This window comes from Pistacia vera, unplaced genomic scaffold, assembly GCF_008641045.1.
Source record: "Pistacia vera cultivar Batoury unplaced genomic scaffold, PisVer_v2 Contig1514, whole genome shotgun sequence".
NCBI classification, from domain to species: Eukaryota; Viridiplantae; Streptophyta; class Magnoliopsida; order Sapindales; family Anacardiaceae; genus Pistacia; species Pistacia vera.
In genome coordinates this window covers 2732-74439 of record NW_022195591.1, presented here as the reverse complement: position 1 = coordinate 74439, position 71708 = coordinate 2732, and the positions used below count along the sequence as shown (strand labels likewise).

Genomic DNA, 71708 nt, shown 5'->3' with positions numbered 1-71708 from the left:
CTTCAATCAGCTAAGACCGATGCATAAGTTTACGCCTTCGATCGGCCCAGACCGACCCATAAGTTTACGTCTTCGATCGGTCCAAACTGATCCATAAGTTTACACCTTCGATCGGTGTAATACTTTCTCTCTAGCTAGTATACTCGGAAAATAACAGTAAAACTCACTAAATATATATAAGAAAATATACATATAGATGAGGATAAAATAATGGGCCCATAACTAATTTTTTCTTTATATACAAATCTTTACATAATATAATAAAGTCACAAAACAGTAACTCGATAGTGTTGCCAAAACCCTTCCACTTCTTGACATTCCAAGCGACCGCATCTCACCTACTACCTGCAAAAACATTTAAAACAATGGGGTGAGCACTAGTTGCTCAATAAGTAAACCCACTCTGCTACCCTTCTCTCTCCATTGCTTAAATTCTGAATTTCTTTCCTTACATCACACTTCTCTATTCTTTTCTGTTCTTTATCTGTTCTTTCTCTATTCTTTCTCTATTTTTTCTTTGTTCTTTCTCAATTTCTAATTTCTCACTACCCATGATAATAGGCTTGGTATTATGCATAGATACGATGCAAATGCACAAATGCATAGAATGTGCATTTTCTTTTCTATTTTTCTTATTCTGTTTTCTATTTTCTGTTTCTTTTTCTATATTTCTTTCTTTCTTTCTTTTCTAGTCTTTCTTTCTTGCTATTCTTCCTTTCTTTCTTTCTTTTCTATTCTTTCTTTCTTGCCAATCGGACTCAGTTGAGGCATGAATTTGGAACCTTGGCCATGTGAGTGTATTCTCTAATTCTGGGTATAGTCCTCATCCACATGCACTTCTAACGGACTATACCATTCTGAATTCTGAATTCTTAGGCCGCTCATTAAAGGCGGCGTGCATACGGGGCTATGTCACTCATAGGTTCCCCATCGCAACAACCTTCTCTTCTTTTATCTTTTTACACTTCTTTAAATAAAAATTTAGATTTGAATTTCTTTAATATTCTCATTTCTTTCTATTTACTCTTTAATGTTCTTTAATGCTTTTTCATGCTCCTATGAGTATGTATGCATGTAGATGGGTTCCTACGTATAATTCTTTCTAAATTCACATGTTTAGATGCAATAATGCAATATAGAATGCAAACATGTCATTCTCTACCATCTACTAACCCATCTCAAAATAACACATAATCATACTCATACATGTACTTCTCTTTGACATTTCATCGAACAATTTGTGTGCACATCCAAGCTCTAAATTGGCTACACTTTTACTTCTTTTCTAAGCCATCAAAATTTGGAACAAAATCCTCTAAGATTAACACCAAATCTGTCCAAAATGTACACTCCATAATTTCTACTCCTATTCTTCCATAATTCATCCAAACTCTCATCAAACATCAAATACACCAACACTACTTCTCATGGATAAGTTCTAACTATCATTCAACATCAAATCCATCAACAATTCTTCATATAAAAACACATATATGCATAAAGGAAATTCTCTACACAATATTGCTTCAATCATAACTAGAGTAGGATTTACTTACCTTAGATGTGAGCAAACCAACACTTTAGTAATCTTCTTTGATCCAACTCTCTTTCTCTTAAATCCTATGAACACAAATCATCAAAATTCAACACTTTAAAAATTAAAAGTCACTTCTTAGTGCAAGGATCTAACCTAAGGATGCTTGGAATTGAAATTCCACTAAAAATAACCCAAGATCTATGAATTTCCCTTGAAAAAGAATTGAAGAAATTGAGAGAATTTGGGAATGAAGGTGGCGTGAAAGTGGAGGAAAAATGGCTAGGGTTTCATTCTTCAACTCTTGATATAACATATTATTATTTATAGTTTTCCATTTTACCCTTGTACTTTTTATGAAATTCCATCTTTGTCCCTTAGTCAATTACCAAAATGCCCTCATTTTATTGCATTCTTCATGAAATTCTATCTCTTTTCACTCCCCACTTTTTCAACTAATTATGAGCGAAAAAACCATTTTACCCCTAATGGAATTTGAGGGAATTTTCTTCACACTTGTTCAAGATAACTTTAACAAAATTCAACTAAGGGTATAAGGGCATAAGTAAGGCTACATACCTCAATGTGGGCGTTACAATCAGCCTAGACCGATGCATAAGTCTACGCTTTCGATCGGCCTAGACCGATTCATAAGTTTACGCCTTCGATCGAACAAAACCGATTCATAAGTTTACACCTTAGATCGAACCAAACTGATTCATAAGTTTACACCTTCAATCAGCCCAGACCGATTTATTGATTTACACCTTCGATCAGCCTAAACCGAGTCATAAGTTTACGCCTTCGATTGGCCCAAACCGATTCATAAGTTTACGTCTTCGATCGGCCCATACCGATTCATAAGTTTACACCTTTGATCGACCCAGACCGATTCATAAGTTTACGCCTTCGATCGGCCCAGACCGATTCATAAGTTTACGCCTTCAATCGACCCAGATCGATTCATAAGTTTACGCCTTCGATCGGCCCAGACCGATTCATAAGTTTACGACTTCGATCGGCCTAGACCGATTCATAAGTTTACGCCTTCGATTGGCCCAAATCGATTCATAAGTTTACACCTTCGATCGGCCCAAACTAATCCATAAGTCTACGGCTTCGATCGGCCCAGACTGATGCCTAAGTCTACGGCTTCGATCGGCCCAAACCGATTCATAAGTTTACGCCTTCAATCGGACCAAACCGATTCATAAGTTTACATCTTCAATCGGCCCAGACCGATTTATTGATTTACACCTTCAATCAACTTAGACCGATTTATAAATTCACACTTTCAATTGGCCCAAACCGATTTATATATTTACACCTTCAATCGGTCCAAACCGATTTATATATTTACACCTTCAATCGGCCCAAACCAATTTATATATTTACACTTTCAATTGGCCCAGACCGATTTATAGATTTACACATTCAATCGGCCTAGACCGATTGAAGGACTTGCACCTCAAATCGACAAGTCATCAACCCAATCCACACAATGGTCCATCCGACCTAACGAGTTGCTATCACTAATCTGCTCAGTCTGCACTCATTCGATTAAATCTACTCTCTAAGCTAAATACTCTTTAACTTAGAGAGTGGGGGGGCTAACTATTAGGGCAAAAAATCGTCTTGAGCCTAATGAGGCCCAATAACGAAATAAACATGTCACGACCCAAGGCCTCAGCCCAATCCCGATTGGGCCTACGCTTAAAATCACCTTGTAAACTATCCACTCTATGAGTTGGGCTATCCTATAATTTAAGCTAAACTGGGTTTCAGCCCATTAGCTTGCAACAGTCCATAAATAGGAAATCATAATCATAGTCTATTTCCTTTTCTGCTAAGATTCTTAATCCTACTCAAACTATTAAACTTAATCTGATAAAATCAAGAGATCATATTTCTTTCTTGATATGGATTATCTCCCAAAAGATGACTCAGTGTCCTACTAGGATTCCAACCCCTTGGGTTCACTATAAAAACAGAGGCCTACCCTCTCATTAGGGGGAAGGCTCCCATATTCAATCTACACTACTCAAAACCATCTATTTGCTCCTAAAGTCCTAAAGTTCTTGCTCCCAAGAACCCAACGCCTCCGCCATAGTCCTACCTTCCGACAATGCTCCTGGTAATTCTTCATCTCCTTAATTCTTATCCAATAATCTCTTTCAGCCTTGCTGATTTGAACGTCGGAGTGCCTACGACAAACACCACCCCAGTGTTTTCCGGAAGCTTCAAGCTTGTCCTTTCATGTGTACAGGTCTAGCAGATTGTCAATGACCTTAACCTCACGGGATCAGACCCTATTTTCATGACGGTATATTTTTTGCATCTACAGTCACCATACTCAATAACATTATAACAAGCTTATAGTCCAACCATTAAGGCACACAATGGAATGGCTTCATCAAGTACAAAATTATATCAATTGGGGCATGGTGAAATTCAAGAACAAAAATATTGTAAATGTGGGTGGAAGACCAATGTGAAATTATCGTAATCAATAAAGAATCTCGGTGACTCTACTTAAAATGTGTCAATATGGATACCCTTACGGATTTGGTTTTGATATTCTAGTGAAGATGAAATTATTTATTATTGACCATGTACCCAAAGATGAAAGATTACAAGTTACAACATGACAACATCATCTTTCAATCCATGATATGCAAGAAGTAAATGAAATCCTAGTTAAGCTAAAGAGAAGCTTAAAGTAATTGACAAAAACAAAAGATGACAAAGCTAAAGAGAAGCTTGAAGTAATTATTTTGTCGTAGTTTATGATGGATTTTAGGGAGGCTCTGTGGTGGTTTATGATGAGTGATGTTGGTTGAATTTAATCCTTTTGATTTGATTGTTAAATTATTGGGTAAAGAGAAAAATTGACGAAGTTTGATGGGTAGAAAAGAAAATTTGATAAGTTTTGTGATGAGTGAGATATTGAATTGTTTAGGAAAATATTTTAACAAACTTTAATGAAGGAACGTTAACCAAACTGGGTTTCGAAATCAATTAAGTAATTATTTTTTGTGTTAATGGTGTCACGTCAGAAGTGAAACCGAGGGGTAAGAATAATACTTACTAACAATTTTCATTACGTAAATTTTTTTTTATAATTTTGATGTAATAATTTATAATTGATTAGTTTATAATGAATTTTACGTTAATCCCGTATGAGCTTTACTAATTAATTGTAATGTCAGGTTATGAAAGAAAGTTAAATGAGAAAGAGTTATGGTGTAATATTCTATAGATTAAATAACCGGTATTCACTATCAAGAATAAGAATAAGATAATAGCGAATGATAGTGTGGCCACCAGTTCTGGAGACCAACGTAGTCTGAATGTAACAGAATGATCGTCCATTCATCTCCTCTGTCTTCGTCTATCCCCATCAAAATTATGTGCTCTTCTCATAAAAATGAACTCAAAATTGCAAGAGAGAGACCAACATTATGTTCCTGTGGTTGTGGAAGAAGGCATTTCATCGAAGCAGCAACGGCTTCAGCTTTACTCCCACTAAAACCTTCCACCTCTTCTGAATTACCTTCTGATTACATGGTACGTCAATGTCTATTAGTTGTAGTATTTTACTCGAAATTTTATTTTTATAAGGAAAGATATATAATCTGTGAAGTTAATGGATCCTGAAAACTATATTTTTTAATAGTGAAGTTACAATTTGATGTATTTAGTATATGTTGAAGAGGGTTCATCCTCCAAGACCGGATTGGTATGAGGAGTTCTATGCGTCGGTTATGAATTCAAGCATGGACTCATATGAGGCAGAGGTTAGTGTCCATTTCAAGTGAATAATGAATTAGTTTAAAGTTTATTGACTTTCTCCTTAAATTACTTCCCTTTTAATGTCCATGGCGCACTCGAACAGATGAAATTTCTGTTCTTTGGTTAGATTGCAGGTTACAAATCACAGATATTTGGTAATTTGAGGGGAAATGCAGAGAAAGTGTTGGAGATTGGGATTGGCACTGGCCCTAATCTCAAATACTATGCTAGTGATCCTAATATCCAGGTTTTCGGTGTTGATCCGAACAAAAAGATGGAAAAGTATGCTCAGGCAGCGGCAGTGGCTGCTGGTTTACCTCTCACAAACTTCAAATTTGTCCAAGCAGTATGCGTACTAATTAGTAATGTGGCATGAATACATTATTGATTTTTTCTTTATGATGTTAATTTCTGCCCGGATGTTATAGAGTGGAGGAAGAAGTATCTCCACATTTAGGAATGAACCAGATCCAGCATAGAACACTTGAATTTCTTTATATTCCTTTATGCAACCAAACCAACATAAATTAAAATGTGGTATATCTTAACCAGCAAGCTGATTTATTCAAGGAAGAAAAGCATAACTGGCCATGTTCTTTGCCTTACTAGGGCATTTAAGTCTTAACTTCTTCAGTTTACGGTTCCTCCTACCATAACCCATAGGAGAAACTCATACACGAGTGATTAGAACATTTGGTCTTCCATTGAGATTTAAGGAGTTAGATAACAAGAGAAGATGCAATTTTATCACTGCATTGTTTTTCAACATTGAGTTCGATAGCATAAGATTTTTATGTTGAAACATCTTTAGGAATGTTTACTTAATTAATTTTTCTCTTTTTGTATTAGAGCCTGAATATTAACGGGTTTAAATACTATTGTTTGGGCCTGCCCTTGATAACTTAAGTGTTGAGGTTAAACAATTTTTTCAAATAGTATGGAGCAAATGTCTGTGCCGGTATCTGTATATGCATTTGTGTTTGGTATTGGTTAAGTTTATTACTTTTACTTCTAGTAGTTGAAAACTTGATTGATATTTCTTTCTTAGTCTTATGTACACTCATTTAGTTCTTTGCATAATGAGGGTGTTAATGACATCCACCCATCCAGGTTGGGGAGGCAATTCCAATGAGTGACGAGTCTGTAGATGCTGTTGTTGGAACACTTGTATTGTGTTCAGTTGAAGATGTTGCCATGACACTACAAGGTAACTGAGTTTTGAGGTTCTTTGCTTCTTCTGAGATTATCCAGTATAAAGAGTTAATTTCTTTGAGTAAATTATTGATTCAGTGATTCTGACTTTTTGTTAATTAAATGAGAAACAGTCTGTGTTTTCCATGAATGGTATCTTTTGTGATTTGAGTTGATTACTTTAACTCTTGAAGAACAGAATATAATCAGACAAAGTTATTGCACATTGCATTTGAAATCTTACACTTTTGTTTGCTGTACCATTTTTTCTTTAAATTAGAACTAAAACAAAAAATCAAGTCATTACTACAATTGACATAGACAATTTGAATGAAAGGTCTTCATCTAAAATCTAAAATGAAGCCTTTAAATGACAAAAAGTAGGCCAATATTACTTGCAGTTATATGATTTCAAGAATTTTCTTTCAGGGCATTTTAAAATTTGTCAAAGTTTTACCAACTACATCATAAATCCATACGCAACTTGATATATTGTTGATATCAACTAATTTATAACTGATGGAAGGTAATCAAAATTATTTTGGTTGCATGATTTCTTTTTATTTAGATAGCTGGAGTGATAAAGTTCAATTTTTACAATTTTATTTAGAGGTAAAGAGGGTGCTGAAACCCGGAGGGAATTACATATTTGTCGAACATGTGGCTGCAAAAGGTATTAAAAGATGAAATTTGTAGCGTTGGTACAAGAGAAAAAAGGTTTGTGATTTAGTGAATGTGGTTTGTCATTGTTAACACTGTTGCTGTTGTTTTGATGGTGCAGACGGAACACTTGTTAAATTCTGGCAAAGTGTTCTAGATCCTATACAGCAGACAGTTGCCGATGGTTGTCACCTTACCAGAGAAACAGGAAAGGACATATCTGAAGCTGGATTCTCAGGACTGGAACTTGGGAATGTATTTTTGTCTAATGCCTCACTCATAAATCCTCATGTGTATGGTATAGCTTGTAAATAGCAACAATAAACCTCAGGTCTCAGTCCATCAGATTTTGATTTGAAGGCCAAGTTAAATATGTCTTCCCATTATTTACAATCAGTGCAAAGCTTTGACTAGCACATGTAGCTTGATAAGAATTTTTGGAGTTTATTCCTTTCAAAGGGATGAATAATGAATATTTGTGCAGTGGGCTTGTTAATTTGCATCATTCAAGTTTCATTATTTGGTCTCTTGTATGTTTTCAGTAACATTATTTATCGTGATGTCTAGTTCTTAATTTAAGATAGCCAATTAAGTTTTGGACATTTTGGTGTGTAACCGAAGATCGAGATAGAAACCAGTTCACATCACTCAACAACACAACCTGTCATATAGCCATTTGACCATTTCATTTTGTTGAAAAATGAACCTATTTTGGTGCGTGCAAACATGGCTCAAGTTGAAGAAACAAACAAGAAACGAGAAAGTGCAAACATGGCTCAAGTTGAAGACACAAAGAAGAAACGAGGAAGAAGTAAACGCATGCCGTGACACAAACGTGTCTTGATGAAGAAAAGGAAGAAAGAAAACTGCAGCAAAATGATGAAGAAGGCAAGACGACCGATCGCTGCAGCGACAGAAATGGTCGCTGCAGCGAGCGTTGAGAAGCAACACTGAACGTGAAGAAGAACAACAGCTGCGACGATGGAGATGGTGGCCGCGGCGAGCGTCCTGGACCGCAAAGTTCCAGCTTTATTCTTTTTCCTGTTTTCTAGTATTCTAGTTTTAGAATAACTCTTATTCATAAGAGATTTGGTTGAGTCAAATTAGGAAAGTAGAACTTGATTAGGAATATTAGTTCATAAGAGTTTTGCTTGTATCTAACTAGGAAAGTAGAATCTATTTTGAAGTAGAAGTAGTATTTCCTTTGTTGTATAGAAGTAGTTAAACATTAATGAAAAATTATGAGAGTTCATTGTTTCCTTCAGTAGAAGTGTTAGAGTATATTGCTTCCAATTCCAACAATTGGTATCGAGCGGAGTTTTCTTAAGGGATCTGTGGAAGGGTTATTAAGAGGAAGAGCAAATACACTTAAGAGAGAAGAGAATCTGAAAAGAAGATGGCTCCATCATACTCAATGCCACCAATTCCTATATTCACAGGTAATCTCTACCATATTTGGAAGGTGAAGATGCAGGGGTTTCTATAGGCTGCTGATTTGTGGGAAGTCACCAAGACAGGAGGAGACTTTCAAGAACTGCCTGAGGATCCAACAATTGATCAAATGGAGTTACAAAAGGCAGCAGATAGGAAGAGAGCAAGGGCTCTGTTATACCTGCACTCGGCTATGAGTGAAGACATCTTTATGAAGATCATTGCTTGCACTACCGCCAAGGAGATTTGGGATAAGTTGCAGACAGAGTATCAAGGTTCTGAGAAGACAAGGAACATGAAGATCGTCACATTGAAGCGGCAACTCGACAATATAAGGATGTCAGAGACGGAGAGTGTATCGCAATATTCTGATAGGCTAATGAAGATTGTGAATGAAATCAGAATCTTGGGCGAAATCCTTCCAGAGGAGAGGTTAGTCGAAAAAGTTCTAGTAAGTGTGCCAGAAAAGTTAGAGTCCAAGATTTCATCTCTTGAAGATTCTAGGGATATTAAATCAATGTCATTGGCTGACTTGATAAGTGCTCTTGAAGCATAAGAACAAAGAAGGAAGATGAGAGATGAGAATGGGCAAGAAGTTGCTCTAAGAACGAAGGCTCAGATTTCAGGAAAAGGTAAGGCATACGGAAATAGAAGAAGTCAAGCTTTTTGCAACCATTGCAAAAAGAACAATCATGTAGAGGATGATTGTTGGTACAAGAATAAGCCAAACACATGCTGGTTCTGTAATAAACCAAGTAACCTTCAGAGAGATTGTGATCAAAAGAAGAAGAATCAACAACAAGAGCAAACTAATGAACCACAGCAAGAAGTAAATGTTGCGAAAGAAGAAGATGATAAAGAAGAAGAATTGTTGTTCACTGCCATGATAGTGGACACTAAGAAGCACAACGATTCATGGTTTACTGATAGTGGATGCATCAACACATGATAGGAAAGAAAGAGATGTTCACTAAATTGGAGGAAATGAGAGGAATGGTGAGACTAGGTAATGGAGACAAAGTGCCAATCAAAGGAAAAGGTACCATTGCTATTTCAACATTAAAAGGTACTAAATTAATTTCTGATGTTCTTTTAGTGCCTAATTTAAATCATAATTTGTTGAGTATTGGTCAAATGATGCAAAAAGGATTTGTGTTTGAATTTGCGAACAATGTGTGCAAAATAAAAGACTCTAATGGAGTTGAGTTTATAAATGTGGCCATGAGAAATACAAGCTTTATAATGGATTGGAGCGCTATGGATGTTGAAGCCCTTAGAAGTAAAGAGAAGAAAGTATCGATGTTGCCGACTGTAGAGGTCATAGATAAAGCATATGGGAGTTGCCAAGTAGGAAGGCAACATAGATTGAGTTCTCCGAGTTCTACAACATGGAAAAAAGAAAAAGATCCTCAAGAAAATGGAAGGGTAGATAATGTGGGAGCAAGAGGAATGAGGTCTCTTGAGGAGATTGATCAAAGTTTTAGAAGCACCATGTTAAAACCAATTAAGGAGTATCATTCGAGTCAAGAAGCGAAGAAGTCAAAGGAAGTGAAAAAGAAGTATGGTGGCTCCAAACTTCAAGTAATGGAAATGTCAAAGAACTTGTGTGCAATGAGCACCAAAAAGGTTCAAGGAGGAGTGTTGAAAAATGAACCTATTTTGGTGCGTGCAAACATGGCTCAAGTTGAAGAAACAAAGAAGAAACGAGAAAGTGCAAACATGGCTCAAGTTGAAGACACAAAGAAGAAACGAGGAAGAAGTAAACGCATGCTGCGACACAAACGTGTCTTAATGAAGAAAAGAAAGAAAGAAAGAAAGAAAACTGCAGCAAAATGATGAAGAAGGCAAGACGACCGATCGCTGCAACGACAGAAATGGTCGCTGCAGCGAGCACTAAGAAGCAACACTGAATTTGAAAAAGAACGACAACTGCAGCGATAGAGATGGTGGCCACGGCGAGCGTCCTGGACCGCAAAGTTCCAACTTTATTCTTTTTTTTGTTTTCTAGTATTCTAGTTTTAGAATAACTCTTATTCATAAGAGATTTGGTTGAGTCAAATTAGAGAAGTAGAACTTGATTAGGAATATTAGTTCATAATAGTTTTGCTTGCATCTAACTAGGAAAGTAGAATCTGTTTTGAAGTAGAAGTAGCATTTACTTTGTTATATAAAAGTAGTTAAACATTAATGAAAAATTATGAGAGTTCATTGTTTCCTTCAGTAAAAGTGTTGAAGAGTATATTGCTTCCAATTCCAACACATTTTCATCACGACAGGTCACTTTATAGACAACTAACTTCATATAATGTTACATCAAGATAAAAGCCCCATAACGCGTCCACGTGAACGGTGTGATATGACATGTGCATTTTCCATAAGTTTCTTTGGCTGCTTATGATTTTTTTTTTTTTTTTATAACTTTAGTTTCACACTTTCACTTAGGACTTAAACATGTCTAAATGTTTTTAAAAGCGAGATTAATTTGTTTTTTAAATTCATCGAGTCTAATTACAAAATTTAATGGATTTATCCTTATACAGTATTTGAATAATTATTAATTTTATGAAATATTTTAAATTTAAAATCTGAGTAACTAGTTATCAATAGGAAAAACAAATCATCGAACATTTTTCCAACAAATTTTGATAATAATATCGGCATCAAAAGAATTGTCTCAGAGTGTTAAAAAGACAATCATTTGATACCAAAATTATCACCAAAACTTGCCAATTTTTTTTCCAAACACCATATTGTGCAATAAGACTCTTTAGNGCTTTATGGAGAGAGAAGACGGTGATTATTAAGAGCAAGAATTTAGGAGCTAAAGCTTAAGGGTGTTTGTGAATGAATAATGAAAGGGCTAACCTCTGTTTATATAGTGAACCAAGGAGGTTGAAGTCCTAGTAGGACTCTGAATCCTACTTAGTAGAAGAATTTGAATTAGGAAGAAAGTATTGTTACTTGCCTTTATTAGATTAGGACTACCAATTCAAGTAAGATTCGAGATCTTGACTGAAGTGGAAAATAAATAGGATTCTGATTCCTATTTTGGGATGAGTGTGGGCTAACGGACTAGCGCTAGATTTAGTTTAACTTATAGAAAGACCCACCACATGGAGTGGCCCAAAGCATAAATTGGCCCCAATTCGCAAGGTGGCCTTACTCGTAGAGAGGCCCAACTCGTGAAGTAGCCTAGCTCAAGGATAAGATTATTGGTGGTATGATCCAACTCATAGAGGGGGTCGGCCTATAGAATGTTTCTTCTCACAAATTGGGCCATCCCATAGGATGGCCAGTCTAAGAGATGGATTTAACGTAGGCCCAACTGGAATTAGGCTAAAGTACTGGGTTGTAATATGTTTACTTTGTTGTTAGGCCTAATATGGTTTTTTGCCCATACAATTTGTCCCCCACTCTCTAAGTTAAAGGGTATTTAGCTTAGAGAGTAGATTTAGTTACTTGTAGTGTAATGTGAATGGATCGTTGTCCCTTTGGAGAGGATTTGACTTCAAGAAGTACATGTGATTGCCACAGAGGCATAAACAGTTCGACTCGGCCCGTATGGCTAAGTGGAAAAGAAAGGCCGAGTAGAGTCACTTAGATCCTTGATTGACTCAAGCAAGGTGATTAAGGTTCATAATCCTCTTGGATCGAGTGGTACAGGCCGAGCCAGGAGAAGCATGAAGAGACTATAGGGTACTCTATGTGGTGTGAAACAATTATGGGACCATTCAACTCGACTCATGCTGCCTAGTGGAGGCAGTTGACTGAGTGAGAAACGTATAATTGAGTTCATTTGAGGAGATTTAAGAGGCGTGGTACATTTGCATGTCCACAAGACTCTTGACTTTCTCTTGGCACCGGTAGTGCAGGGCCAAATGAGGTTCCATGGGAATACCGCAAGGCGAAAAAGAGACATGAACCGAGTGCGTAATCGCCATGTAGTATAGAGAATGCTCCATGAGGTGGCTTGGGGCTTCCTTCATGTGACTATCACATGGCTGCAAGCGGACTTCGCATGTCTGCTAGACTAACCAAGCAGAGTGAGAGGTACTGTAAATTGATTTGTTGAAATCAAAGAAATTGAGCCGAATGGACTATATTGTGTTGTGTGAGGACAATAAAAGCTAATGAATACTGAGGCCGAGTTGGGTGAGTGTACTAGCTGCATTTTGTAAGCAAAAGACATCAACATCGAGTGGGATCACAAGATTTTGTATGAATTATCCACACAATGGTATTGTTTGAGAGAGCCGAGCCGAGGGAGCTCGGTTTATTTTATGTTTTTAAATTGGGCGAAAAAGAAGGTGTTAAGAGAAGTGTAAGCGTCCACATGACTTACCCATCCCAGTGGAGACCATATGCTTCTTGATTTTGCTCGAATTGCTGAGCAAACAAAAGCGTTCATATTGGGCTGGCTGCATAGACTAGAGGTCCAAAAGGTGAATCTTTCCAATGAAGCCGCGATAAATGGAGACAATTTGGCTCGGCTCTTCCAAAGACTTAGTGTTTAGAAAAAAGCATTCATCTTTGTTGGAAAATTTTCATGACATAATGACATGTGTAGGGTACATATTGGACTTTGAAGGTTCGAAAAATCTAGCGGGAAAAGTAAAAAGGCAAAATCGTTTATTCCCAAGTCTCATAACTGTCAGCCACGTGTCACGTGAGAGGACAGGTCTTTAAGAGGGGACTTCATTTCTGAAGCCATTTCATTTTCCATTTTCCATTTTCGGAGAGAAAGCAAACGGGTCTATGACGATGGAAAATTCAGCCATTTTCGTGAAATCTTAGTGCAAAAATACTATAAATTCTTCATTTTTTTTTTTTTGAATTTTGAACAATTTTAGAGAAGTTTAAGTCAAATTTTAGAGATTTTTAGAGATTTTTGAAAGGAGAAGTTGGAGTTTTAGAAAAAGTGGCTTTTCTAGGCGGTTTTTGGTCATTTGGGTGGCTTTTGGGAGAAGAAGGTATATAAACTTCTAAGGGTTTGTTTCTTGGATTTTTCTACTGGCTGAGCCGAGTGGAGAACTAAGTCGGAACCTAATTGACTGTCCACTGGCTGAGCTGAGTGGAAAATCTTGTTGCAAGGTGTTCATTGGTATCCTCTTGGCCGAGTAGAGTAGGAATTATGTATGCCTGTGTGCTTACTTAGGTAGGCCGTGTCGAGCCGTGAGCTATGTTTCTAATATCTTGGCCTAATGTTCCTTGTCCGAGCCGAGCGAAGGGCTAAATATCTAGATCCTCATATTATATTGTGTTGAGCCATGTGGCAAAGCAGGGTGGTGTGGAAAGTGATCGTGTTGGGAATTTGTTTGCCCAAACTGAGTTGTCATGTCTGGGGGTAATGAGTATGAAGAGTTGGGACTTATGTAGTCTTTCTTGAGGAAGGAAAGATTTCGACTAGGACTAGAGGGGTCACAGTTGTTCCACCTGAGCCGAGTGACGATAGTTTGAGTGATGGGGTATGAAGGCTCTAGTGAGGAATCTAAGCATAAGGCTGATCCTGATAGTAGACGGAGTGTAATGCCATCCAAAAGTGGTGACCATGTGGATGAGCCGAGTCGCTTGAGTGGTGGTATGCTAATTGATAACCCACCATTTTGCTTGGATCAAGGCGAGATGCCAAGGATCAAGTACCTATGTAAGATTCCCTAGTCGATATATATCCGAGCCCTAACGGAGTATGAAAGGGTGGATTGGGCAATGCCAGGTTGGATGAACATTTACGAGCAAACTCTGATTAATGGGATGAGGTTTCACATCCCCAGGTTGGTCCGAGAGGTGTTGGACCATTACCTTATAGTCCCTTCCCGACTTATGCCGAACGGGTGGAGAGTGTTACTAGCGCTTGAGTGTCTCAATACGTGGCTTGGTATAGAGTTTGAAGCAATGGATCTACTCCATTAAAGGAACACGATAAGGAGAGGGGTAGATACCTCTTGATGTTGAGACAGGGTAGAAAGCACTTGGTGATCGGCCTAAGGATGTTTGACAAGAAGTGGAAGAATGTCTACTTTTTGTGCAAGGGGAAATGGTGTTTGGGGAGAGCAGAGTCGGAGAGATCCCATCTTTTTGGCAAGCAACAAGTGAGTAGCCATTGTGTTTGTGGTGTTTACGTGCGTACTAAATCTCATTTTTTCTTTTACGGATCTGTCTTACAACCGAGCATTATCGAGGTTTTTTGCTGAGGAGAAGACCCGAAAGATCCTTGAGTTGTCTACAGAGGAGATGGATTATCCAAATTGTTGCCAGAGTCGAATCTGAGGCATTGTCACTGGTGGAGGCATGTTGTGGAGATCTAGTAAGGTATCCCAATCCCACCCCTGAAGCTTCAACTGTACACTTTGTTAGTTCAGTACAACATCTTCTTAACCTTTGGTGAGTCTTCTCTCTACTCTCTAACTCCTGAGGAATTAATTCTCCTTTGCAAAGGAGAGAATGAAGAGAACTTTTCAAGTGTCGAGTGCAAATGAGATACTAGAGCAGCAGAAAGCCAAACAGCGGGTGGCAAAAAGAGGAAGAGGAAGAGCAATCCAGTTGATCTACCCATTGAGTTGAAGTACTACCATCCGGCTCCACCTCCCCCATCCACTCAAGTGGTCGAGCCGTCCCGGAGGGTGGAGGGATTAGATGACGATGAGGTAGTGAGGTTCTTTGTGAAACCCCGTTTTTAATCCTAATACATATTAAATATTCTGTGTGATTTTATTTTTATGGAAGGGGATTTCTGTTAGTTTTTAAAAGTTTTATTGGGAATNTTTAGTAAATTTTACAAAGGATACAGTTATAATTAAATTAGAAAAAATAAACAAGGTCTATTAAAATAAATTGTGGAGCCAATAACTTCACTCTTATACGCGGGTATTGCATAGACATGGCAAAAAGGTACCCGTATCCATAGGTCAATGGGTACCCGCATCAAACGGGCAGGTAGGGGTACCTTTGAAATTACCCATATAAAAATTACCCGTACCCGACCTGCCCATGAAAAAAGCAGGTGGGCTGGGTAATGCCCGCGGGTACCCGTATTTAAATAAAAAAAACACGTAAATTGAAATTTGAAAAAACAAAACAAAACCCTAAGCCTAAAGTGAAAAAAAAAAAAAATCAACTGAAAGTCACGCCGATGACGCAACACAACAACTCTCAAACTTACGCTGACGAACAATAGCTCTCAATCTCTCTCACTCTGATGGACGTCTCACGCAATCACTCTCACGGTTACACTGTCTCACGCAACAGCTCTGAATCTAACAATCTCTCTCACTCTCATCGTCTCACGCCATCGTAGTCTGAATCTGAACCTGTTGTCGTCTCACGCAGCTCAATCTCTATCACTCTCACGCTGGAGCCGTCCAAAGCGGCTCAATCTCTCAATCTCTGTCACTCTAACGTCGTTGCCGTTGCCATTGCCGTCGCTGTCACCGTCTCACGTCATCGCCGTCTCACTCTCACAGTCACCGTCGTCAAGCCAGTTGACTCACTGTATTACTATAAGTCTACAACCCAGCAACTCTCAATCTCTCTCACCCTCAAAGTCACCATATTGCAACCCAGCAACTCCTCACTCTGGTATATTAAATTTTGCTATTGATTTATTCTTTGTGTGAATGCCGAATGGATATTTATTATTTTGTGGATATTTATTTCTTATTTCTTATGGATATTTATTTCTTATATTTTGCCAACACAATTAGTTTGTCCCTAAGCTTACTAAGTTGCAAAAGAACCCTCTGAATTATACCCAGGTTAGTTTGTCCCAGAGCTTACTGTTTTTTGTTAGTGTTGTTTTTGTGTCTTACTGTTTTTTTGCTGTTTTTGAGTTGAGGAGTGTTGAGTTGGAAAAATCCAACCATTTGATAGGGCTGGTTTGCTTGTGAAATATTTGGGAGTGTTTTGTTTTTTATTCTTTTGGATGAATTGTTATGGTTGGTTGATTAAATATAAATACTCTATTGTGTCCATTAGATTGGCATGAAGGAGTCTACATATATGCTTAATGAGGTAATAGAAAGTGGCCGCAATGTAACTGAACCTCCTTCCAGTGCTAGTACTGTTTCTCCAAAAAAATGTAAAATTTTAGATGTTTGAGGTCAATTTACAACATTTCTAGATGAAAAAGGGAATGAGAGGGTAAAGTGTTTGATTTGTAGTAAGTCTTATGCATATGGCAGTTCCACTCATGAGACTATATATTTGAAGAGTCATATGAAAGGTTTTCTTAAACGTACCATCAGTAATGTAGGTCAATTAATGATGGATTATGATACTAAATTGTGATGTTTGAGGATTTCTTAAGAGATTTATCGTGAGAAGATGGTAATAGGAATTATAAAACATAATTACCCATATTCAATAGTGGAGCATGAAGGAACTAGGGATGTCCATATGTATTTGAATCATGAAATTAAGTCTTATACTAGGAACACTGCTAAGGCGGATTGCTTAAAGAAATATAGGAGGGAGAAGGAAAAGATTAAGCTTGCTTTATAGAGGGTTCCAGGTAGAATATGCTTGACTTCTGATATTTGGAGTTCTTGTAAGACTGACGGGTACATTTCTTTAATGACTCACTATGTTGATGAGAATTGGGAGTTACAAAGTAGAATTCTCAATTTTTGCCATATTCCTCCTCTACACTCAATGATTCTTTTATTAGAAACAGTGTATGGTTTCTTAAAAGATTGGGGAATTGAAAAGAAAGTCTTCTCTCTTACTTTGGATAATGCAAGTAATAATGATAAGATGGAAGACATTTTAAAGAGTCAACTTTGTGTGTAAAATGTTTTATTGTGTGGTGCTTCTTTTTTCATGTACGATGTTGTGCATATATCTTGAATCTCATAGTCCAAAAAGGGTTAAAAGTTAGTAGCACAACTTTATATAAGATCTGAGAAAGTGTGAAATATGTTAAAGGAAGTGAGCCTAAAAGAATCAAGTTTGGAGAATTTGCTGCACAAATTGGTGTGATAAGCTCAAAAGGATTGTGAATAGATGTTCCCACAAGATGGAATTCCACTTATTTAATGCTTGAAAGTGCGTTAATATACAGTCCTATGTTTGTTCATTTGTCATTGATAGATCCCAATTATAAAAACTATCCTTCAAATGAAGAATGGGACAGAAAGGGTGAGGATTTGTAAGTTCTTGCAACCATTTTATGAAACCACTACTTTTTTTTCAAGTTCCAAATACCCCACAGCAAACTTGTACCTTAGAAATGTGTGAAGAGTTCAAGTGCGTTTATACGAAGAAATGGAGAATGAGGATGAAGTTGTTAGTACCATGGCAAGTCAAATGAAAGTAAAGTTTGACAAATATTGAGATTCTTATAGCGTTGTGTTAGCTATTGCAACAATTCTGGATCCATGTTTCAAGTTTGAGTTTGTTGAGTTTTGTTACAAAAAAGTTGATGACCCAACAGTTGCAACAAGAAAGACAAGAAAGACAAGAAAGTTGGAGTCCATCAAGCAGGAGTTGTATAAGGTTTTTGCAGCTTTTTGCTGCTTATGAAGGTCTAAATTGCAATGAAGTTCACGTCGGCCCTTCGGTATAGACTAATAATAGTCCTAATATCCTTAGAGATGATATTTGTGTAAGTCACTACTCCCTATATATTTTTATATTATTGTGATTAATAAGATTTTGTTTATTTTGTAATTTTGCTTATTAAATTTGAATATTTAAATGATGCAGGAATTTGACCACTACAAGAGTGGCTTTAGTGCTACGAAGAAGTCCGAATTGGATACTTATTTGGGAGCGGCAAGGTTTGATCGCATCAAATTTTGCAATATGGATATCATGGACCATTGGAAGAAAAATAGTGATCGTTACCTGATACTTTTCATGATGGCCCGTAATATCATGAGTATATCAATAACAATTGTTGCTTCGGAGTCCAGTTTCAGTGTTGGCAGCAAGGTGCTCAGTAAATATTAAAGCTCACTTCTACCGGAGAATGCATAGTTTTTGATATGCACTCGGACATGAATTTCTAGTTTTGAAATTAAAGGTAACATGTTAACTTGTATTTCACATGTTTTAATATTTTAGTTTGTTAATATATGAAGATAGGTAACTTATCTTTTAAATGTTTTAAATTTTGTTAATCGTGGAAGATGAAAATTGATGATGCTCAGCTTCTTGTGCCATTAGCCCAAGCGGAGATTAGGGAATCAAAGGCGTCTTCTAACACCAACATTGTGTAATAGAATTTGTCAATTCAATTGAACAATTCTGTTGCTATTTTTGTTTACTATGTTTACAATGAAGATTCTTTACCATGTATGTTTGGTGAAATTGATGATGAAATTGTGTTGAATGTATTAATATATATGTTGAATGTTGATAATGATGTTTTTGAAATTTGAAGTAATCTATTAATATGTATGTTGAATGTTGATAATGATGTTTGGTGAAATTTAATCAAGTTTGTGTTTGTCCATTAATTTAATCAAATTAGCCAAGTTTTCAAATTAATACCGTATACATTTTTAAGTTTGAAATTTGAATAACAAAAAGTAGGGGAAAAAAATAAATGAAAAAACTTCATTCTTTGTGGGTGACCTGCAAGTTGACTCGTACCCGTACGGGCGGGGACAAGTCATGCATTTTCCTACTTGTGAAATTTTTTTACCCATGTACGTTTTACCTGTTACCCATAGCTACCTAGCCCGCCTATTTGCCAGGTCTGGTATTGCATAGAATTACTTTTGAATAAAAGTATATGCAGTAGCGGATCCAAAAATTTATGTTAGGGTGAGCTAAAATAAAAACTAACTGTACATTGATATTTTTGTTAGAGTTGGCCAAAATCTAGAAATTATACATAATAGTATTTAAAAAAAAAAAAATGAGGGTGGGCAAAACTTGTCTGGATCTGCCTCTGGGTATATGTACCAATCAAGTATTAAACTCGATATACAATTTGGCATAATATTGTTTTATAATTATCATTTATTAGTAATTCATTAAATTGTTTATTTTCAATCATATAATACTTTATATATAATTCATAGATATACAATTTTTTTTAGTTATTTAAAGGTTAGTAATATTTTTTTTCCTTTTGACTATTGTTCATTTGTTCTAGTTATTTGGGTGCTAACATTCGCTGTCAGCAACTTAGCACAAGTGCACAAGTCAAAAGACGAGCGGAGTCTTCGTCAACAAAGAAACGGTCACTCAAGAAAAGAACATTCGAGACTTGCACAGCTGGACGAACTTTCTCGAATTCCTATTTCTACCCTCGAAAATTAATTAAACTACCTTTTAGCCTTTAACCAATTAAACCATAAAACCTTCCCGCGAAAACAAGGAAAACGACCTTAAAATAACACCGTAACGTGAGAAAACCAGGAAATTCAAATAAAAACGACATCGTTTATCCGAACAATCCAGAACCTCTCTTGTTCCTTTTTTCCCGTTGATTTCAGAGAGCAGAGTCTCCACAGCTCTCTAGTATAAATACGTCCAAATCTTCGACTCTGCACAACTTAGCTCTATAATATCTCTTAGTACAAGCAATCTCGCTTCGATCAATCAAAAGACTTCCTTGCTTTTTTATTATTAATTTTTTCTTGAGGAGCAATGGCGAATGCTGAGTCCTTCGCCTTCCAGGCAGAGATCAACCAGCTGTTGAGTTTGATCATCAATACTTTCCACAGCAACAAGGAGATCTTCCTTCGTGAACTCATTAGTAATTCTTCTGATGTACGTGTTTGATTTCTCTGCTGAGTTTTAAATATTTGTGTTTTGGCTTTTCGATTTTTGTTGATTAGTGGTTTTGACTTTTGAGGCTAATGACGTTGTGGATTTGGTGATGGTATAGGCCTTAGACAAGATCAGATTTGAGAGCTTGACAGACAAGAGCAAGCTTGATGCTCAGCCGGAGTTGTTCATTCGAATCGTGCCTGACAAGGCTAACAAGACTCTCTCTATCATTGATAGCGGTGTCGGGATGACCAAAGCAGGTAATTAAACTTTTCTACATTTTTTATATGCGTTTTTATTTTTTGACCTTTAGAAGCAGTGTATCTAAACTCGATTGTGTTTTTATTATATTTATGACCATCACGAAAAAGAAATTCAATTTGGTTTCAAGTTTTCTAGTGAATGAATGATATGGAAACGTAGATTACAGTGCAGTATAATCTACTCTGATTGGTGGCATCGAATTACTGTAGAGGTGGAACTGATTTTACTTGTTCCTCCTATTTTGTAAGTGCTTTGTTTTCACTTATTTTCGTAAACAGTAATTAGAAGCAGCGTAACAAAACTCAATTATATGCTTGCTCTGTTTATGAATATTACGAATATCAGTTGAAATGTTTAAAATTTTCCCGATATGAATGTTTAGAATTCAGTGCATACTATCATCATGCTTGATAGATTGTGATTGAAGCTTTAGAATTGGAATGTATTTTGCAGAGAAAGATGAATTATCTATCGGGCTTTTGAAATTATGTTGACTATTTTATTGACTTTTGTAGATTTGGTGAATAATTTGGGTACAATTGCAAGATCTGGAACCAAGGAGTTCATGGAAGCTTTGCAGGCTGGAGCTGACGTGTCCATGATTGGTCAATTTGGAGTCGGTTTCTACTCTGCTTACCTTGTTGCAGAGAAGGTGGCTGTCACACAAAGCACAATGACGATGAGCAGTATATCTAGGAATCACAAGCTGGTTGTTCCTTCACTGTTATAAGGGACGTTAGTGGAGAGCCGCTTGGCAGGGGTACCAAAATGACTCTCTTCCTCAAGGAGGATCAGGTAAAAACATAAATTCAATATCTAAGTTGTACTTCATGATGTATATTATGTGATTGGTTACTGATGGAATTTCTTACAAATATGTTTTTGCAGCTTGAATACTTGGAAGAGCGGAGAATTAAGGACCTTGTAAAGAAACACTCTGAATTCATTAGCTACCCTATCTACCTCTGGACTGAGAAAACAACCGAGAAAGAAATCAGTGACGATGAAGATGATGAATCCTACAAGGAGGAAGGTGCAGTTGAAGACGTTGATGAAGAGAAAGAGACCAAATCAAAGAAGAAGAAGAAGATTAAGGAGGTTTCTCATGAGTGGCAGCTGATCAACAAGCAGAAACCCATCTGGTTGCGCAAGCCAGAAGAGATCACCAAGGATGAATATGCTGCTTTTTACAAGAGCCTGACCAATGACTGGGAAGAGCACCTTGCTGTCAAGCACTTCTCTGTTGAGGGTCAACTTGAATTCAAGGCAATTCTCTTTGTCCCTAAAAGGGCACCATTTGATCTCTTTGACAACCGCAAGAAGATGAACAACATCAAGCTCTATGTCAGGAGGGTGTTCATTATGGACAACTGTGAGGAGCTTATCGCTGATTACCTTGGATTTGTCAAGGGTGTTGTTGATTCTGATGACTTGCCACTCAACATCTCTCGTGAGATGTTGCAACAGAACAAAATCCTAAAGGTAATCAGGAAGAACCTTGTGAAGAAATGCATAGAAATGTTCAATGAGATTGTGGAGAATGAGGAAGATTATAACAAGTTCTACAAGGCTTTCTCGAAGAATTTGAAGTTGGGTATCCATGAAGACAGCCAGAACAGAGCCAAGTTGGCAGACCTGCTCAGGTACCACTCAACCAAGAGTGGTGATGAGTTGACAAGCTTGAAGGATTATGTCACCAGGATGAAGGAAGGTCAGAAGGACATCTACTACATTACTGGTGAAAGCAAGAAGGCTGTTGAGAACTCTCCATTCTTGGAGCGACTCAAGAAGAAGGGCTATGAAGTCCTCTTCATGGTTGACGCTATTGATGAATATGCCGTTGGTCAGTTGACGGAATATGACAGCAAGAAGCTGGTTTCCACCACAAAGGAAGGATTGAAACTTGACGAGGAGACCGAGGAAGAGAAAAAAAAGAAAGAGGGAAAGAAGAAGTCTTTTGAAGACCTTTGCAAGATAATCAAGGATATCTTGGGCGATAAAGTTGAGAAGGTGGTTGTTTCTGACAGAATTGTGGACTCTCCTTGCTGTTTGGTGACTGGAGAGTATGGTTGGAGTGCTAACATGGAGAGGATCATGAAGGCCCAAGCCTTGAGGGACAACAGCATGGGTTCATACATGTCAAGCAAGAAGACAATGGAGATTAACCTTGACAACGGAATCACGGAGGAACTCAGAAAGAGAGCTGCGGTTGACAAGAATGACAAGTCCGTCAAGGACCTAGTGATGCTGCTATTCGAAACCGCTCTTTTGACCTCTGGATTCAGCCTTGATGATCCAAACACATTCGCTTCAAGGATTCATAGGATGTTGAAATTGGGTCTTAGCATTGATGAGGAAGAGACTGCCGAGGATGACACTGACATGCCCGCATTGGAGGAAGACGGTGCTGAGGAGAGCAAGATGGAGGAGGTTGACTAAGTTTTAGGATGTGCAAATAAGTATTACGAGTAATTAGAGATGTGCTTGGTTAAGCTCATAAATCGTCCCTTCCTGTCTTTTGTATGAGTCTCGTTTTCTGTTTTTTGTTTTGCAAGGTCGTAAGCAGTGTTAGTAACTAGTTTGTCCCATTTCTACCTTGCCAAAGTGTCAATATAAGGCTGTTTCACACTTTTCTGTTCCACTTATACTTTATCTATTTGATACGTTGAGGGCATTAAATCTTACAATAACAATCCCAGAATGGTTGATTCACTAGTTGAAGAAGCATATTTTTACAGTAACAACCTCAGACTGGTCGATTCTCTAGTTATAGAAGCATATTTCTCCAACCGAAAAGCACAAGCGGCAAAGAGAAAATGCTTTAGACGATTTTCCTTAAATCTTTTAATGATTAAAATCCTTTTTCTGTTTTTTAAACAGTAATTTACGCAAGAAGGGATGAAGCATATATCCGCGAAAACTCGCTATAGCATATGAGAGATGAGATGAGGGCTTTGAATATTTCACCGTATCTGGTCTGTTTGTTTCATTATTCCATATCCTGTATTCAATCTTATCTAACTGTTTGTTTCATTATCCTCAAAATGCTATTATATTTTCTTTAACTATTTTTCAATCCCTTAATTGTATTAATTTAATTAAACACCCTCAGAAAAAAGCTTAAAAATTAACAAAAACACCACCACTTACTCACATTTATCAAATTCTGACCACTACCGTCAAAAAATAGTCAGAATCTGGTATAATGATATACTACTGACTGGATCTGATCGGTAGTATGCTGATCTATCATTTTTCGGCCAGATTCACGATCAAAGCTTTGGCCGTTGACAACCAGATCTTTGGCCATAGTTAGTCGTCAACGACCATATCTTTGGTCGTTGTTGACGGCTAGAAATGGCCGTAGATCTAGTATTTTCCGACCAGATCTGTGGTGGATCTAGCCGAAAAAGGTCATATCGACATACGAACGGTCAGATCTTACCAGTCCTGCGCCGTAACGCCAGATTTTGACGATGATGGCCGAAATCTGACAATTGTGGGGTGGGAGTGTTTTTGTCATTTTACAAAATTTTATATATTAGAGTGTTTCATAAATTAGCAAACCTAGAGAAGTGTTTTTGTTAATTTTTAAATCTTATCTCGTTATTCTCACCCAACTCTAAAAATATCAAGTACGTTTGATTTATTATTTTGGATAAAATTTTAGGAATAATATTGGATAGTTGAATATGATTATAATTACGAGAATATGATTTAAAGAATATGTGTTTGGTAGAGTATTTTAATTTTGATATTTGTGTTGAATATTTGATTGATATATTTTTTTATAAATGATTTATTAATATTATATTTTGTTAAAATAATATATTAATATGATTTATTAATATTAATATTATATTTTGTTAAAATAATATATTAATATGATTTATTAAAATTATATTGTGTTGTTAGAATTGAGAGGAAGATGGTTTTACAGTAGATTAGTCCAATGAGAGGCAGGTGTGACGGTGAAGCAGTCAGGACAGAAAAAAAAAAAAAAAAGTAATGTATCAGAATTTGATTTTCAAAATAGTTTCTGTGAATAATAAAACAAACGTTATTTGGTTAATAGGATATAGAATCCGGTTGCAAATAATGAAACAAACGCAATCAAAAAATCTTATTTAAAATATTAAGGCTCTATTTGATTTATTATTATAATAATTTTTAAAATAATCTTTTAAAAAAATTAAATTAGGCAGATATTATTATATAAGATTTGAAAATTAACAAAAAATATCCCCTATATTTGTTTATTTACCAAACACCTTTATAATAAAATATTAAAAATTAACAACAATATCCTCAACCCAAATTAACAACAATATCCTCAACCCACCAATTAAATACGGACAACTGACTACTACCGTTGAAGGGTGATCGAAGTATTTTTACAACTTCTAAAAAAAATATTTGAAAGTATTTAATTAAATTAATAAATTTAGAAGGTTTTAAAGAAATTAAAAAATATAAAATAATATTTTAAAAATAATAACATTTTACTGTTTATCTTTTTTAGAAATACTAATAATAGTATTCCGAACCTAAAACAAACTAACCCTACTCTAAATATGCAATAACGGTACCTATTCTAAATATGCAATAACGGCACAATGCGTGCACTTCCATCTGAGAAGAAATCTTGAACATCCAAGAATCGAAGGATAGTGCATAATCAAAAACAAATTCCTTAATTTTTTTATATGCAAAGCCCTTTTGTCTTCGAGAAAATCAAGATATGCCCAAGGATGTGACATGGAGTAAAAGTTAAGCTTATAAAAACACTCTTTCCACCACGAGCCCCGGGGGGGCACAACAAATGAATAGTTTATGTATTAGATCGCAGCCATGTTTATAATTCTTGCACTAAACATCAAATTACCCCCGAAATAACATGATGCAAATAATGATGAGAGTTCCATTTCCATCAAAAACCAAGGTTGGACAAAATTAAAGATCTCATAATAAGCTCCTAATATTCTACTTTAAAGCTTACAAAACACTATAGAAAACTCAATAAAGGCATTAGATCTGTTCTTAGACATGAAACTAACTTTGAGACAAACTTCAACTAAGAGAACGATCTTCATTTCAAGGAAATCCTGAACCTGAAGGAGCTGCGCCATATCCTCCACCTCCACCTCCACGACCAAAGCCAGGCCTTCCACCAGCACCCTGCAGGCCAAAACAGCAATTAGTTTCACATATGAGACATGTAATCTACCCATGAAAACAATACAGTTTCAGCACTTGTGAAAATTTAAATTTATAGGAGAGTAACCACATATCAACAGAACATAGTATTCATTCATTTTAAACCAAAAACCCAAAAATAAGTATCCTCTTTTCCTCTCCTAAAATAAAACTATAGCAAAGAAGATTGATAACTAAATCAATTAAGGGGCAGAGTCAACAATGTACTTTAGATGATTCATAATTCTTTCTCCACAAATAAGAAGCAAGCATCCATGTAACTAAAGCAACCTTTTCTCCAACTAGACTCCTCTATCATTTAATCATTTATATGATTTTCTCGTCCATACCAGAGAGAATTCAAGTATGTCATTGATATTAATCTTATACTGCTCAAATTCCATCTGGCGCATTCACAATGGAAGGCAATATTGAATAGCAAACATAATCAGAAGTAAAATCAGCAACCAGCCCCTAAAAATTCATCCTAATCACTACTTTGATTCCTTATCTTGAGGTACCACATAATCATCCAAAAACACAATGCTCTCAAATACATAAAGTGGGTGCATCTGTAGTCCTACAAGGAAACCAGTTGGAAAATGGAACAAGACAACAGCCATTTCGGTACTTGCTTAAGTGGATTTTTAAAGATTTTGATTGTTCACCCACTCAAGCATATATTATGTTGAATGATTAAATAAGAAAATGAAAAGAAAATGCAGGCTCTCATTCATTAACCAAATACAAACTAATCAAAATGTGAGGTCTTCAAAGAAAGAGAAATTACCCTGAAGGATGGCTGGAAATCTGCAGGGGCTCCTCCCTTCTCACCACCAAAATCACCACCACGGGGGCCTCCACGGTATCCTTCACGGTCACCAAACCTTGGACGGTCTCCATCAAAGCGAGGTGGGCCCCTAAAGGTCAAATAATAATAACATTTTCAATCACATTATAACTGAAAAATGTAAAACCACTCCAACAGAGACATAATTAAAACCCAAAAAAGGAATGATTAATAAAAATAAAATACCTTGGACGATCACCAGGAGGGCCACCCATAGGGCGGCCAGTAGGCTTTGCAGATTTCTTCAAGGTGGCAGGCACAATTTCTGATGGAAGATTGAGGTAAGTCCTCAAAAACTCAATTCCATCATTGGTAAGATACCAGTAGTAGTGCATCCAAGCGAATGTCTCACGCACATATTCCCTGGATTTGAAGCTCTGCATTAGCTTAATCACTTGCAGATTGGGAACATCAATCTCTGGATGCTTCGCGAGATTATAATCCTTCTTTGCGTAACAGACTCCCTCTGTGGATCCAAAGGAGTTTACAACATTTAAAAAAAAAAAAAAAAAAAAAAACACTATATCACTGATCACGGCCAAAAGTACAGGTAAGCATGCCAGAATTTTGTATATTAGAATCTCACTAGCATACTATTTATCAGACCACATTTCGAGGAGAATGTCAAACTTTGACATAAGATGCCATTATAAACAACATTATTGACACTAATTAAGCCGAAAGTTACTTGTATAATAATATATATTAAAAGTGCTAGGTTGCAGTTGCAATACATTATCCAGCAGTAACAAGCAACTCCAATAAAAGAGACTTAGTTTAGCTTAATTAAATACTACGTGGCTCAAGTTTTCTACCATTAAAAAGCAATTAAAATACCGAAGCAAAACTGCAGTTTTTACGGAAAAACCAACCAGTTATCATCCTCATATTTATTTGTAAATCGACGTAAAGACCACAAGATCATAACCCTAGTGCTATTACAGAAAGATAAGATCTGGGAACATCTATAATACTATAATGTGAAGCAAACAGTAAACAAAAAAATAACTAGTCAAAAAACGAACTCCTGATTGGCGTACAAGTAATCATAAGAGACGGACCTTGGAAGAGGTATTTGCAGATTTTTTCCGGTTCTCTCTGGAATAATCTGAACATAAACGAAGAATCGTTAAATATTATAACCGTTATCTAGACTGCACCAACACTAGTTAAAGACAGAAATAGTCACCATGGCTGCGAAGCGAAAATAAGATAAGCCTTCTATCGGCTGGTTTCTCGCGGCAGCTGCAGGAGCAAGGGAAATGTAGAGCTACTTTCGGGGCAAGAAAAAAACCTAGTAAACTGGTTGTTATTTATACAGGTCACATCGGACCGCTAATTGGGCTACTATAATTTTTATCGGGCTAAAAAGATTTTCATGGGCCTCCAAAACCCACCTAAGTTTTGTCTCCATGAATATCAATAATTTAAATTTTGAAAAAAAGTTATTATTTATGCAATGAGCATATCTATTGTAAGGAATTGTATATTATAAAGATAAGTTTTATTATTTTTATATTATGTAATAAATAAATAAATAGATAAAATATAGTGAGACTCTTTTCTTTTCTTGATCAAACATAGTGTAACATTTACAGTACAAGGGGATTAAAAAGAAATTAATAACCTGTTTCAATTATGATATACAAGGACGTTGTAATTAAACTCAAATAAATGGAATTATTAATAATATATACATAATTAATATACATAAAAAGCTATTCTTATTAATGACATTATTAATTGGTTACCAAAAATAATATTTTAATAATTTATATATAATATAAATGGCAAAATCAGCGTGTAAAAAAAGGTTAATAAATTAACTTTCTACGATTTTAAAAAATAGCAGCTTGACAGATAGTTACTCCCCATAAACTGCAGGTCCTATTTCTTCCTACATATAGACTCCAACTGCCCGTCTGCCACTTGGCACAATACCAGTTCACGCACAACGAAAGAGGTGGTCCTTCTCTGCAAATCACCTTCACCTCTTTCTTCACTTCATTTAACTTATTTAGCCAGTTAAGAACATAAATATCCTAAACTTTTTCTCACAACTTTCCGAGAAAAATTCTTTTACTTAAGTTTTGCATTCTCCATTTTGTCTTTGCAGTAGCTTTCATAATACCAAAAGCAAGTTAATGTCTTACTCTCTGGGAAAGATAGACACCGTTAGGGTTTAGACTCACACAGCATACTATACCGCATTTGTTTGGTGATTTGAAACTTAATGTGTTAGTTTTGGACTTGTAAGCTAAGTCGCCTTGTTTCATGGCGTGTATTTTCCGCAGAAAATGAGATCAGCAAGTGGGATTACATTTTACTGGAACAGTCAAAGTCAGATGATGAACTTACAAGTTTCATAAGTAATATTCAAAGTCTATTATGTGTTTAGTTTAAGTTCGAGACATTTATTGAAAGTATTTTATAGTTACCCGTTTGGTTGCTGAGAAAGTTATAGAAAAGGATTGAAATGAAATTATGTGTTTGTTTCGCATTAAAACTTTTGGTGAAAATTTTTAAGATCCTTACACTTCAGCACCGACTTTCTGTGAAATTTTAAATTTGTTGTAGAGTTTGATTCTCCCTTTGTCTGTGCTTCCTATTTGATCACAAAACGAGGAATCCTCAGCGTAAAGATCGTATGATTAGAGTTTTTATTCACGCAAAAAGTACGGCCGTTTAGGTGAATTATTTTGATATGCTTAATTTTTGACTTTAAGCAAAGTTAGATACAATAGCTTGTGTGTATAGCAATGAAAGAATAATGATCAGAGAGTCAGGATCAATGTTCACTGGCACAGTTAAATGAATCCATGATACTTGCAGAGGTTCATGAGCAAATGTTTAAAAACATGTATTTGTATTCTATTCTGGTGGTTGATGTTTTCAGGTTGTAACTCAGTTCTGTTGAATTTTATATTTTATATTTTTTAATTTATGGTTATGTGTTTGGTTGCTAAAAAAATGGTAGGGGAGGAAAAAAAATTAATTATGTGTTATGGCTTATAAAAAGTTGGTGAAAGTTCACCTTATTAACTATCAAATGGGTGTATCAGGAAAAAGTAGAGAAAAAATTTTACTTCTAAGAGTTTAACCATGTAAACAAAAAAGAGTTAGAAACTGAAATTGTTGTAGTAAATTAATGCATATTAGTCATCAAAACAGATTATCCCTGTTTTTTTTTATAATGTTTGAATTGGTCTTGTTTTGTTGTTCAGAGAATCAATAAAATCATATACCAGAAACTTTCTCCTTTCTTTATCTGAGCTGGATACTTGCAAAAGTTTACCTTGTGGGCTTGACCAATCAATTTTAGGGTAAGAAAGTGGTAACAAATAAACAATAGCCAGGATTGACATTTGTGCTGAAATTTATAATCCTTGTTTTGATTTTCTTTTAAAATTTTTGTTACAGGGAAATTCCTGATTCTAGGACTGGATTATTGCATCCTTGCCATGGTTCAGGTATGTAGTTAATCTATTCACTTAATTTTTTATACTGACTTTAGCCTCTCAAGTTTGTATGGAGTTATTAGTTTTCTTTTGATGCTGATACCATGTCATCATGAATTCTGTTTGAGAAAGAATGTTTTAGTAAAATCTATACTTTAATAATATTCATGGCTTTATATTGAATTTGAATAAATCACAGTACATACCTCCCAGTAAGTTGGATAATAAAGAACATTTGGAGTATTTTCACTATCTAAATGAATATGGTGTTCTATATGGTTGGAATAAAAATGAAGTTGAAATTAGCTGACTAACAAAGGTTATAGTGGTGAGAAGTCATTAAGGCAACACTAATTTAGTAATTTGTGTTAAATGTCCAGATTTAGTTTAATTGAAGGAACTCTGTCATTAAAGATATCCTTTCATGCTGTATCCGGCTGTTAAAAAAGTTCAGAAAGGAAATGCATAGTGGTCCATATTAATCTTTATCATTCTTCTGACATTATATCTCTCTCTCTTGTAACCAAGCCCCAAAGAAGAGGAAGGGGAAGATTTGTTTTAACTTTTTATTTAACCTTAGTCACTAGTTTCTAAAGAGAGCTTCTGCTTGATAGTGACAAAACTGATGAACCTGAATAGACTCTTTGCCATGATCATTCCCTCTTTTTCGAGCCTGGCCAAATGCTTAGGATTGATTTTGCATTTGAAGAAGGCACTGGTAAAAGGCTCAAATTTCTAATGTTTACAATAATGCATACATCCTTCATTTAATTGGAGCCCATGCTTCTACAGCTGGCCATCAGATTAAGATTGTACTACTGGTGGTCGTGCAGTGTTAAACACCATGTGTCACCTGAAATGTATCCAATCAACTTAGTAGTGCATTCAGTAACCTTTTGGTGAAAATATGCCTTTAGGAGGTTCAAAGTTATTAAGTTAGCATGTTATAAATCTCATGCTTATAATCTTGTGGATAGTTTCATAATGGAAGGTAGAATTGCTTGAAAGATTGTGGTATGTTGAAACATTCAAAGCCCAATGCAGATTCTAGAAGATTTCACGGACACCTATCTCGACATCCAAGCCCAAATCCTGAACTTGGAATTTTAGGAAGTGGTGCTTTTCCTAGGGTATCTCGTATTTCTGGAGATTCTGCTTCACTGGTTCAAGGCAAAGGTTATAATCTACTTAAAAGGAGTAATGCAGCATATAAGCCTCCCCATTGCTGTAAGGTATTGAGAGTAGAAAATATCTTTTGTCCAGTACTGATGTAGTAGTATCTTCACAGCCTCAGATGATGTGATTACAAATAATGTTGGATAATGCTCATTGTCCTTTTTGGTCCAGAATATAAGGAAAACTATATTTGAAAAATTATACCAAAGAAGTATGGTTCATTATCAGAATTTGTTTTCTTTTCAGGCAAAAGTTCATTCTAGGACAGAGAGTGAAGACCTTAATAATGATGAGACATTTGGTTCGTCTGAGCTTCTGACTTGGGATAGGGCTGAGGATGAAAGGAGAAAAGGTAAAATCTCCTTTAATTTCCCATTGTAGTTACAGACTTGCATTCTTGCCTTAATGGTTGCAGTCAACCAGCCAGTCAGTAAAGCTTTAACGGTAAACTGATCTTCTGATGCTAATATGGGTTCCCTCAATTAGATTTGTTTGAGCTGATGAGAAAGGAACAGCATAAAACTTTTCAAGAGAAGCAAAATAAAACGTGTGATGAGTATAAAGAGAACTTGGATCCAGAGGTTGCCAAACCCCTTGAGGCTTCTGGAAATTATAACAGTCCTGTGAGCAAACACAATGAACCAGACGAATTTTTGACATCCCTATCTCCAGCTACCGATCCTGTTGGGCTTGATTTTAATGCACAAACTTCCGCTGAAAATCTACTTCCCCTGGTTAATAAAACCATGAATTTTGGGACAAAGTCCTTAATCAATTCCTCAATATCAGAGGTAATTGGTTACTACGCTGGTTGGAAATCTTAGGCACACAGTTAGCTGTAAATCTTATAATCTTTACGTACTAACTTCAAATTACTACTTTGTTGAATGCATGCTAACCAGCTTATTCATCGTTTCTCTCCCTGAAAGTGAAACTTTTAATGAATACAACACTGAAGTTTTTAAACGATGATATAAATATATGTTTGGTGTCCTTTTTCTTATTGCCTCATCAGCCCTTTGAGGTTAGAAGAGATCACATGGAAGGCTACAGTTTTCATTCTTCTGATTCTGCTCATCAGTTTCTTGAAGGTATACTTGTATCATATATCTGAGTTTGAAAGTTTTAAATTTTAAACAATGTATTTTATGCAAAAAAAACTTCAGTATCAAATGAGGCTAGTTACATAGAGAAACTAAAATTAATGTTTTCTCTTTTTTCCATAGAGAACAAGCCTTCTGTGAGCACATCATCTAACGAAATGAAAGGGGGTACTGTGTGGAATGAGAAACTTGAGGGGCACAACTCCACAAATCTATCTTCTGGAAGAAATGAACTTGCTCCAAAGCTTATTGCTTCTACCTCCACTCCTGATACCAATGTAATCTCTGAGCAACTGTACAATTGTCATACACCAAATGTGATTCCAGGAGTTCTTACTGGTGAAGATTTTGAAGTATCCATGCTGTCTGAGCTCAATGAATATTATTTAACTCAGCGTCACTCTGTTAAAGGCTGGAAATCTTATAAAAAAAAGGACAGGCAGCCAAATTCTGTTGCTGAGCATGGTGCATCTCGGCATCTTCTCTCTTTTCTAGAGGAGCCAGACCAAACAGATAAGGAAAAGTTTTCAAAGCTAAGCATGGCTTCCATAGGTAAATTCCTCGTTCTTGAAATTGGAGATAACGGTAAAATGCTTAACATTCAAAGAAATACTTGGTATTATGAAAAAATCTGACTCATTAACCAAATTTTGAACAGGTTTTGCAAAGGATTCACAAACAACAGAATTTGCAGGTATTCAGGCACACTCTGTTGGCATGGTTACAGGAAATGATATGTTGAAGCCTCGTGAATTTCCATTTCCAGCTAGTGGTAATAATAAAATATTTTGTCCAGCAGTCAATGAATCTAGATCCATTGGGATTAATTGTGAAGGTATTATTTCAAAAAGCTGTTGTAAGAGAACTGCAGTGAGTAAAATTGGGGAGAGTATATCGATCTCTGATGATAGCCAGACCAATATAGGATATAACCTTGGAAGTGAGTCAGAGTCCAAGCTCAGTCCTGTCAGTGGCTTTGATGAAAGTGCTGATTCAATAGAAGAAGTTTGTTTACCAGATGAGGACAGTTTGATTACAGTAGATGACTTCATACTTCCACAAGACTCCACATTTTCAGCTGAAGGTGGTTCAGTTAAATCTGATTTTTTTACCGTGAATTCCCAGGTTGATAATTCTGATGAGCTAGAAGCTCTTAGTCTCAACCGTGGTGAGGAAATATATACTGAACTTGCTTTGGATGGTCCTATTTTTGATTCTTACGATGTGCTGGGTTTGGAGACTTCTTATCAAAGTATGCATAGCAAGCAATCTTTTTCATCATTTGACCAACACCATATAAATCCAGTGAAGGTATTTTTCAGATCTTCAGATGCTCAAGAAGTTCAAATGAGTCATAAGACAAGGCCCTTAGATTCAAAGAACTATCTTTATAATCCACAACCACTCCATCCTTTTTCTACAAATGTGCTTTCTGGTCATTTCCAGCACCCTCAAGCTGACCAAAGGAGGTTTGGACATCCTATCAATAGTCCACCAGTACAGCAGATGCCCACTCCAAGCAAATCTTCTCCTCACCAAGTTGGTGTACTGCCAAGAGGTTCACCTTCTCTTCATCCCAGTAATGAAATGAATTGCTATACTCAGGAGCTACTATACCCAACACAAAATCTTCCATTATATTATGGACAACAATACTATCAGGGCCTTGACATGCCAATTGCAGGTAGAGTATTCTCTACACAGTTTCGGAATTATGCTAAGCTCATAATTTTAACATATTATGTTTGTGTTTGACCTGTTACTACTTTTTGGAATTCAATTTTGATAAGAATGAGTCTTAACTGGTTGCTGTTTTTATGTGGTGTTTTCAGGTCATATTGTCGGTGGAATCAGTGATAAAGCAGCCTACAATAGGCTCTTGGAGATGGAAGTAAGATCAAGGCAGGCACATCCTCTTGCTGTGGCTGGTCATGGTCACAATTCAGAAATCTTCAGCAAACAGGTGGACATGGGATTTTGGTATGGAAAATAAACAATTTGGCTGAATATAGATGTGCTACATGAGTTCAACTTTAGCATGGATGTTAATCTCTTTGGTGATACTGGATATTTGACTTCCATATTTTTATTTTTTACTACAATTTAAACTGAGATCGAATGTGTTGGATATCGTACATTCACTTTAAGTTGGGATTTTACTATATATATATTAAAAGAAAGAAAATGAATGAATATATTTGAAGAGCTAACACAGTGCTGTTTATTTGCCACCGTTCGTTCAATTTGTTCAGTTATACATTATTCTATTAGGCTTGCCTCGGCAGCAATGGCCTTGAAGAGTGAAAATAAATACTTTAGGATGGAAGTTCTTGTGTTAATGGCTTTAGCTGTGAGATATTTTTCAATTTACGTCATGGATTTTGTTGCGTTAAATCTCTTGCATGGGAATTGTTGCCTGGCAAAGCAAGTAATAAAATAATAAATGACATAAAAAATAATCATTCCAATCCACTAGTTGTAGCCATAAACTTCACTAGGTCAAAATAATGGGTGGGCTAATCATTTAAATTTTTAATGCAATGGAGGAAAGGGCCTACAAAACTTGATAGAGATCAACCAAACAACTTTATTTTCATATCAGTGAAGATATAAAATATCAACAGGGTATGTTCAGTTTTCTGCTTTAATTGTTTATATCCAACGATAATTATATACAATGTTTTAAAACCCAACTTGAGGTGAAAGCTGACAAAGTTGTCGGATCCCAAGTTGACCGGCTTAACTAATTTGACCAGCAGCCAAACAAGTTGACAAAAACGTATAAAATTCAACAAATACTCTTAAAAATTACAGGTAAGTCCTTATAGGCTTGAAATTTAACAAGCACACCCCAAATACAAATCGACCGACGACTGATTGACGACAACAACACCCCATATGTAACCCTAATCGTCCCTTGAAGCCATTCTCCTTAAAATATACTCAAGATCTGACCGAAATAGATTCGATTTCGGCCAGATCTCACCAACGCCGGTGTCGATATTCCATGCCAAATCTCATCGACGTCAGCATTAACAACCCTCTCCATCACCTAGATATTACTCCCCTCTTCCTCCCGACTAAAACCCACCTCACTCCACCCCCGTTAGCCTCGTCAATTGCCAGCAAAAACCGATTGTTGCCGCTGCTAGTTTGTTCGATTTTCGATCAATTTACTCACCAAAAATCAACTTCGTCACCACCATTGCATTCTCCAACACTTTCTCTTCAAAAACCCCAACATCCCGACTGTTAATTGTTTGCTGATCATTCTCTCAAATCCTAGGGTTTTGGGTGAATAGGAAAAATATAAACCCGACCCGTTGAAGCTTCTAGGTCCCGATTGAACCAATTAAACCGGCCGGGCTGGACCGGGTTTTAAAACATTGATTACATACCACCACACATGCTAAGCCGGAAATTTGAAACTAGTATATACTTGTTCTAGGAAAATATTACAAGAGGTACACAGAACAATGCATATACATCACCAAAAATAATGCGTCAAAATTGTAATACACAATAATACATCACTTTACAGGCTAACCCTCATAAAACAGCTTGAACTATACACTCCTCTATTACGATTTCTTGCCCTTCTTTTTTTTCTTCAAAAAATATATACATGAACCTGACACAGTGGGTGAGTGTATTGTCAGACAGTGCAGCCAAATGTCTATCCAACTGGAGACACCAGTGACAACCAGTGTATCTTTTCTTTGATACTAGGTTGGCTGTTGAAGCTATTGGATACTCAGTTCTCCTAGTAAATCAGGAGATGAAAGTAAGTATTGGTTACACAAAAATGAAGGAAAGAATAGGTACATATGATCAAGTAAAATCTAATCTATTTCTAGTCACCTACCGAAACTACGCAACATTTTTGCACTGTTGATCATTAATAAGGACATTATTTGCACCACCATAGTTGGCCGCCTCTGTCTCGATTTCATAGGATGAAAGCAGCTTTCTCTGCATCCATTCAAAAAGGAAAAAAAAAAAATGAGAGCCCATTAACAACAAGGCAAAAGCTAATTTTTCATTGTGATCCAATCCAGTGATCACAATCCTAAGTAAAAAGCACAAGCTGCCCAAGGATCACAATGGGAGACGGAATATGAAAACACAACGGTGGAACAGTAAAAAAAAAAGAAAAAAAAAAAAAAAAAGAGGTAAAGGTAAAGCAGGGGAAAGGACACTTACATGATCCTCAAAATCGGGGCTAGTCAAATTTATTGAGAGGTTTCTCATCAACAACAGCACCTGTGCAGAAGCCAGAAAGGTAAGTAAATATTTGATCATTGCAATGTAAAGTAAAGCCACAGAACATCAAACTAAAATCACAATGATTGACTAGGATTAAGAAACAACTTTTGCTATTAGAAAATTAATTATATGGCCAGAAAAACTTTGATATTATACAACAACAATGACCGAGATAATACAAATTCAATTTGTAAAATACCGTTTCAACATCTATAGGATCCATCTTTTTAAGTTTCTGCAAATGACCGGAAACATTTGGATCAAATACACTGCCAATGAAACTGTATACTTGCACAAAGTCAGGCAGGACTGCAACAAAAATGGCATTGTAAGTGCTAATAAGAAAAAAAAAAATGAGAATAAGGGTATGGATGACTAATAAGTACCATAAGCATAAAGCTAAAGTTGAATGTATCACCTCTTAAATGACCATGATTTCCTTGATCAGTCATTTCCCGTCCGGCTCGTGTTTTTGGAGTACTCTCAGTGGAACTGCTTCGGTTATTTGCCACTGCTGGCCCTACAAAGCACATAACACATTTAAAAAGATTTATAGAGCTAGCATAAATCAAGCTGATATTATTGATATTACAGTGAGTGTAAAACGACTAACCTTTTGTCACATGTGATAAACCAACTGTTTGGACATTGTTTGTCCAGGAAGATGCAGCAGCACTAGCCATTGGAATCATATGCATTGAAGAGGTATCAGGACTTAGAAAATGTCCAGGTTCAAGTTGACCAGAAGATGGTTGAAAGGAACCCGAGACTTGTGATTGCACTGGAGCTGTTAAGAGTGTCATATTGAGACTGAATTACATTAAATTTGCATAGTGACCACTAAACATACTTCAAAAATCAAAATTAACTATTCTCACCATTTTTTGAGGCTTTTTGAGGATAAGGATGAGCAGCTTTCCTTTTAGGTCTGGGAGGAGGTAGATGTTCAGCTGTTCCATTCTTCTGAACCTTTAGAAAGTACTTCTGTGCATGACTGCGAATCTGCAAAACAGAGTCCTCCAATTCTTATATATTTCTATTGTGTATTGTTAACCATTAGTAGAAGAGTAAAATAGCTGAATCTATAACCAAAAACTCGGAAATTTACAGCCCACACATAATAAACGCAGCTGGACAACAAATTACGAGAAAGAAGTAGCAAAGGTAACGGAAATACTTAAAACAAAACCCCAACAAAATGACACCATAATAAAGAGAAAAAAAAAACTAAAAAAGAAAAAAAATGAAATAATATAATAGGTACCAGCATGAAAAACATTGATATTGCAAATAGGGAGTTCTGGACTTCAGTGTACCTGAATGACTGTCTTTGACCCAACAAATGCTTCAATTTTTTTCCAGTCACGGTCAAAGCTGAATACAATCACAAGAACATAAAAACCATCAGGGGACAAAAGCATAATAGTAAAGATAAGAATTCATATCAAATGTTCCTTGTCTTTGCAAATATTCAATTAAATTTTCAACCTTAAATGAATTTCTCCAAGACAATAATCTCTCTCCATGAATAAAGAACCCAGTTATCCTGAAATTTTTAAACAATATTTAGAATTCTTTTATAAAATGCTTCATTCACGAGGATCATACAGCATAGACTACTCACAAGCACCTACAGTCATACCTTTTCTATGGTTCCAGAGCCCTTAAAAGAAGATATCATGCCTTTAGATTTTCCAGTTGGACCTCATTATATTGCATGATTTCACAAAAATAAACTTGAAATGGTATTACATGCACCAAACAAGTAAATGAACCACTTGCACAAACAATTCTCTTCTCTTTGGCGCAAAGCTAATGGCAGAGGTTCTCTCTTAAGTGTACCATTCAATATATTTCCACTTGTTCAAGTTTATTCTACTTGCTTCACACTAAGCTATTCCTCCTAACAAAAAAATTTTGAAACGCAAATAATAATACTACCTCATTATATGGCAGTTCACCCAGAATGAAGTGCTTTCTCTTAAAGATAACAAAATTCAAATAAATTACATAAATGAACTAAAATTCCAAATCTAGAAAAGTCCACTTTCATAAATTTTCCCACTACTTCTCTGAACAACCATATTGCAACTAAACACATCCACAAATTTTCAATTAAATAAAAAATCTGAACATCACTTCAATAGCTAAGGTAAAGTAAAAGTAAAACTAGCTAAAATTTCAAATCTCAGAAATATTCATTTTCTTAATTTCTCCTACTACTTCTTAATAAACAAAACTGAAGCTCAACACATTCATAGTCACACGAAATATCACAAAGGACAGCGAATTTTCTTTCTCCACTCAACTTTCTCGCAATCCAAACAAAATTTAAAGCCAATTTACACGAAAATACAAAACATACAGCCAGAAAAATCATTTCAAATCCCTTAAAGCCATCGACAGAAACACAAATTACACAACGAACAGTTTAAAGAGATGAAAGATGAGTTCAATTACAGTTGAAGCGCTTCAAGGAACTTGTCGTGCTCGGGTTCGGTCCAGCTTTCTCTAGACTTGGTAATAGTGTAGGGTTTTCGGATCTTCTTTGACGGATCCTCTGACGAAGACACCGTAGATGGAGCGGCAGCTGTTGTCGCGGCTGTGGCAAAAGGTCTGAGTCCAGGTAACGCCATTCCATTCGGATCCAAGTAGAATCCTTCAGATGGGTTCGGGTTTTTGGATACCATGAGAAAAAAAAAACAATTTGGGGGGCTTTAGCTTTGAAACTACGATGAAATGTGATTAGGTGAAGCAGTTAGCTTTTATATGACTATTCACGGGTTTTATTATTGGATACTGTGAGGTTTTTGCTGATATGGATGAATGACCAATGAAAGTATGCCACGTCAAAAGACAGAAAATAGGACCGTGGGTGGCTGGGATTAATAATTAAGCGTATCAATTAAGCATGATCCCGAGTGCCACGTATGTATTTGTTTCTTTATAGTTTTTTTAATTTGTAATTAATTAACATATAATATTCTAACGGAGTGGTTTCGATGTGTCTTAAGAATTAAGATACATGTGAGCTTTACAATCCTATCATTATTAGAACATGTGATTTACTTTTGTCCTTTAATAAATTAAAAAAATGATATAATTAATTTGTGTTATATTGATTTCTGCATATAATATTTACTTTAATTAATTTATTAACCTAAAAAATATTTACGGTGATCGTGAGTGCGGGTGAAGATTTCTGAAGAGAGGTAGCTTTAGAAGAAGAGAAGCGTCGGTCGAGGGAGAAAAGGAAATGAAGAGATAACCTCAATCGGAAAAGGGAACACGTGGCGGGGAAAGTAGATGAGGGAGAGCAAGATCGTGTGGTGCGATGTAGTCTAAGGTGCTGGGTGGCCAAGGACGATGCCACATGATAGTAAGCCACTCACAGAAGCACATTGTCGTAGAAGATATTTTGAGTGGGACCAACTTTTGTCACACAACTGACCCAGTCATTCTTTCTTTTATTTGATATTTTCTTGTCGCTTCTTCCGGCCTTCATAATTATATATATGAACACACACGGAGGCCTAATTTTTGTTTCACATGTTAAACAATGTCACGTCTAATTTAATGAAGGCTAAAATTGTAATAATGTAAAGTTTTAATTTATAAATTGTTATGCTGTAAATTCATGCACGTGTCTTGTGACGATGCAGATGGAGCATGAGCCCTCGCCCTGTGTTTGTTATTGTGCATTTATTCAGGTAGTTTGCCACATGGTTATCAAATTATGTATCGCATTGTGTATCAAAAATTTAATTTTTTAAATTATGTATCACGTATTGTATCATATTGTAAGATACATATTTTTTTAAAAAATTAATAAAATAATTAAAATTTTCTAAAAATTAATATCATCCCCAAGATTAATTAAATAATTTTGTGGTATTATTGGCTTTAAATTACGGTATTACATAATCAAAATTAATCACTAAATTTCAAGATCAATGTTAATATCTAGATCTCCACTTATATTATTATTATCATGTAAAATGGGCAATACATATTTCTCTTCACTTTCTCCATGTAAAATGGGTAAATTTGGACAGATTTTAGTGAATCGGGTTGGATGATCCGGTTTCGACTTGAAATGTTTTTTGGACCTTTGGCCCAAATTAATAAAGTCGTATCGATTTATATCGATATTTTTAAGGATACAAACGGATACGTATCGTATCGTAGGATACATATCAACGTATCGAAATGTTTAGGATACACTCTCTGATACGTATCGTTGGCGACCTGTATCGAATCGTATCGTATGATACATATCGGGTATCGTAGGATACTAACAACCATGGTGTGTCATGCTACGAAGAGACAATAATGCTACGGACATCGATGTTTTATACCAAAATGTTAAACTGAACGACATGTTACCTGAGTCAGACGAGTCACGTAACACATTAAGAAATATTTCACGAATGAACGGCTGTCTATTAAATATGGACAGGAATCCACATATAAAGACGTCTGTCTATAGTTTAAATTAAAAAAATTTGATAACAAAAATCATGGACGTCCATCCATATATTATGGATGGACGTTCCTACTTAGTGGACGGATGCCCAATTAAGTGGGAACGCCCGTCCATAATTTATGGACATTTGTGCATTATAAATGGGTAATCATTCACTAATCTGGATAAATTCTTATACTGAAATAATAATAGACTCTCGTCCATTTACTATAAACGGAGTCCATAATTGTTTGGACGCCCATTCAACAAATTTTAAAAATAAAAGATGGACGGGTGTCCATCTTTAATATTAACAATTTTAAATCTATTTAATGCTCAAATAATAAGAGAAACAAAGGATATACCAGTATTGAATGCAAGCATTAATTGCACCAACCAACATTGAATACAATACAACAAGTATTTAACTCATTTTGTGTGTAAATTTTTTTGGCCAAAGTCCATTGCACCTATTTCTTTACTTTATTTTTTATTGCAGATGGCGGAACCCTTAACTGCATTGATGTATGCAGTTCAAGTGATGAACTTCCTTAAGACACTTATATTGAGAACACTTGTTTCCCTATTTAATGAACGGAAATGTACGAGTATCCATCTAAGAGGGACACCCGTCCATTACTTTTGTTTTTAATTTTAACAATGGACGGGCGTCCCTACTCCATTGAATATGGACGCTTATCCATAATATATGGACGGGTATCCATGATTTTTGTTTTAATTTTTTTTTTATTTTAAACAATGGACGGGTGTCCATTCTAGGTGGACGCCCATCCATTGTTATTTTCTCATGGACAGGAGTCCATTTAAAATGAACGATCGTCCAATAATCACGAACGTTGTCCATATTTGATGGACGTCCGTTCATTCGCGAAATATTTGTTAATACGCTATGCAGCTGCGTCAACTCAGTTGACACGTCATTCGGTGCAAAATTTCCATGCAGGTCTTCGGTGTCCATAGCATTATTGATGAAGAGATTACTTCATTTGTAAGGTTTTCATAGGCTGCTTCAATAGTAAGGTTTAGAACTAAGTTGTCATTTAGGCCGCCTGTCATCTCATAAAAAAACTACTTTATTGGTAAGTCTCTAATAAGGGTGGTTTGTCAAGCCACGTGTCATGCGATGAGAGAATTACTTCATGAGTAAATCCACCTATGCAACAGTATAAATAAGGGCCCCTCACCCAAAAGAAGAGATCCGAATTTTTATTTTTCTCAATAGCTAAAAGCAAATGTCTCATTTGAGAGCAAATAGTCTTTTGTAAACACACCAAAACACACTAGAAAAGCAATAAGATAACAGTAAACATATGATTTGCTTTTTGCATTCAAACTACTTTAAAAACTATTTTTGTGTTCTCTTTATTTATTTACTTGCATTGATATTATTTCTCTCATTGGTTCAACATCATATTCTTGGTCTATGATAAACCCTTGTGCGAACTTCCATGAAGGTTCATGGACTTCTCAATGGTGTAAGAAATTGTAACAACATAAATCAAGAAAAAAAACAAAAAAAATTGTCACCGGTTTGATGATTAATGCATATGACATTATTCTTAGTCATATTTATTGTTTTCAAATATTCTTCATTTTCTCACCTAGTCACCTTATTAGTAAATCCTGATACGAGGAAAAGGAATCAAGAACAAGAAGCAATATTGTTGCCGAAACAAAGAGACAATAAAAAGCGATTATCTCAAATGTGATGTCTTTCAACTTAACCACTCCTAAGATCTAATTTCATCACAATTACTTATTCCCATTTTACATTTATATTGTGTTAGGGCCAAAAAATGTCCTCAGCCCAAATAGGCCCAAAGATGAAGACACCTTCAACAAAGCTGAAAGCTCAGGCCCAATTCCGATGGGGCCCAAATCAGAGTTATGCAAATGAGGCATGTTCGGTATGCTTTCCCAATTCCTCACCATCTGGACCTAGGCCTTTTGATCCTAGAGCACCTTCTGGACTTACGATCAACTTGGAGCCCACAGTTGCCTACGAACTACAGTACTACTTGAACTCTACTAAGGAAGTCAATCACTATCCTAATTTGTCTACAGTCCGTATCCTAGGCGCATTAGGACTCCCTTTCTTACTGAGATAAGGGAGCCAAAAGCTCCACTCTTTCAGAAAACCACCGCTGTAAGGACTCCCAGTCCCACCGGGATTCGAAGACCTTACAGTCATTATTTAAACAGAGGCCAACCCTCTCACAAGGGATGAAGACATTACACCTTTAGACCCTGGAGTTCCCACTTGAGAACTTCGCATTACAGCCATAGTCACAATCCCCAACTAGACTTTCGGTAACTTTTCTTTTCCCTAACCTTCACTAAACTAGCCTCATTCAGCCTTACTGACTTAAGCGTTAGAGTGCCTACGGCAAACACTACCTTGGTGTTTTTCGTCTGCCTCATGCTTGTTTCCTTACGTGTGCAGGTGCAACAGATAGTTAGTGGCCTCAACCTCACAGGATCAGTCCCTATTTCCGTATAGGTAGATTTTTGCATCTATAGTTTGGCACCCACCGTGAGGCCTCTGGCAATCATTCGTCTCACAAACCTTGCTACGTAAAGAAATTCTCTATGGTTGAAAATTCTGATAACACTAATCTTGGCCTCGAGGCTAGATTGGAGGCTCTAACCGCCCTCATGCAACAGTACTCAGACAAGGTGGCCGCAGTGGAAGCTAAGAACACCACCATTCGGATCGAAAACGCCTTCATCAAGGCCGAAAACTAGTCTCTAAAAGAGAAGGTCAATCAGTTTTATGATCTTGAGCTTATTCCTTGTCAGGTACAACTCAATCGATTCCACGCCATAGTTCCGTCTATGCAACAATTCTAAACTCTAGAGCACAGACCCACGCCAACTATGTTCATCATTAGTTGACGATTCAGCCCTGACTCATAGTGAACGGGGGCTTCCAATAGAACCATTCTCGGTCAATCCGCTTCAGACATGAGATCAAGGCGTCCAAGTGACAGAAAGCCTGCTACAACAAGAACCACCCATTCTCGCCATCTCGTCTCACCTTCAGTCAACCATCCCTACCCAAACCCCACTCGGCCCGGCTCATCCTCGCGGGTCGAGTGGTCCCCTACTCGTTCAAACCATCCCGCTTAAGTCCATCCATCCATCCATCCTAATGGATCGAGCGAATTCCAAATAACCCCCTTACAATTCGTGTGAGGCGAAACACCCGATCGGTTGCAATGGGAGTCAGCCAACTGGAGGGAATGAATGGGGATCCAGGCTACCAAGTAGCACATGACAGAATGATCCGTCAGGCTACACCACGCGGATTGACCTAACAAAACGCATCGAGTACGAATCATGTGGCCAACCGAGTCAATCAGGATAACCTAGCTGTATTCGCCTCTCCCATGGAGCAGATATTGGCCAAAAGACTAACCGACATAAAGGCAGTGATGAGGCGCATACCAGGAATGTCAATCCCTACCAAAAAGAGCCAACCTCACTACTATGTCGATTCACCCTTCGTGGATGCAATCGTGCTAGCCGAGATGCCACACAAATTCATCATCCCTAACATGAAGCCCTATGATGGCACAACGGACCCAGATGACCACATAGCCTCCTATAAGCAGTGGATGTTTACCATCTCGATACCTCGAACATTGAGGAAAGCCTACATGTGTAAGAGTTTTGGTTCAAGCCTCTCCGACCCAACTCTTCAGTGGTACACTAACCTCCTAAACTGTTCAATCAACTCATTCGCCTAGCTGACCGACACCTTCTTTGAACAATTCGCCAGCAGCAAGAAACTCGAGAAACTATCGACCAACCTGTATATAGTCTATCAGAAGAGGGGGGAGCCACTGAGGGAATACATCAACAGATTCAACAAAGAAAAAATCTTCATCCCTTCCTGTAACCCAGAGACGGCAGTAGACGCCTTCAGAAAGGGTCTCCTCCCAGATGGAGAACTATACAAAGACCTAACGAAGCTCGACTGCACCATGATGGAAGACGTTTTAGCCAGAGCTGTGATTCAAATAAGGTGGGAGGAAGATGAGATGAACCGGATGAGGCATGCCAGGTACGACGACCGTCACCAAAGGTGAAATGAAAGAATGCTGGAGTCCAGATCGATTGAGCCCTATTACCAACCCCCTCCACGCAGTATGAACAAAGTCAAAAAACCATATGACCGCCAGCCAATTAGAGCCGACAACAGACCATCTGGATCGAGCCAATACAAAGTTTCAAAGTACAACCTTAACGTCGAACCAGCCCAGGTCGTGGCAATCATGAAAGGGATGGGACCTACCATTAAGTGGCTGAACAAGCTCAATCCCGAAGTGAGGAAGGACACCACCAAGTGGTGCAAATTCCACGGTGACCATTGTCATAACATCATGGATTGCATCGCCCTACGGTTGGAAGCTGCAGCACTACTAAAAAGGAGACATCTCCGAGATCTATTGAATGATAAAGAGAAGAATACAGTCAGCTAGAGAAGCTCGAAGGAAAAATCTCCACCTCTATGAGAACCTAAACCAAAGGGGTTCTGCTCAATTATCTCTAGAGGGTCGGAGATCAGTGAGGTCAGCTATTCCTCAGCCCAATGCTACGCCCGAGCCAACCATCAACATGAAATCCGATCCATCCATCTGCCCTCTCGATTGCACATCAACCAGGTAATTCAGTTTGAAGATGACGAGCCAGTCACCCTGGTCGCCCCTCATCACGATGCTCTAGTCATCTCCCTCTAGATCTTCAATATCTTGGTCAAGAGAGTATTCATAGACCGGGGATCCTCGACAAACAATCTCTTCCTTGAAGCAGTGAAGGCCATGGGACTGGATGAAACAAACATCAGCAGACGGCCAACCATACTGGTCGGGTTCAATTCTAAGCAAAAATACACCATCGAAGAAATCGCTCTACCTATTTACACCAGCGAAGCCAACAAGCAAACCATTTTTCTAATGCTCGACTGTCCTTTACCATACAACATCATCTTGGGTCGACCTTGGATCCACGATATGCGAGCTGTTCCATCCACCTTCCACCAAACTATAAGGTTTCTAACGAAATGGGGAGTAAAGGAAATCAAGGGCGATCTTAAGGCTTCCAGAGATTGCTACAAAAACGTCTTCAAAAGCAAAGGTCATGCTTCATAGCAACTATAGTCTCATCCAACCCCTCCGACCGAGCTAGATCAACCATCTATAGGAGAGTTGGATGAAGTGCAGATACACCCGAACGACCCCGAAAGGAAGACCCAGATAGGCTCATGCCTCGGGCCCGAAATAAGAGAGAGACTCATAGAATTCCTCAAACAAAACCAGGACTGCTTCGCCTAGTCCCACGTAAACATGACAGGAGTTAGCCTAGAGGCAATGATCCACCACCTCAAAGTAGATCTGGATCACCCCCTAGTGAAGTAGAGGCATAGGAACTTCGCACCAGAGCACAACCAGATCGTTAATAATCAAAATCTAAGGTAAAGACAAAGTTTCTCACTAGTCACTTGCCAGGTGTATGGAATCTCGCCCTAGCTTCTCTCCCCGAAGACCTCCTCACCCCTCACAAAAAAGCACCGCTCCTTCCAATTCTTGTCACTTGACCGAAGGTCGGTCACAAGGTGAGCCCGATCATGCCTAAGGTTGATCAGATATCAACTTTTGTCCTTGTCGTTTTCCTTCAGGAAATACGAATACAATAGCTCGTGTAACCCAAACATCACTTGGTTCCGCTCACAAAGGTCCTCCAGTGCCATCAGTAACCTCCATCTGTTCGGCATAATCTGAGATGGGGTGATCATGAAATGGTTCAATACCTCCCAAACAAGACGAGGGATGGGAAGCCTCAGCCCATCGTGAAACCATTTCTCGTAGACATTCACCCAGCCTTTCGCCTCCCAGTCGACCCGTTTGTATGACTGCGGCACCCTAACCTCGACAAATTCCGGAATGTGATACATTGTTCGGATCCGTCAAACATCATTGTCCTTCTGCAAGGGCGGGTAATCCCGGCTCAATATCTCACTGCCAGGCCGACTCATCTCGTTCTTGGAGCCATTACTGGTGGAGGGTGAACTCTCAGAATCACCAACTCTATCAGAGTCTTCCCTACTCCCCCCTGCCTATCCGACTCATCATCACTCGGGGTGGCATCACTCGGGGTGGCACCACTCGGTCCAAGGGCAGCCACGTTCACCCCAGTCGGTATACCGATTGGAACGACCCCACCTTCGGGCATCATCACCATGGTTGGGGCATTTTCATACTCATCCCTAACTTCTGCCTCAACCCCACTCGAGCTACTCGACCTTGACCTTGACATTGAGCACTCTATCCATTCACCCCAGATGACTGACCTCTCTCAATTCAGAGCCTAACTCCGTTCTAAAGCTTCACTTGCCTTGAATCACCGACTGGTTACTCTTCAAAACAATAGTACCCAACCCTATATTACCTTTGGCTTGGTCTGGGAGACCGAATGCCTGCTCGACTTTGCCTTACCGTACAATTCTCTTACCACTCGGTCAGGATGACCAAGTGACAGGCTATTCGCAAGTGTACGAAATCACGCAAGTAATAAAGCTCGAGTAAACGAGTGTTGAATCCCAAGAGAACTACCTACCAAGTACCAAACTAGTCTATTTTATTACTATTTGATGAAACAGAATCTTAAGAAGGAATTTAATGAAAAAGATAACAAACTAAAAATTAAACAAAGGCAGAATTTTATTAATACTATGGTAAACAAATCAATATGACTAAACCTAGGGCACAGATTTCACACCAATTTAATCCTATGCATTGACAATTATTGCTAACCTAATTAAGCTTATTCTAAAGGCCAAATTCCCTGATATTCCACTAACTTTCTCTCGAACAATTAGCGAATTAACCCTTAAGCAACAACCCAAAATATCCCTAAGTTGGATTTAGGAGTTAAGAGATCATTAAGTTCTATAGAATTTACCGGACCTCACAGATCGCGGTAACCTATCTCTAGCATTCGCTCAATCTATGGTTTTACTACCTTAGACAAATCAGGTTTCATCTCTCGATCTCAACCCAACCCATGATATTATTCAACTCTCGGATCCTTAAGAATTGAAAGCATTATGCACAATAATAAAACTTAGAATTAAATGCTCAATAAGAATTAACAACAAATTAAATCAACACATATTCATAAATTGGGCTACATCTTTAGCCCTAGAAAAAAGATTTAGTTCATAATTACAGTAATGAAAACAACCATTGTATTTAATAACATGAGTTCAAGAAAGAAAAATAGAAAAACTTCCCTAATTTGTGAACGAGAATCACAAGAATTCCGATCTCCAAAGTAGTAGCCGTCTTTTCTCCTCCTTCAAATCTCCCTTAAAACTACTTAGAGACCCTTATTTATAGTACTAGGGTTTGGAGGTTACTTAGGAAAGAATTAAATGCCTTCACCATTCAGATTCGGACTAGGAGAATGTAATAACTTAAACAGGCCCGTGACCCATCGTTGTGGCGATAATAACCGTCGCTGTAGTGATTGTTCTTTCTGTCCAATGAGTCTGTGATCTTCAGAATTTGGTAAAGTCATTAACACAAACTTTGTAGCTCTCTAAATAAGCTTTCCAACGCCATAAGAATCGTCGAATTCAGATTTCTACAGCTGAAGTTATGATCCAAACAGCTAAGCATGCTCATCTTAAAGAATTTCCAGATTTTACGTTGTATCTTTGACGCATCACAACTTTGTCATTGCAACTCCGATTCTTGCACTGTTTGTTCCTACTCGTCATGAATTCCATCGACATCATTCTTTTTCCTTCACATATTGGCTTGAACCTGAATATACTCAAAATACACCCATGATCCCGTAAAAGGTATTTATGAAATAATTAATTCAAATTCCACAATTTAAACACATTTTTCCACAAATAATCCAATTAATTAATCACTAACAAAATATATACTTTCAAGCTCTTATAACCAAGCGACCTATGTACCCTAACTTTTCTCGACAACCAAAACTTAACCTAGACCCCTTCACTCGACTCGGTCAAGCAGACCGAGACGAGCCGAACCGAGACACCCCATAACTCGGTTTTGTCTTCCACTCTGTCAAAAATCCAAACACTTCAAAAACCAGATAAACCCACTCAAATCACCCTAATCTCTCTAGAAACCCAAATACAAATACACCCCGCTCCACCAGAAACACAAACCACAGTAAAACTCAAACAATCAAACCAGTCTCTTTATAAACGAGAAAAACTTGAAAACCTTTTTCTTGGATTTCTTTCTCTACATACCCGAAATCACCTTAAAATGACACAAGACTATCCTAGAAACAAACCAAAAGCAATAACAAAATTCAAAAATCAGAAAGAGATGACCCAGAAGAAGCGATTACAGTGAAAAAGTGCCAGAAAAATCCCAAAGTCGCTAAAGTATTCCCTTGCAAAACACTGCAAAAAAAGAAAAACTCTCCAGTTTCTGTTAGGAAAGATGAAGTATCCCCCAAAAGGTTTCAGACATTGCATCTAATGACTATCCCATCGACAATCCACATGGCAAAACTTGTTTTGCCCTAGGCGAGTTGACTTTTCAAATTCCTGCCCAAACGAATGAAGAATCTCCACTGCACACGTGGAGTGGATCAACGCATGCTTAGAAATTGCGATCTCACGCAAGTGCCACACTGGGTCACGTGGCTGAACCGACCGAGTTGGCATGTTCAAGGATACCAATTATCTGGGGCCAAGCCAACGCATTCTAGTACTTCACCCATTCAGGACGCCCTCCCGACTGGGCTTCGAGACTGAAACCGTTAACTTCGCCTTTGGGCCCTGAGACAAGCATCGCGAAAGCTTAAAGTGCCAAGCCACTCAATCATCACGGATGGGCGAACTAGTCACGATCGAAATACCAAGGGAGCACAACTTCATGGAATGGTTCTCGCGCCCACTCACGCAGCGTACACGAGTGAGGACACCTCCAAGGGACAACTCACACACCCAGCCATTCGCCCCGACATTTCGAACGAGTACACGTCATGGGAGGCTTTACACACCTTCCCACTCAAGAGGACGACTAATGAAGGTATTTCGAGAAGATTCTTTCATGCTCCCCTCGACTCGGTACATTGGGTGAGTCCAACGGGTCGACTCACTCCTCCACTCGGTCGAATGCACCGAACGTGACCATGACTATGTTTCACCTGACTCAGTACATAGGTACCAAATGCCCCATCGACAACAAGAGTTTACCATTCGTTCCGGGATAGAGAAGTAACACATTTATAAGTTCAACCGGTCAGTCGCGAAGGCCGACCAAATACACTTCCAATGTCTACTCTCTAAGCTAAGTACTCCTTAACTCAGAAGGAAGGGGGGGGGGGGGGGGGGGGGGGAAACTATTAAGGCCAAAAAATGTCCTCGGCCCAAATAGGCCCAAAGAGAAGACACCTTCAACAAAGCTGAAAGCTCAAGCCCAATTCCGATGGGGCCCAAATCAGAGTTCTGTAGATGAGGCCCATTCGGTATGCTTCCCAGTTCCTCACCATCTGGACCCAGGCCCTTCTGATCCTAGAACACCTTCTAGACTTACGATCAACGTGGAGCCCAAGTCGCCTACGAACTATAGTACTACTTGAACTCTACTAAGGAAGTCAATCACTATCCTAATTGTCTAAGGTCTGTATTCTAGGTGCGTTGGGACTCCTCCTACTGAGATAAGGGAGTCAAAAGCTCCAATCTTTTAGAAAACCACTGTTATAAGGACTTCCAGTCCCACGGGATTCGAAGAACCTGCAGTCACTATTAAACACAGGTCAGCCCTCTCACAAGGGACGAAGAATACACCTTAGACTAGAGTTCCTACTTGAGAACTTCGCATACAGCTATAATCACAGTCCCCGACTAGACTTTCGGTAATCTTTCCTTTCCTAACCCTCACTAAAAGCCTCATTCAGCCACTGACTTAAGCGTTGAAGTGCCTACTGCAAACACCACCCCGGTGTTTTCCGTCTGCTTCACCTTGTTTTCTTACATGTGCAGGTGCAAAGATCGCTAGTGGCCTCAACCTCATGGGATTAGTTCCCCTTTCGTACAGGTAGATTTTTGCATCTACATATTGTTTCACAAGTAACTCGTATATGAATGACACAGTTTCATTTGCATACATGAAGGAAGAAGACGAGCCCTTTAAGGTATTTTTGATAAGCATTGATAAACTTTCTCTTCACATCCTATTATCATTGGCCTCAATAGCAACGCCATGCCAACATATAATGCCGATGGATAGGACTTTGGAGTCACAGTGGATCAAAGAAAGTGGCATGGCGTTCTTTGTTTTCTTTTTTTCTCTTTTGACCTGAAGCTGGAAATGGCCTTCAGTGCTGGTACTGTAAGTACTTACCAAACTGAACTGAGCCATCTTGGAAAAGGTCGGTGGTCGGCCATATAGATGGGTCAATCAAATTCAAATGTAAGTGAGTGGGACTAGCCCGGACACAGCACATTAATGTTGTTTAATGTTTTCGGCTAGTGCTCAAGGTGGGAGATCCTTGTACAATATGATTAAACACCCTGTTTATTGTAACAGTCTGCTGTCTCTCTGACGTGTTATCCAACATTATTATCCCAATCTCTTCAATATCAAATTGAGATATTATTGTGGATTTGTTCTGTAAAATAAATTGGATATTATTTTGGATTCCTATATCTTATATTAGTAATTTTAGAAGGTAATACCATTTTGTCAATAAGTTTGAGTGATCAATAATGTTTCGATATCATATAGACTGAAAATGATTATAGTTTGCGATTCTAACTTTTAGCATGATATAAAAACCCTTTGAATACAAATTTATATAGCCTCTATATTATTTAGATACATATATCTTTTTTTCTTTTTTTTATGACTAAGGATATATGGGTCAATTTGTGTGTTCCTCAATTAATCTTTTGAGACCTTGAAATTGCTGGTGGAGAAAGAGTTTAGCTAGTGACCACCCCCATTAGGGGTTGAAGTGAATCGAACTCAAAAGTTCTTGAGTAAATACCTAAGAATCTTAATTGCCATTCTGATAGTGTAGATACTATATCTCTCTCCATTTGTTGTCCATCTATACTATATTAAGGTATATATTGAAATATTAAATAAGATTAAATTTAAATCCAACTTAAAACAATACAAAAAAACCAGGCTTTGGGGTTGTAACGATAGGACTGGCCCGACTGGGTCTGGGCGGGGAAAGTGTAGTTTTGTTCGGGTGTCTGTGTCCTTTCACCCACTAAAGTGAAAAATATAAAAGTAAATAAGAATATATCGGTAAAGAAACTTTCTTTCTCGTACCCTTTCAAAACTTGGAATTTCGCGCAAAAGGGTGTATACTTAACCACGTCCACGTTTCTATAAAAAGCAACGATACAGATTTTCTCACTTTCACACACGCATTTGAAGGATTGGCCCACTGAGTTGAAAATAGATACTCGGTGTTTCATTATCAGCACCAACAGAAAAATAAGAAATTTTTCGAGATCCAATTGTCAGTAAAATAATGAAATATAAAGGGTAAGTTGCAATATTCAGATGCCCAGAATTGATCCGATATAAAAAAAACATAAGTATATCACTCACTTACTGTTAGTGTGTATGGTCCTAGTCTTTAATGTGATTTGGCCGTGAAAAATGCCGCAAGAATCAGAATATTACTCCATACTTAGCCCTACCAAACTAATAAGTTGAGATTAAGAAAACTAGGCAGCTCGTCATGTCTGAACCCATGTGAAATCAACCTTATAATATTATATATCATCAGATGTGAGTTCATCTTCATAATCACAGCACACAATTTGAGAATCTCTAATTTTTACAATCTTCAAAGCAACCACTGAAGTATTTTATGTTCTTGAGTTGACTGGATGTTCCCTACACGTGATGGAAAGGGACCAATTCATTAAGAGAGACGCTTCCATTACAAGTTTTTGTGGCTTGTTTGTCCGCTTTATCATTCACTGATTGATTGCGTAGACGAAGACTAGATTCAGTCAACTAGCTGTGGACAGTCCTTGACTGATAATAGTTACTTCCAGGAAGGAGATAATCTGTACGTTATTAGATAAATCGTTTAAGCTTTTCTTCAAAAGGTAAATAAAGCCGACGAATGCTTCTTCCAGGTTTCTACAAATAGGGGCTTTTGAACTTTCTTCTTGGTCCAACTATTAATTGGTTTCTTGACCATAAACTGTTGTGTCGTTAATAATTATTGTTTAATAGTAGCTTCGCCTCAGTTGACTCGTGACTCTTTTCAATATAAATTATAGCTACGGTTCATTCATTTCACCAAGTCCATTAAGCTTCTTAGGCCTTCTCCTGTCTTCTTCTTCTTCCTCTCTATTCTAATATACTTCTTTATCATCTTGCACGTTCAGAATTCGGGGTTTGATCTGCAACTTTCTTTCAATTAAGTTCAGTTCAGGTCTCTCAAGACAGTAAAAATGAAGGTGGGTATTTTCTCTTTGCCCTGGGTTCTCTATCTTTCAGGCTCATGCTCTGTTTATAAGGTTCTAATTGTATTCGATCCTTTTTTTTATCACAGAAAGCAGTGTTGAAAGTAGAACTACACGATGACAAAATAAAGAAAAAAGCCATGAAGACAGTCTCTGGCCTTAGGTATGAATTTAAGCTTCTTCTTTTTGGTTGGAATGAACTAAAATGAAAAACCGTAAATTTGATCTGTGCACTGTTAGCCAAAGGTGAAAAATTGACCAATATGAGTTGCTGTGTGGTGTAATTTTACAGGGGTTGAATCAATCGACATGGACATGAAGGACAAGAAATTGACGTAATTGGAGACATTGATCCAGTAAGTATAGTGGGCAAACTGAGAAAGTATGTCACACAGAGATAGTATCGGTTGGACCAGCAAAGAAGAGAGAAGAAAGGAAGAGCCCAGAAAGAAGAGCAAAAGAAAGATGATAATAAGAAAAAGGAGAGCCTAAAAAAGACGATGTAGCCGAGTCATCAGGATATAAAGCCATAATCCTTACATGACCACACATTATTATGTCACAAGTGCAGAGGAAGATCCTAACGCCTGTGTTATCTGCTAAACTTTTGGAGTTCTGGAAGAATTGACAAGGAATCTATAACAAGAGGAAATCTTAAATTTGGTTCTTCTAGTAAAAAACAATTAGATATGCAGAAACTGTGTGTGGTTCATATGTACAGTAGGCAATGATGGGTTGTTCTCTTTCATGTTTGTTGCGGTGGATCTGGTATTATGAATCAAGTTTTGTGGCGAGCACTTGACTTTTGTGCATAACTGTTTTGAATAGCAGGTTCTGATTCTTTTAACATTTTCGGCAGACATAATTACTGAAAAAGCTTCAGCAAGAACAAAAATATTACATCATTCAAACAACTTAGTTAATGTGTCTCGTTTTCCGCTCCGAGTAAACTTGGATTCATTCACTGAATATGTGATTCAAAGAATATGGATATCCCCAAGAGGTCTAAAGAAGATAGATCATAGGTGCCCATCTTTTTGGACAAAAGGATGGAACAAATGCCCAAAAGGGAGCATGCATGCTCCAAACAAAGGAGGGAGATGGGCATAGGCGTCCTAATGGAGCTCCCAGGCTCAAACTAAACAGAAAAAAGAAAATAGGCAAGAATATGCATTTTCTTAACCACCTCTGATAGTTTGACGGTTCACTTTGGGGTTTTTGGGTGTACTACTCAAGAGATCCTGAATTTGAATTGCTGACTACTATTAATAAGGGATAACCACTAAAGGTTTATTTGATTGTTAACTTCAGGATCTCAAGGGATTAGCTCAGATATGCACAAACTGGTTCAAATCGATACCAAAAAAAAAAAAAATATATATATATATATATATATATATGCCTTTTCTTGTCCTCTGTATCTGTAGTTGTAGCGATCAGCCGGCTGACTTGTCTTGCATTATAGATTTTCACGCACTACGTTACAAACTGAAGCTTTCTATAGTTATCATCTTTCCTTCCCAATCCCATATTCTTCCCTTTCTTCTCTTCAAAATTTACTTTTAATGTGGGGTTAAAGGCATTAGAATTTGGACAAATTAGTGATAAATGGTGCCCCCATTGCCAGTCTCTTTCAAGTTATTTAAGACTCTTGAAAATCTATGAGCTGAGGTCACTCCAACTATATCATTAGAGTATAATACGCAAAAAGCCAACCCAAAGGCTTGGATTACGAACAAGTTGCTTTCAAAAAAGTTAGAAAGCAAATAAATGGCCGTCTAAGTCGAAAAATTAAACTTGACTACTTCTCTCGACTCTCTTGTATCTTTCTAAGCATTTACTTTGATGAAACGTACTTATCGTAAATCAAAGTAAGGCGGCCAGAGGATTTTGATGAATGAAGCGTACTTATCGTGAATCGAAGTAAGGTGGCCAGCCAATCCTCCACGTAGAGATAATTCTTCAAGTGGTTTCTTACATGACGCCCCCCTTTTTTTAATTTCATACACTTTGAATCATTAGAATAAGATTCATGAAGAACTCAGATAGGAAAATCTGTTTGAATTTAAGGTTTAAGGTTTGCTTTTTTTAATTCAAGCAATACTTTATTCTATAGTGGTATTAAAGATATCCACTCTAAACTTCTGATCCAAGTCAAGGTCCTAGAGTTTGAAAGACTAGAAAAATACGCTCTTAAAACTAAAGACTGAACCCCAATAGGTTGTCTGGTTGGTCTGGTAGGGGTGTTAAAAAAAATGCAAAAACCGAATCGAATCGGTAACCAAAACGGCTTTTCAATTATCCAAAAAATTGGTTCGGTTTCGGTTCAAGGAAATACATAAACTGAATTTCTGGTTCGGTTTAAAAAATTTATAAAACCGGTTAACCGTAAAACCGATTTTCACTTTAAAATTAAAAAACCCTAAATCCCCAAATTTATTTCTCTTTACTCTTCACCCTTTACGCATTTCTCCTTTCTTTTTTCTTTTTTGTCCTTTTTTTTTTTACACAAAAATTGAGGTGGGCAGGGACTGGTCCCTTGCGGGCCCAGGCCCATTTGGGACTGGTCCCAAATGGGACCAGTCACTCATGGGCCTGGGACTGGTCCCAAGCCCATGAGAAAAACCAGGACCCGGACCAGGCCTTAGGCCTGGTCAGGACTGGTCCCATGGGCCCAGGACCGGTCCCATGGGGCTTGGATAATTTTATTTTCTCCCCTCAATTTTTTTTTTATATTTTGGGGGCAAAACGAAATTTATAGGGGGTTTTTAGTATTTTTTTGGGGTAAAATTTTATAAATTTATAAATTTTTTGGACCTGGAAGATTTTTTTTTTTTTAAATTTTGTAAACTTTTATTTTATCCCTCATAATTTATATTTATTTTAAAATTAACAGGGCGTTTTATGTAATTTGGTAGAGGACTATATTGAAAAAATACAAAATTGGAGGAGGGCCCTTAGGCCTGGTCCCGTTTTGGGACCGAACCCTCCTCCTTAGGCCTGGTCCCGTTTTGGGACCAGGCCTCCTAGGTCCGGTCTTCTCAAGGACCGGTCCTAGGACCGGGTTTTGGAGCTGGGCTTTTGGGCCCGATCCCAAATGCCCAGCTCTACACACAAACACAGATTTTAGAATTTTGACTGAGATTCAGACCAAGTAAGGTGAGGAATATAATCATATGGAAGTTAAAAACAAAATTAAACAAAATAAAAAATAAATTAAAGGAAAAACTGGTTATAATGAACACTTCTATGACCTGATGGTTAAGAAGGTTTGCTCTCTTCATTGTCTTCCTAGGTTTAAACCTCTTTGGGGTCACCTATTATATATTTGTAGTTTATCTTGGAAAATTGGGTTTAGTTGAAGTGCTTGCAAGCTGCTTAAACACTCCAATCATTAAAAAAAAAAAAAAAAAGGCTAATAAACTATTAATTTTAAAAAAATATTTTTTTTTCATAAAAATGAGCGAATTAAGATAAATCACCAATTTTTTTTATTTCGTGTATAAGTGAATCATTCCTTTTATTCTTACATAGATTAACATCTACTAAAATTAAGAATTTATCCTAATAATTTAAATTATAGAATCTGCACTACTAGACCCAAACCCCAAAAAGTAAATGCAGTTATCTCTAGTTTCGAAAGAGCAGGAATGTGTTGTCACCATGATACGCTTTCCTTAATTAGTTTTCACCAGCTGTACATATACACACTTTCTTATTTAGTCAGAATATGTATTAATAGTTGTAATTTAGGCAAATATTTCTGTGGTAATTTAGGCAAATATTTCTGTGGTAATTTAGGCTTGATTCTAGCCTTGTATATTGCACATTTGTGCCTATATAATGAGAAGAAATCCTCACTAAGAGGACATTGAATCCAATTGACATGGTATCAGAGCTAGGTTCCTAAGTTACAAACCTTTCTCATGTGGGTTTTCTGTTTTTTTTTTTTTTCTTCTTGGTGTTTTTGGTCACGTTGAGCTTCCTCTTGGGTGCTGTTGGCGTTGTTTTTGGGACTCCTTGGTATTTTCGTCATTGTCTGAGTGTCTCTTAGAGTTTTTCGACGCATTCTGGGTGTGCTTTCTTGGTGGCGCATCTTTGGTTCTGAGGTTGTCAGCCGTTTCTGGTGGTCTGTTGCGTTTGTCGGCAGTTTCTGGTGGTTCCTTGGTGGTGATCGATCTCTTCTGGGGTGGTTTGGGGTTTCCATTTTTTTTGGGAATCGATTGTTGATGTGTTTGGGCAGGTATCATTCCAGTTTTCTTTTCTAAAATTGTTTGGTTGATACTGTTTGGGATTATTCTTGGGCTATTGGCTATTTTTTGTTTGTGTTTAATTCGGCTATCATGTCTTCTGATTTTATTGCGGTGAAATTCACGGGTAAGAACTATTTTGCCTCGGAATTTCAATTTCGTTTATTTGTTATGGGGAAAGAGTTATGGGGTCATATTGATGGGAGTAATAAGGCTCCTATGGATGTTTCTAAACTAGCTCAGTGGCAAACCAAAGATGCTCGAGTGATGACATGGATTTTAGGATCAATGGATCCTATTATTGTTCTTAATCTAAGGCCATGTAAGACTGCAAAATCTATGTGGGAATACTTAAAAAAAGTATATAATCAAGACAATATTGCTCGATGTTCTCAATTAGAGTACGAGATTGCTAGTTATACTCAAGGTGATCTCTCCATTCAGGATTATTTTTCTGGATTTAATAATATTTGGGGAGAATTTACTGACATTATTTATGCCAAGGTACCAGAAGATTCTCTCTCAGTTGTGCAGGAAATTCATGCGCAAAGCAAGTGAGATCAATTTTTAAATGAAGTTACGACCTGAATTTGAAGCCACTCGCTCTAATTTGATGAACCGCAATCCCGCGCCATCTTTGGATATCTGTTTTGGGGAGTTACTTCGTGAGGAGAAATGACTTACCACCCAGGCCACTTATCAGCACAACAAAATGATATCCAATGCAGTGGCTTATGTTGCTCAAGGAAAAGGCAAGGGACGGGACATGCAGAACGTTCAATGCTTCAGCTGCAAGGAATATATGGGCATATTGCTACCAACTGTACACGGAAATTTTGCAACTACTGTAAGAAGCCGGGGCACATTATTAAGGAGTATCCTACTCGTCCCCAAAATCATTAGGCCAATGCTTATCAGGCTACTGTGGATTTCGCTTCTTCTGCTACTCCTAGTGCTTCCTCTGCTCTTACTCTAGAGAAGGTACAACAAATGATTATTTTCGCATTTTCAGCCTTAGGATTGCAAGGTAACAGTTCGCTTTCTCCCTCATGGATTATTGATTCAGGTGCATCTAATCACATGACTAGTTCTTATGATATTCTTGGCAATGTTTGAACTTATACTGGATCGACACATATTCAAATTGCTAATGGTTGTCAATTACCTATTCATGCTATTGGGGATGTTGATTCAACTATTAGAGATGTTTTTGTATCTCCTCAACTTTCTACCAGTCTTATTTCAGTCGGGCAATTGGTTAATAATAATTGTGATGTTCATTTTTCTCGTGATGGTTGTCTTGTGCAGGATCAGGTGTCGGGCAAGATACTTGCGAAGGGGCCTAAAGTTGGACGTTTATTTCCTATGCATTTTTCCATTCCTGTTGTTATTTCATTTGCTTGTAATGTTGTGAATAATAAGTGTGAAGTATGGCACAAACGGTTGCGTCATCCTAATTCTGTTATTTTATCTCATATAATAAACTCTGGTTTGTTGGGTAATAAAGATCAATTTTCTTTTCCTCTCTCTTTTGATTGTTCCACATGCAAATTAGGTAAAAGTAAATCTCTTTCTTTTCCTTCTCATGGTAGTCATGCTAACCGCTATTTTGATTTAATTCATAATGATGTGTGGGGAATTTCTCCAGTTATCTCACATGCAAGTTATAAATACTTTGTTACATTCATCGATGATTATACAAAGTATACCTGGATCTATTTTCTTCATGCTAAATCTGAGGTCTTATCTGTTTTTCAACAATTTACTGCTAATGTCGAGACTCAATTTTCTTCTGGTATTAAAATTACGAGGTCTGATTCCGGGGGTGAATACATGTCTCGTGAGTTTCATGATTTTCTCACACAAAAAGGCATTGTCTCTCAGCGTTCTTGTCCATATACACCTCAGCAAAATGGTGTTGCTGAATGTAAAAATAGACATTTGTTGGATGTTGTTTGTACTCTTTTGCTTCAGTCATCTATTCCTCCTAAATTCTGGGTTGAAGCTTTATCTACGGCTGTTTATTTAATTAATAGATTGCCATCCAATGTCTTGAATTATGAAACTCCTTATTTTCGTCTTTATAATCAGCATCCTAAATACCTTGACATGCATACTTTTGGTTGTGTTTGTTTTGTTCATTTGCCTTCTCATGAACGACATAAATTATCTGCTCAATCTGTTAGATGTGCATTTATGGGTTATAGTACTTCACACAAAGGCTATGTTTGCTATGATCCATGCTCTAACCAATTTCGTATTTCCCGTCATGTTGTGTTCTTTGAAAATCAGTCATTCTTTCCTTCTCATGATAAGTCTTTGCCTGAGATACATGTTTTGCCTCATTTTGATGACTTGCCTCCTTCTATTGAACGATTCAAATCTGGACTTGTATATGAAAGACGACAATCTACTTTGCCCCTTCCTGAGCCTGGCCCACCATCTGAACCTGTTCAGACTGAATTGTCTACAGGTGATCCGAATACTATCCCAGTTCCTCGTCGCTCGACCAGAGTGTCTCATCCGCCAGACTGGTATGGTTTCTCTGCTACTCTGTCTACTATTCCCATTCCATCCGATTATTCTAAGGCAGCTAAACATGACTGTTGGCATGAGACAATGGTCGAGGAACTTCAGGCTCTTCAGGATAATCATACATGGGATGTTGTCCCTTGTCCTCCTCAAGTAAAAGCTATTGGTTGCAAATGGGTCTATTCTATCAAGCTGCGTTCTGATGGAACTTTGGATCGGTATAAGGCTCGGTTGGTTACCCTTGGCAATAGACAAGAATATGGGGTGGACTATGAGGAGACTTTTGCTCCAGTTGCCAAAATGACTATGGTACGGACTGTCCTGTCTGTTACTGCATCCCGAGGTTGGTCTCTTCATCAGATGGATGTCAAAAATGCATTTCTTCATGGTGATCTCAAAGAAGAGATATGCATGACCCTTCCACCTGGTTTGTCATCATCTTCTTCTTCAGATGTCTGTAGGTTGAAAAGATTATTGTATGGGCTGAAATAAGCTCCTCGGGCCTGGTTTGATAAATTCCACTCCACTTTGCTCCAATTTTCATTTCAGCAGAGTGCATTTGATTCTTCTTTATTTTTCTGCAAGATATCTCTTGGCATTGTCTTTCTTTTGGTTTATGTTGATGATATTGTTATTACTGGCACAGACTCTAGCTTGATCACCCGACTGCATCAACATCTTCAAGCCTCATTTCATATGAAGGACCTTGGTTCTCTTACATACTTCTTAGGCTTGGAAGTTCATACTGATTCCTCTGGCATTTTTTTGAATCAGCATAAATATACCCAGGATCTGATTGCATTGGCTAGTCTTCAAGATACTTCTTCTGTGGATACTCCTATGGAATTAAACACGAAGTATCGTCGGGAAGAGGGTGATCTCCTTTCCAACCCTACTATGTATCGACAGTTAGTGGGACCTTGAACTACTTAACCATTACACGTCCTGATATTTCCTTTGTCGTATAGCAGGTTAATTAGTTCATGCAGGCTCCACGTCATCTACACTTAGCTGTCGTTCGTCGTATCATTCGATATCTTTGAGGTTCTCCTAGTCGTGGCCTATTCTTCCTTACTGGGACTCCTCTTCAGCTTATGGCCTACAGCGATGCAGATTGGGCAGGATGTCCTAATACGTGCCGATCTGTTAAAGGTTGGTGCATGTTTCTTGGTGACTCTTTGATATCCTGGAAGAGTAAGAAACAAGATCGCGTGTCCAAATCTTCTACCGAATCTGAATACCGTGCAATGTTTGCTAGTTGTTCTAAGATTCTTTGGCTTCGTGGCCTCCTTGCTGAGATTGGTTGTGTTCAATCCAATCCTACTCCTCTACATGCTGACAACACTAGTGCCATTTAGATCACTGCCAATCCTGTCTTTCATGAGCGTACCAAACACATTGAGGTGGACTGTCATTCCATTCGGGAAGTATTGGACACTCGTATCATTTCTCTTCCTCATATTTCTACTGACCTCTAGATTGCAGATGTGTTTACAAAGGCCATGACATGACAACGTCATCAGTTTCTTGTCAGCAAATTGATGCTTCTTGACCGACCAACATCAATTTGAGGGGGGATGTCACCATGATACGCTTTCCTTAATTAGTTTTCACTAGTTGTACATATATACTCTTTCTTATTTAGTCAGAATATGTATTAATAGCTGTAATTTAGGCAGATATTTCTGCGGTAATTTAGGCTTGATTCTAGCCTTGTATATTGCACATTTGTGCCTATATAATGAGAAGAAATCCTCACTAAGAAGACATTGAATCCAATTGACATGTGTTACTTGCCCTATAGGTGAAAAGATACACCGGTTAAGAATTGGGATTGACCATGATAGAAAATAGTAAATATCTTCCTGCTTTCTACCTTAGTTGGCAATTTTTTTATTATTATTATTATTTTTTTTTTTTGGAGTTCATATATACATATAGAATGCATTATAGATAGGGGTGCAGCTCAGCTCAGCTTATTAAATACTCAAACTCAGCTTGAGTTTAATAGAGTCGAGTCGACTCGAGTAAGACTCGAATCAGGTACTGAGCCGAGTTAGAGTCTACCCCGGCTCGGCTCAATTCGGCTCGTGAGTCAATAGTGGCTTGTCTAGGTTTTTTTTGCAAAAGATACAAGTTTTAGGTCTCTTTGTAATTTGACATTTAAAAGTTTAAAAAATCACAAATTAACCCTTAACCCAAATCGCATAAACGATTTCCCCAAAATCATAAACCTTATTTTCACATTATTAATCACTGTTTATGTTGTATAATTTGTTGATGTATTTTGATGAGATTTATGTTGATTTGGATGCAAATTTACCAAAAATTTGATCTGATTTGTGTAAAACAAGATTTGCAGGTTATATAAAAAGAAGGTCAAACAAGCCGTAATCGAGTTTGCGCTAATCGAGTCATAATCAAGCTTTTCGAGTCGAGTCAAACGAGCTTGAGTAGAGTCACGAGCCGACTCGATTATAAACAAGTCAAGTCACGAGTTGAATTTTCCTGACTCAGCTGACTCATGACTTGACTTGAACTTGTCTAATGCTTAACCGAGTCAGGCTCATTTAGGGTGATATTCGGCTTGACTCGGCTCGTTTGCACCCCTAATTTTAAACCTGAGCATCGGAGGTCTCCCTCCCTTTTGACTTTGTTAACTCTGCAAGATCGCTAGCTTAGCTAACCATTAATGATGCCCGTAACAATAAGCTATTAAAAATTTTAAAATGCCCATATCATTATTTTATCCTTGATATTTTTTAGTGTTCCAATTCAGTTACAAATAAGTGAGTAGTGCAGTGGATCCATCCTGATCATACTTAATGATGCTGTGTTGGATCACATTCATCAGCAGGTTATCCAGCAGCTTACTGACAGCGAGCCCATACAAAGGAAAAACCAGATAAAATTATCTGTTATTCTTCAATTTTCCCAAATTTTTGGAATAAGAGTACATAGAATAGATTAAGACAATCAATAAATCTTACCATCAATATATTTGCCAGCCAAACCAATCCCTTGGAACCAGATGGTCGACATTTTTTAAATTAATCTGCAAAAGTTAATTGAAAGATGAGTCAGGGAATTACTCTGTTCAACAATTTAAACCTAATTCAGGTTGGGAATCAGCAGCTTAGCTGAATAAGCTATGACTGAACTTGCATCAGATCAAATGCATATTAGCAGTACATCTTCTCACTGTTCAAAATTGAATTATAAGCAGATCAGGTTATATGGGCTTAGTTGCTACTAAGTTTCATTTTTGTATAGAAATCATAATAAGAGTCCAAGTAAAGTACTGGGCAAACGTTGTTAGAACCAGGATAATGACTACCAACTTCAAAGCATGTATCAATGCCACTTTCTTAAGGAAATTTCGCCTTTTTATAGTGTAAATAGGATCAACAAATTTCTTTAGGGTACAATAAAGAATCTGCTTGTGTTATGCACAAAACGGAAGCAAACTTGAGAGAGTTTGCATTATACTAGAATTGTAGTCTTATTTTTGTGTACTTTAACAGAAAATCTTACTTTTTATATAGAATTGTTGGTACAGAAAACACTTTTTAAAAAACCCTTTGAGATATGGATAGAACCTTTTGAAGGTATATGACCTTTTAAAGATATACATGACCTTTTGATAATAGACCTGTCCAACTAGGAAAATGTCTCACAAACGTTGCCTCCAGAGAAAACTGAAATCATTAAGATATCATTTTGAGATAGCATCAGATGAAGAAAGCAACACCCCAATCAAGAAACTAATGCTTCTAAAGGGTAGTAAATGCTCACATGGCTATGTTTCAGAAAAAGGTGTAAGACACATTACATTCAATTTTTCTTTTTCAATTCTACAATTGCATAATGTTTAATCTTTCAATTCTTCAGATATCTTCATTTTCTTCTTTCCACATCTCAACCCAATTCTGCTTAACTTCTTCTAGTCCAAGCACAGAACCCTTCCTCTCTTCATCCCAGCTGGTAGAAAGTGGCCCATACGCAATCCCAAGTGCAGACATTCCAAAAGTTATGAAAGTTGTCAACAGTGGAAGCCATAATGGCACATCCCATAACTTTTGCTCCTTCACCACACCAAATAAGTTGAGCAATGCTATACCAGTAGCCAATGGTACCCCAACAGCCACCAAGATTCTCACTATTATTCTTTCCAAAACTACCTGCGGAAGATGGTCATCATCATTTTCATTGTTGTTGTTGTTACTGGCATTTTCTTTTATGGTGGCTGGTGTTCTGGCGCCAAAGCCTTTGGCGTTGGCGTGTAGTTTCCATGTTTTTGTGGGTTGGTTTACTAGTTTTTGCATGGTTGTGGAGTGAATTACTGTTATTCCTGGACTCCATAGAGAAGGCTTCGGGAATTGAAGAGGTGGTTTTTGTGAAGAAAGTAGAGTGTTCATAACTTCCTTAAGCTGTAGATAGCTTTTCTCACATGCAAGTATGAATGTATGTTATTCTTGCTCATAATTATCTTATCCGAAACAAATGTATGGTGATTCTGATTCCTTTGACCATAAGATTTTTGGCTTTATCTTATGATATTTTGGGAAGATTTTTCTAGTTTTTATTTTCTGTAGATAGACCTTATTGTCCTCTCTCTTTCCCATTTTTTCTTTAAGAATGCTTTTTTAAACTATAAAAATAGTATCTTATTACAGGGAAAGCTGTTTTCAGTGCTACCATAGAAAGTAATACTAAAAATATGTTCTAAAAGATCTCTAATTGAAAGGAAACTCCATCAATGTATTCAATGAGCATAATTTTTATGGGGCGAGTAAATACAATTAGCCATAGGAATGAGAGGTATAAACAAAAGTGAAATTGGCTAAGTCATTTCAATATGACATATTTGCATGTTCATTTCTTACATACCCTCTGGCCTTCTCAGCTTGTCATATGATTTTCTTGAAACCTGCTAGTAAGATATGGAGTCAGCAAAATGCAGAAATACTTTTTAAATTTTTCCTCAAAACAATTGCAGCACCAACCAGCTTAAGCAAGACAATTATAAACTTGCTTTGAATTATATCTTTATAGGAAACCGGCATATGCATATTCATGGATAGTAAAGTGATCAAGTTACCCTTTGCAAGGATGGTGAACAGCGAGCGGGCTTGCAGGTATAATTGAGAATCAGGCGTAAGTTTTCCGGGGGATGAAGATAGAGTTGTCTTGTAAATGGTGATTGAATATATGGTGAGACTGGTGAACGCAGAATGGGAGAATGATGTTATATGAAGATAATGGAGAAAGGTGCGGATGCCGCAGGAGTTCTCCATTGACGAGAAGCAAACGCCCTCCAGGAGGTGATATTGAGAAGCTGGCATATTGATTTATTCTGAAAGAGTGAAATTAATTGACTTAGGGATAGCATGGGCAATGATAATACATTAGTGAATCTGAGGAAAAATAAAAAGGCAATTACTTGCTGTGGACATCAACGTATTCACAGTTCATCAAGTATTTCTTCCTGCAGAAAAAAAATTCAAGGATCAGGAAGCCATCCTTGTAATAATGGACTAATATATGAAAATAGGAGATTGTTTTAGTTGATCAATTACATAAGATATGCTCTTTTTTACCATTGCTCAAATATAGTATTTTTCAGTTATCTAAAAACTGACCTGTAGCAGTTCCTCCATAAACTCCTCTAGTGTTATGATTCCAGTGACCTCTTCATTTAAAAGGGAAGAGAATCCAATTCTTCTTTAGAAAGATTTACATAGCGTCGTTCCCATCTCTTTCAAGTACACAGGCAAACTGGTATTATTACTATTGAACTTTGAATATCAGTGTCGCGAGATAATCACAGAGGGTGAATTTATATAGACATCGAGTTCTCATTTGATCAAAATGATGACCACTTCCTGAAAACATTATGTAATAAACTAGATGCCACAAATGCTTTGAACTCTAACTTCATCCCCATTCAGAGGTAATAGATATCCTTTTAGCTTGCTTGATCCGTTTGAATTTGAATGAATATTTATCTCTAAGACGCTAGGCATGGCTTTTGCGGTTTCTGCAGGTTCCGCATATCATTCTTAACAACAACGGCCAAGTGGCTGTGACCCTTTTGAAATTGGTTTAGTATATCATAGAGCGGTACCGATCATGCACCCTATTGCGATTTTCAAAATTGCTCATATAAGCAGCTCAAATTAAAACATATAAATTTTATAAAGCTGTCAACATGATGGCAAGAAGTCAAATTATTTAATGTAACAAGAAAATGTCATAACTAGGAATTTCCGAATAGTAAGATCTCTAATCGTGGTTCCATCTTCAGGACGATACGTGATTAAATTTTTACCTATAAAATGATGAATGACAGTGCTTACTACTGTAACAAATATGCTTATTCCTTCAAAACCAATAGCAAGTATAATTCCAGCATCTTACCAAAATAAGGCCAATATATTGTGGGGTTCCTGAGTAGATAGGCACGCGACTAGTCCTTTGCTTATTATTAGTCCCATCGTTTTCCTAAGAGAATACTACTATGAGTTTGATAGGGTTTAGAATACATGCAGAGACAGGGAAGTGAAAGATCAATAGCCATACTCATCCAATCTAGAATTATATCAAGTGAAAATATCTCAGAAATTGGGGTCATTGCATCTTTGACTGTCTTCTGTGTCATGTCTAAAGCTCCATTGATAATTGTTGTTTCATCATGTGTCAACTCTCCACCTTTCCTGCCTAAATTTGAATACAGGAATTAACATCAAATAAATTTTCACCTTTCAGCTTCGGAAGAAGAAGTTTAGAGATTAGACACGAACCTCAGTTCCATGCATGTCTACCAGGGTCTGAGCTCTGCCGCCGAAGAGTGCAGAATGTCTTTTGCCGAGGAGCCAATCAGCAACTAATAGAGAAACCCCAGAAGTATTGAAACTAAACAGTTATATGGCTCGCATCAACTGTAATTTGTTGTATCTATCTTTAACATACAATGAAGCTAATAACTACCTTACTAATGGATAGAATAAAGGAAAGAGAACAATAACGATCAACCGAACCACAACGGACAGTTTGCACCAACAGTCAGTCCATACCGAGAACACACACGATTGAGGAATAATCTGACAACAAGTAAAGAAAGATATGAAAAGTTTTAACCATAAACAAATTGTAAAACACAATTTTCATGCCAAGATTTCCTCACCAAAGGCAAGAATGAGGGTGATGTATTAATATAGAAGCCCAAGCTGGAGAAGTGCATCACAGAAAATGGGCAAGGCCTTAGCAATTAAAGATAGAATTCAGAATTTTAGACCTATAGTTGAAAGATAACTAATTGTAAATTTATATGGCAAGTAAAATAAGTACCGCCAGTGCCAAGGCGTTGCCTATGAGGAGAGTACATAGTAGAAGATGCTGATTCTTAACAATGGGCAAAATCTTTGCTGCCATTAAGAATTTTTAAAATAAGTTTAAAATGCTTTAGAAGATGATTATAAATTTAGTCAATGGATTGAAACTAATAAATGATTATAATTATAATGACCTGCATTCTTTCGGTCTTCGGGCTGGCCAGCCTTCAGTAAGACCTCAAGATCAACTAAACTGAGGGACATGAGTCCCAGAGTGAGGCCTGACATGAGGCCGGCAAAAGACACAAGAGCCACACATATGACTAGATAAACCCAGAACATAGTCTCACAACAAGGCACGTCATTTGCAGCCATTGTGTTGCAGAAAGAAGAATAATAGATACAAGTATATAGCTGCAGAGAAAAAGAATGAAGATAGCGTGACTCAGTCAGTCTGGTATATATAGAATTTGCTTTGCTATAAGTTGACAGAGAGTATGGTGTTTCTTTTTTTGGATCAAATACAATGGGAAAGGAGAAATTACACCGACTGTAACGTCATCAGACACACAAAACCCAACCGCCAATATATAAATTATAAAAGCTGCATGTAATATATATCTACACTAGATATATATTACAGGAAAGATGACAATGATTCCTTATTAGAATAACTGTTGATAAACCATTAGAATTTAGAAATGAAAAATGCTCTTTCTAAAAGTTACCAATGACCTACAGCTTCTGTTGCTCTTTAGAACAGAAAGAAAACTGATTCTGCAGCGTGCATGCATGGCTCAAGTCATTCCATTCCATTTTAACTTAGAAAATACTACATAAAATATTCCATTATCAACAGGTGATGATGCTAATGATATGAACGTTGAAAAAGGTTTAAAAAAAAAAAAAAATGAAATACGGAGCAGGTGAAAAGAAGTCCTACACGCTCAACAATCCGACACCTAATTTATGTTTTTTACTAAATTATTGATGAAGCAAGTGAAGTGGCAAAATAACACACTTTCTGAAATCAAATAAAAAATTATTTCATATATCAAAAGAAACATATATCATAGAGTGGTTTCAACGTGACCTCTTAAGAGTGCCAAGAGGCTTTGAGAAAATGATCCTAAAGCCAGAGGCTGCAAAAGCCAATAGAAACAGTACTTAACCCTATGCCTTCGTAAAAAGTAACTCAAATAAATATTGACTGCATTTGGTCAGATAATCATTAGTGGATGAAACCCTATTAATTAGCACTGACCATTAAAAAAAAAAAAATCAATTATGGCTGGCACTCATGAAGGAGCATGTAATTTTTTATCATGATAAGATTTTTTGTTTACTCTAATGGCACCTTTTTGTGTCAGCATTATATATGTCAGATTACTAATAAGGTACAGTTTCTTAATTAATATAAGCTCAGCACAAATGATCGCTTTGCATTAAACCAATGCCACTACATGCCCACTTGAAGCACTATTCATGTAACGCCATCCGTAGCTGCATTAAAGCAATTATTTGCAGATAAAATAATTCAGACGAAGCATCGCGGAAGCCCGCGGAGTCAGTGTCAGCTTTGTCATCCACATTCACAAATCAAGGGATTAAGTTGGTATACCAGTTCTCGCACTTGCTCACCAAGTATATAATGTTTTATGAAATTTGAATAGAATAAGTTTCCTTGTTTAACTCTTTGTCAACCTCACTGAGATTCTGCTATTCTTTTTGTTTATTTAAATATGCCTTCTGCTTTTGTTCTTAGAATTCTAGCGTATTTTTCCTGACATATTTGCATCAGCACTTAACCACTGCAACATCAATCTCAGTCTCAGAACCATCAACTATTCAATACTTTCGTCTACGTTACTGGACTGCCTCTGGAGCTCAGAATCTAATCAGTAATAAAACAAAGTTTGTCGTAGCTCAAATCGTTAGCGAATGAAAGCATAAACTATTTTATAAGCTTTGGATATTTATGAATAAAAGATGCTTGTGTGAATAAAGTTTAAAATTAAACCCGCATTAGTTTGATATAAAATAATGGTCAATATTTACTTATAGTTTCTTCGCGATTGTTACAGATTTTAGAATAACCTAAACTAAGAACTGGGAAGATATATATAGACTATAGTGACAGGCAGATATATGCGTATTGAACAAAAAGCTAGTAACAGATATGCACGAGTATTTGAACCTATCATATACTTTATGAACACCAAATAATACTGCACCAGTTAAATAACTAATTAAGAATGAGTAACTGGTTCAGAAAGAACTATCTGATACCTACTTCATTACGTAACTTTCCGTAATTAAGAATGATAATGGCCCCTTACCGGTAAGTAAACCTTTAAACAAAAACGCTCCCTGTTGACTCAGCCGGCGCCGGTAGTTTCTAAAATGGCTCGGGGCATATTTTAGTCTGTCTGCCACTCACTCTTATCTTTTTGTAGTCAAAGTTTCAACAATACCAAAGATTAGTAGGACACGTGTAATCTTTAAAGACCAGGAATTGTGCCACGTATATATTAAAAATAGATTCAGTCAAATCAAGTCAAGTCAAGTAAGATGCAGTCGTCATTATTTCTAGTTTAAAGTGTACTCATGAGTGCCCTTGTCACTTTAATTTCATGAGTAACCACAAACAAATATTTTTTACTAACTTTCTCTCACATATATAACGTGTCAGTTCATAATTTATCAGTTCATAATTTATATAGGTCTTATCTATCCAATAATGAATCCCAACTAACCAAGTCAATTATAAGCTCCCACATGGGGTTAGTGAGAGAGGTTTGTTAGATTAGTATTATTGTATTTTTATTCCTATCATTTCCAAAATATATGTTTGTTTCTTATTCTAAAAATACTATTATATTTTATTCAATTATTTTTAAACTCCTGAAGTTTGTTAATTTAATTGAACACTTCCCAAAAAAGTTTAAAAATTGACAAAAATACCCTCATCCACCCACATTCTACCAGCTGGATCTGGTCAGTAGTACACCAATCTATCCTTTTCTAACCAGACCCACCATAGATCTGGCCGAGAAATACTAGATTTATGACCAGATCTTTGGTCGTAGCTAATCGTCTACGATATCCAAGGTATGACCGTCGTTGACCATCAATGACAGCCTTATTTTTTGCTATCGGTGACGACCAAATGCGACTAGATTTGGCCGTCAATGGCCAGATCCAAGATAGATCTTGCTGAAAAATGTCATATCAACGCACGAACGACCAGATCCAGCCAATCATGCGTCAATATGGCGACTCTGACCACCATCCGACGGTAGTGGCTGGTTACTGGTATTTAATGGATGAGTGAGGGTGTTTTTATTAATTTTTAATATTTTATTACAGGGGTGTTTAATAAATTAACAAACTTATGAGATATTTTATTAATTTTTAAATTCTACTTCGTAATAACCACCCAACTCTTACTTTTTCTAAAATACTAAAACAAATGCACCCATATTATTTTATGTGAAAATCACCCTAGTTAACTTTTTGGAGAGAAAAAGCAGGCAGAGCAATTCATAAACAAACACCTGTCTAAAGTTTTTTTAATATATTCTGACCGTTAAATTGGCAGTTTTAAATTCTATCTTCACTTTTATGCGAGGTATTTGCTTGGTTCAATCTTTTGCTCTTATTAGGTCATATGCATAGACTGTAAGACAATTTTAAGATATCAATTGATTAGATGCTAAACGAAGTGTACTAGTATGATGTAACATAGCTTTATATGTTTTATTAAGGATAATCAAGTTGATTCATTGCATTTTATAATTATTTTTTTACTTTAAATTTTTGAGTAATTACAGTAAACCTCTCTATAGTCATAATGTTGGGATTAACTAATTTTATTACTATAAAGAGGTTATAACTTAATAGAGGTGTATTATAAAAATTATAGTTTTGATTTCTTATTTTATAATTCATGTTTTAGTAGTATTATG

At 37.1% G+C, this 71708-nt stretch overlaps 6 protein-coding genes and 2 pseudogenes across 6 annotated transcripts; 4 read left to right on the top strand and 4 right to left on the bottom strand.

Annotated features, from left to right (window-relative positions):
* Positions 1–4912: 4912 nt before the first annotated feature.
* On the top strand, positions 4913–7704 carry LOC116124358 (methyltransferase-like protein 7A). The gene is made up of 6 exons (XM_031410077.1): positions 4913–5101; positions 5236–5331; positions 5454–5672; positions 6437–6533; positions 7128–7190; positions 7299–7704. The coding sequence occupies exons 1-6, from the start codon at positions 4943–4945 to the stop codon at positions 7490–7492; spliced, it is 828 nt and encodes a 275-aa protein (XP_031265937.1). The 5' UTR covers positions 4913–4942; the 3' UTR covers positions 7493–7704.
* A 12308-nt stretch (positions 7705–20012) lies between these two features.
* On the top strand, positions 20013–23217 carry LOC116124357 (annotated as a pseudogene).
* Positions 23218–25410: 2193 nt separating this feature from the next.
* LOC116124356 (40S ribosomal protein S10-1-like) lies at positions 25411–27739 on the bottom strand. The gene is made up of 4 exons (XM_031410075.1): positions 27698–27739; positions 26823–27102; positions 26577–26706; positions 25411–25768 (listed from the first exon to the last, which is right to left on the bottom strand). Exons 2-4 carry the CDS (start codon positions 27017–27019, stop codon positions 25685–25687), a joined length of 411 nt encoding a protein of 136 aa, XP_031265935.1. The 5' UTR covers positions 27020–27102; positions 27698–27739; the 3' UTR covers positions 25411–25684.
* A 4778-nt stretch (positions 27740–32517) lies between these two features.
* Positions 32518–34492, top strand: LOC116124352. The gene is made up of 3 exons (XM_031410072.1): positions 32518–32925; positions 33032–34057; positions 34206–34492. The coding sequence occupies exons 1-3, from the start codon at positions 32532–32534 to the stop codon at positions 34364–34366; spliced, it is 1581 nt and encodes a 526-aa protein (XP_031265932.1). The 5' UTR covers positions 32518–32531; the 3' UTR covers positions 34367–34492.
* A 649-nt stretch (positions 34493–35141) lies between these two features.
* LOC116124359 (protein REVEILLE 6-like) lies at positions 35142–39359 on the bottom strand. Its single transcript, XM_031410078.1, has 9 exons — positions 39100–39359; positions 37956–38013; positions 37518–37641; positions 37253–37426; positions 37058–37159; positions 36839–36948; positions 36577–36636; positions 36239–36345; positions 35142–36136 (listed from the first exon to the last, which is right to left on the bottom strand). The coding sequence occupies exons 1-8, from the start codon at positions 39327–39329 to the stop codon at positions 36244–36246; spliced, it is 960 nt and encodes a 319-aa protein (XP_031265938.1). The 5' UTR covers positions 39330–39359; the 3' UTR covers positions 35142–36136; positions 36239–36243.
* An 18608-nt stretch (positions 39360–57967) lies between these two features.
* Positions 57968–58432, top strand: LOC116124354. The gene has a single exon (XM_031410073.1). It carries the CDS (start codon positions 57968–57970, stop codon positions 58430–58432), a length of 465 nt encoding a protein of 154 aa, XP_031265933.1.
* A 5661-nt stretch (positions 58433–64093) lies between these two features.
* Positions 64094–64877, bottom strand: LOC116124360 (uncharacterized protein PAM68-like). Its single transcript, XM_031410079.1, has one exon. It carries the CDS (start codon positions 64822–64824, stop codon positions 64294–64296), a length of 531 nt encoding a protein of 176 aa, XP_031265939.1. The 5' UTR covers positions 64825–64877; the 3' UTR covers positions 64094–64293.
* Positions 64878–66416: 1539 nt separating this feature from the next.
* LOC116124353 lies at positions 66417–68115 on the bottom strand (annotated as a pseudogene).
* Positions 68116–71708: the final 3593 nt, after the last annotated feature.

Excerpts from the sequence above, each read along its gene's own strand:
- LOC116124356 (XM_031410075.1), bottom strand. The coding sequence starts at position 27,019 with ATGCAGAGCTTCAAATCCAGGGAATATGTGCGTGAGACATTCGCTTGG. Across the intron at positions 26,707-26,822 it reads CCTCCTGGTGATCGTCCAAG|GGGCCCACCTCGCTTTGATG; the intron begins GTATTTTATTTT and ends TTTGACCTTTAG. Across the intron at positions 25,769-26,576 it reads ATTTCCAGCCATCCTTCAGG|GGTGCTGGTGGAAGGCCTGG; the intron begins GTAATTTCTCTT and ends TTTGGCCTGCAG.
- LOC116124360 (XM_031410079.1), bottom strand. The coding sequence starts at position 64,824 with ATGAACACTCTACTTTCTTCACAAAAACCACCTCTTCAATTCCCGAAG.
- LOC116124359 (XM_031410078.1), bottom strand. The coding sequence starts at position 39,329 with ATGGTATCCAAAAACCCGAACCCATCTGAAGGATTCTACTTGGATCCG. Across the intron at positions 37,642-37,955 it reads GGTCAAAGACAGTCATTCAG|ATTCGCAGTCATGCACAGAA; the intron begins GTACACTGAAGT and ends TCTGTTTTGCAG. Across the intron at positions 36,637-36,838 it reads ATCCTATAGATGTTGAAACG|GTGCTGTTGTTGATGAGAAA; the intron begins GTATTTTACAAA and ends GCTTCTGCACAG.
- LOC116124354 (XM_031410073.1), top strand. The coding sequence starts at position 57,968 with ATGTCTTCTGATTTTATTGCGGTGAAATTCACGGGTAAGAACTATTTT.
- LOC116124358 (XM_031410077.1), top strand. The coding sequence starts at position 4,943 with ATGTGCTCTTCTCATAAAAATGAACTCAAAATTGCAAGAGAGAGACCA. Across the intron at positions 5,102-5,235 it reads AATTACCTTCTGATTACATG|TATATGTTGAAGAGGGTTCA; the intron begins GTACGTCAATGT and ends TGATGTATTTAG. Across the intron at positions 7,191-7,298 it reads CGAACATGTGGCTGCAAAAG|ACGGAACACTTGTTAAATTC; the intron begins GTATTAAAAGAT and ends TTGATGGTGCAG.
- LOC116124352 (XM_031410072.1), top strand. The coding sequence starts at position 32,532 with ATGAAAGGGGGTACTGTGTGGAATGAGAAACTTGAGGGGCACAACTCC. Across the intron at positions 32,926-33,031 it reads GCTAAGCATGGCTTCCATAG|GTTTTGCAAAGGATTCACAA; the intron begins GTAAATTCCTCG and ends AATTTTGAACAG. Across the intron at positions 34,058-34,205 it reads CCTTGACATGCCAATTGCAG|GTCATATTGTCGGTGGAATC; the intron begins GTAGAGTATTCT and ends TGGTGTTTTCAG.